At 41.4% G+C, this 70,742-nt stretch overlaps 4 protein-coding genes and 1 pseudogene across 4 annotated transcripts; 2 read left to right on the top strand and 3 right to left on the bottom strand.

The window, feature by feature from the left end:
• Positions 1 to 17,145: 17,145 nt before the first annotated feature.
• Positions 17,146 to 31,508, top strand: LOC119726370. The gene is made up of 3 exons (XM_038198025.1): positions 17,146 to 18,050; positions 24,889 to 25,088; positions 30,313 to 31,508. The coding sequence occupies exons 1-3, from the start codon at positions 17,146 to 17,148 to the stop codon at positions 31,500 to 31,502; spliced, it is 2,295 nt and encodes a 764-aa protein (XP_038053953.1). The 3' UTR covers positions 31,503 to 31,508.
• On the top strand, positions 24,182 to 26,410 carry LOC119726535 (annotated as a pseudogene).
• A 7,288-nt stretch (positions 31,509 to 38,796) lies between the features above and the next one.
• On the bottom strand, positions 38,797 to 41,897 carry LOC119726924 (tyramine receptor Ser-2-like). The gene has a single exon (XM_038198773.1). The coding sequence runs from the start codon at positions 41,504 to 41,506 to the stop codon at positions 40,280 to 40,282; it is 1,227 nt and encodes a 408-aa protein (XP_038054701.1). The 5' UTR covers positions 41,507 to 41,897; the 3' UTR covers positions 38,797 to 40,279.
• A 3,285-nt stretch (positions 41,898 to 45,182) lies between these two features.
• On the bottom strand, positions 45,183 to 57,559 carry LOC119726808 (cholesterol 7-desaturase-like). The gene is made up of 7 exons (XM_038198670.1): positions 57,145 to 57,559; positions 55,413 to 55,601; positions 51,580 to 51,758; positions 50,243 to 50,295; positions 49,052 to 49,211; positions 47,596 to 47,766; positions 45,183 to 46,733 (listed from the first exon to the last, which is right to left on the bottom strand). The coding sequence occupies exons 1-7, from the start codon at positions 57,527 to 57,529 to the stop codon at positions 46,575 to 46,577; spliced, it is 1,296 nt and encodes a 431-aa protein (XP_038054598.1). The 5' UTR covers positions 57,530 to 57,559; the 3' UTR covers positions 45,183 to 46,574.
• Positions 57,560 to 58,868: 1,309 nt separating this feature from the next.
• On the bottom strand, positions 58,869 to 67,099 carry LOC119726807 (cholesterol 7-desaturase-like). The gene is made up of 7 exons (XM_038198669.1): positions 66,604 to 67,099; positions 65,199 to 65,387; positions 64,447 to 64,625; positions 63,178 to 63,230; positions 62,010 to 62,172; positions 60,954 to 61,124; positions 58,869 to 60,358 (listed from the first exon to the last, which is right to left on the bottom strand). The coding sequence occupies exons 1-7, from the start codon at positions 66,986 to 66,988 to the stop codon at positions 60,200 to 60,202; spliced, it is 1,299 nt and encodes a 432-aa protein (XP_038054597.1). The 5' UTR covers positions 66,989 to 67,099; the 3' UTR covers positions 58,869 to 60,199.
• Between the last annotated feature and the right edge of the window lie 3,643 nt (positions 67,100 to 70,742).

Genomic DNA, 70,742 nt, shown 5'->3' with positions numbered 1-70,742 from the left:
GCGAACTCTTAGCTAATTATAATAGGAGTTAATTATTTTAGAGCAAATACAACATATCTAATCTGTTTCAATTGCATGCTATGTTGTATTAATACCAAGCATTAGTGTTTATTATGAGATAAATGTAATGCAACTTTATTGTAAAGCATACTCGTTATAAGTGTCAGATAGTTAGATCACATATATAAAACATCTATAAACTAATATGCGAGCCCGGGCCCCCGTGTCTATGTCTCTCCGTCCGGCTATGTGTATTTGTACTTCTCACACTAGTACGAATATTTTCGTGAGTCAAAGCTCGTTTTAGGGTTTACTCTCGAGGGTTTCCAATGAATTAGTGTGCAGTAAATTATCGACTGCGAGTCTCTACTCCCTCCCCCCTCTCACTCTTACACCAAGATAACTGGCACTTATCATAAAGTCAAGAGTTAGAACATGTTTTACTAAACAGGGGCCGGTATTTGGGTTTCGTTTCTCTTTTGTACTCAGCCTGTATAGGAAGGTTATTAGTAGGTTCAGAACGCTCACCAATTAACGCCTTTGAAAACAGGTACAACAGACGCCCTTTTCCAAGATGAAGAACCTTTTCCAAGATGAAGACCACATATCAAATAGCTGGACAAAACTGCAAAGAGTTGAGGGGGGACACATTTTCAATACGATTACAGGCATTCCATCAGGGCCAGTAGCTTTGGAGGCATCCAAGGGATATATAATCCAGTAGAAATTTTCTGAACCTAGAAATGTTCTTTCCTATGAACTTTTTTTGTTGATTTGCATTCCCATGGGGTCCTAGAACAAATTCAGCTTGGTTGCCCAAATGGTACGTTTGGGCAACTCTGCTAATTTGCATAAATTCAAAATGGCCGCCGGACGCCATCTTGGAAATTTATCTTTTGAACCACTTGTCCTAGAATGATGTATAATATATCCATTAAGGGGTTTTGTGATGTGTAGAATCCATTTCTGGGGTTATTTTTTTAATTCAAGGTCAAGTTCAGGTGATAATGGCCAGTTCAAGGTCGAATTTGACCTCTTGGTGGACAATGAAAAAAAAATCAACTAAAACTTACACTTTAATAGTTAATGATGCCAAAAATAGATAATCAAACAATATCAGCCCCAATTACCCGTAAAAAATGGTGAGAACTCAAATTTGTGTTATTTTTTTCCATTTCAAGGTCAAGGTCAAGGCTAACTGTCACATTTGTTTTAGATGTTTTGGCACATAAAGGACCCTATACATTGGAGTAAATCTTTGCCGGTGAGTGGGGGAAATTCGACAGGCAGGCTGGAGGGGGGGGGGGGGCTGGACACCACATTACACTAGGGGGCGCCCTTCAAAATATAGATGTAACAATATATTAACATGTATACTCACGCTTACGGTACATCAAAACTGCGCATTTTTAAAGCTTTTTTGCTTTTAGTTAAGAAAGATCACAACGGAGGCACGTGGTATTCCAGTCAACAACAAAAACTATGATCTTGGTGATTTCACTCATGCCAAGACAAAACAACAAACTAGTACTACACTGCTTAGGTTTATCTCCAAGCTAATATCAAACAGTGAAGTCACAAAAACATCACTGAGTCTTTCGCAATCCATACAATATCTAATTACCAAAACACGTAACCAAAAAACACTTGGGTTGGGTGTCAAACTACACCACAAGTTTGGTAGCAGATATCTCATTGACATCTTAAATGAACATGGATACACTGTGTCTTATGATGAGGTGCTGCGGTTCCGCAAGTCGGCGGCCAAGTATGTAAGTGACAATTCTGCAACGTTGCATGGAATGATGGGGCTTAGTCGGACAGTCGGACTCGTATTTGGCTGGTATGACAACTTCGACTTGCTGGTGTCAACTCCAAATGGTCGACGTGAGACACACGCCATGGCAACAGAATTTCAGATGCACCCAGCTGGGATTATCGAGACTGGCAGCACTCAGCTTGGTGTCAGTACTCTCATCATTCCTCGCCTCACGACCAAGCAGTCTAAGTCTGTGGGCAATAACAGGGCCATTCCACTTATGCACTATACTGGTCCGAAGAAAGTGAAGCCCCCTGCAGTACCTACTAGCAAGACTGGGATCAGCTACGCCGACGTGTGCGCTCAGCAGGCCAGTCTGGTGGCTGCCCAAGAGAAGGACACGCAGTGGCTCAACAGCCTGAGTCAGGGGCAAGATGCTATGGAGTGGAATGGTTTCAACAATCAGCTAACCAGGAGCCAGGGCGTACTCAAACCTGGGACCACCTATATGTTTGGTCCTCTGATTGATGCACCACCCTCTCACCCAGACACTATCCTCACAACGCTCACTTACATGCAGAGGTCACTGGTTGATATGGGGATGGCATATGTTCATGTTTGCATGGACATGCAGTTGTATGCAGTAACCAAACAGGTGTGCTGGTATCAGCGTATGCAGTTCAAAAATGTCATCACCCATCCTGGTGGGATGCATATTATACAGTCGTTCATTAGCTGCATCGCGAAGCTGATGAAAGGTTCTGCGTTGGAAGTGTATGTTGCCGCAGCATATGGGGGGGCTGACCGGTATTTTCAATGGGAAGTCTTGGGTGAAAGCCATGCGGTCATTCCGTGGTGTATCAGCAGCACTCTTGAAGCGCTTTCTGTCAACTGGACAAAAGACATTAGAGCAGATAGAGATGTATCTGGAGAGTGCCCGCCCCCATCCCACTGGCAGACACTGGGTGGACAACTTCCTTCTCCCAATGCTCCTAATTCACCAGTTTGAGCGTGCAGAGAGAGAGGGTGACATCTACTTGAAGCATTTGACCATGAAGCGTATGATGAAGTACTTCTTCCTCGCTGGTCATGTGCAGTACGCCCGCTATCTCACGCAGTACCTCCTGGAGATGCGTGCACTCCATGTCGAAGACAAAGTGGACCTTGTCTGTCGGCACCATGATGGATACTGGAACGCTGTCTCTGCTGACCAGTTTGGTGAGCAGACTGCCATCAAGATCGGTAAGGGAGCTCTCAAGGGCATGACCCTTTCTGCTGAGCTAGTTTGTGAGTGGATCGACGCCTTCCCTATCACTGTTCACGTCGCAGACCGTGTGGACTTTATCTACTCTGACTATACTCCAGGCCAATCGGCGCAGAAGCAGCACAAGGAGGAGTTGAAGCACCGGCGCATCATTGATGCACATGATCGGGGTCTCATTGATGCAGAGGTTGAGAAGTACCCACACCCACTGGAAGATCACCGCCCTCATCTATACAATCCCGTCACTGGCCAACGTGCCTCCGCTGATGTGAATGTGGCGGATTCAATTGTGATTGGAGAAAAGATGGAAAGCAAATACATTGCCAGTCTCCCTGACGGGTTCTACAGTGCAATTAGTAGCCCCATCAAGACGATGCATATTCTCAAGAATCAGGGCAAGGGCAACAAGGCCAAGCCAGTAATAGACCTTGAGAACATTTTTCTCCGGCTATTGCTGATTGGTCAGCGGCGGCAGGTGGAGCTTGAGCCTCTGTTTGCCTACGAACTGTGTGCTGTGCCGTCATCGCTCATTGATGGGCATGGTTGTCTCCGTAAAGCCAGTAAGTCTGGTCTGGTCAAACGCCTCGGCGTGCTTGAAGTCTCGCCATCACCTGCTGATATTGTCATCGTGGATGTTTCACAACTGTTCTACCACATTGTGTGGCCACATGGTGGCACTGCCTCAGATCTGATTGCGTCCATCCATGGTCGTTTAAATCGCTATCCAGATGGTTCTGAGAAAATTGTTGTCTTTGATAAGTACCAAGATGTCTCTGCCAAAGATCACGAGAGAATGCGGCGAGCTGGTGAAGTTATCATCGACTATGAACTATCCATCACAAGTCCTCTGCCCAAAAGAGATGTAATCCTGCATAGCAAGAATAACAAGCGGATGCTGGCGAGCATCTTATGTACCTTCAATCTAGGAGATAAGGCGACAATGGAGACCCAGGACGATGGTGTGTTTGGTCATGATGAGGCGGACGTTACCATGATATCATATGTCCTTCAGGCTGCCAACAGCGACAAGGGTGTGATCCGTGTGCTTAGTGACGACACAGACGTATTTGTTCTGCTGGTCTATTGGGTCTATCGGACGAAAATGCAGTGCAAGGTGCAGATGGAGCGATGGGATGGGACAGTGCTAGATATCAATGCCACCTGCGCCAACCTAGGACCAAAATGTCTACAGCTGCTAGGCATGCATGCCCTCAGCGGTTGTGACACAACATCATATCCCTATGGCAAAGGCAAGATCGGTGCACTAAAGACCTTGCTCGCTGGGGACTTCCAAGGTTTGGCTGATGTACTGGGTGAGAAAGGAATCGAACGGGCAGATTTGATGGAGGCAGCAGAACCCTTCTTCATTGCTCTGTATGGTCAGCCGCCAGAGACACCTATGGAGTCTGCTCGCTTCTCACTTTTCACCAAGAAGAAGAAAACTCCCAAAGTCATGGCCCTTCCTCCAACATCCGCCAACCTGTTGCAGCACGTGCTGCGGGCTCACCTGCAGGTCATGTTGTGGAAAGCAGCAGGACACCAAGCCCCACCAGACGAGTCAGCTGATATCACTCACTTTGGGTGGGAGATGCGGGATGGCATTCCCGCTCCTGCCATTGCTCAGGGTGATCCAGCTCCACCAGAGTTAATTGATGTGATTCAGTGTCAGTGCAAGGCACAGGGCAAGAAGTGCAGCACCAAGGCTTGTGGTTATCAAAGAGAGCATCTTTCGTGCACATCATACTGTAACTGCTCTGGAAAAGAGGGCTGCTGCAATCCGTACACTAGGAAAGGAGATGCTCAGGCTGGAGACGAGGGACGTGTGGAGACTCGAGAGATCGAGGATGATGAGGGGGAGGATGTTGAGGGAGAGGATTCCGAGGATGGTGTGGAGCAGGACAGTGAAGACCATGAGGATGTTGAGGGCAGTCTTGTTGATCCTGATTACTTAGATGATGAATGGGAGTAAAGGATAAAGATTATAGGCGATACCAGATATATTTTTGCAGCATAGCATGTATATAACCACATGTATATAACTACCTTTTTATTTACAATCCTTATAACATGATCCTGACAATGACAAATAATGTGACATATGTGCATGGATACCAATAAATGAGATTGAAAGGTACGTGTAAGTCGAAGTTTTCATTCATTGTCCACCAAGAGGTCAAATTTGACCTTGACCTGACCATTTGCACCTGAATTTGACCTCGAATCTTAAAAATAACCCCAGAAATGGATTCTACATACCACAAAACCTCTTAAAAGAGATATTATACATCATTCTAGGACAAGTGGTTCAAGAGTTAAATTTTCAAGATGGCGTCTGGCGGCCATTTTGGATTTATGCAAATTACCAGAGTTGCCCAAACGTGATATTTGGGCAACCAAGCTGAATTTGTTCTAGGACCCCTTGGGAGTATAAATCAACAAAAAAAGTTCATAGGAAAGAACATTTCTAGGTTGGGTCATTGCGTCTATAGGAATGCCAACTGGACTAATATGAATAATTTTGGCAACCATCTTCTGAGCCTGGTCGAGGAGACCTGGTTAGTGGTGCGAAAAGGAAAGGCAGGGATGGGATGTCCACCATTAAATGTCGAGTTGGACAACACAAAGTTATTTACAAAAAGGTTTGCCATGTCCAATGGAGCAGTAATAACTTCCGGTCCGTGGAGGAGAGGAGGAATAGAAGACTTGTTAATATTAATAATAAGGGAATAACAGTGTGAGGAGCCGGTCTTCACTGCGTGATAATGACCGGGTGTGGGGGTGACCCACTGATCTCTATATAAAGACTGGATAGCTAATAAAGAGCCGCACAATGTACGAATTTGACGCCATATTGGTGAGACCGGCTGGTGATCTACAAAGGACAAGTTGCCGTCTTTATAGACAGCATGATTTCTTTTGTAACGTCGCGGTTCACTTGACTTATATTTTGGCCACCACCACTGACCAACTGACCAAGGTTTACTACAATTTTTCTAACGTCGTGGTTACTTTTATAATGCCGCAAATCACTTTTTCGGCGTTTTTGAAATAATAATCACTACGGAGATGTGTCCTTTTTAGAACATCATAATAATATGTACGTGACCGAAATGCGCGTCAACTGTTGATACAACGCGCGCGTATTTACGTGTAGAACGTTCGTATAAAGACCGCTTGCAGACGCGATCGATAATTGACGCGCGAAGGTGCAAACGCCATGTTGTGGGACAAAATGTGCATGGATAGATATACGCTTGTCCCACAACATGGCGTCGCGCGCCTTCGCGCGTCGATTATCGAACGCGTATGCAAGCGGTCTATACGCGGCCATCTTCGTGAGACCGGGGGCGAATTGGTCAATATGCAAAGTCTACTGTGTGGATGTTGTATGCATATCCGCTATCCAGTCTTTATATAGAGATCAGTGGGGTGACCGCTGTTAATGGACCAATATTTTTTTGTGTTCATGTTCATGGGCCATATTTTAGCTTAAAGCTACAGTCCATCATTTGTAATTTGTGCATTTTGTTCTTTTGAAGCAACAAGAGAGTTCAAAATCTAATGAAGGATACTGAGCAACTAACCTGATGAAGTTTCAGCTAAGCTTCAGCTGTACATTCCGAGAAAAACAGCATTCTAAGATCTCAATTTCAAATCAAAAGTTACTAAATCATGTTTTGAATTGTTTTGAATTGCAGCTATACGCGACGTCGTGCACTGATCCGACGAATTATAACAACCGCGCGCGCGTGTGCGTCGTTCCAAACTTGCCGCGCGCTGCGCTGAATAACAAAACGAACTACATGTACATACTAATTTAAATTTTCCTACGGTGCTTCTTAAGAATCACCGTTGGAAATGCCTTCTTTCGTTGATTACTTCAAAATGACAACTTCCCAGAAAGAATAATTTCACAGGGAGTTTAGTTCCCTTACTATCTTTCAACCAAGGTTGTTTTTCAGCAATAATTACGCCAGTTACTTTTTGGATGGCTGCAAATGATGGATTATAACGACGTAAACTCAACAGAAACTGCTGCCGTAGCGAAACAAATTACAACAATATTTTCATATCTTTACCTGATGGAGGAAGCTGAAATATCGTTTAAACATTCCTCGTTTACAATTACAAAGATGCTTGGTTTAGGAAAGGTAAATATGTCGGTGGGTGAAGTGTTCAAAGAAAATAAATCGTAGATCTACGCTTTCGTCGTAAACATCCTCAGTATATACTGCACTGTTGTACGATGTCGTTTCAAAACTTCCTAATACGCGAGCGCATGCACGCATCCCTAGCAACTGTGTTGTGTACGAGCGCGTCAGTCTCACGCGATGGGGGCTGAGCGCATGTGCAGTGCTCTATTGTTACAAGCTACCGCAGGACTGTTACTATATTTTGACCAATCATTGGCTTGCATAGGGCTGAACGGGGCTTGATCAATGCTGGTTCAGGGACCATTTATTCGCTTGATCTTTGAAGCCGGTCCATTATCACCGTTAATGCCCGGCCACGTGATCGAGTCTCGACCAATCAGAAACCATCAACTCTCCAATGTATTTATTAATAATAATTATAACAACGGAGTCTTATAATAGCGCACGTATCTACCAACAATTAGGCACTCAAGGCGCTGAAAAAAGGATATTATTAAAGACGGGTAAATGAAGTAGCGATAAATGTTACTGGGTTCTTTAACGTGCATTACACAACACATTGGACCTACGGCTTTACGTCCCATCCGAAGGACGAAGCAATAAAAACTCAAACTCTACAGCTGAACTTAGGGAAACTCAAACCATTTCTTTAAGTGTTGAATTGCTCATAGTTAAATCGCTTATGAGTTAACTGTTGAATTAAACCAGTTGAATTATAAAACTCTGAAAAGTTTGTTTTCTTATTTTCTTTATTTTTGACAGAGCTATAGAGGTGAGTCATGAAACACAATAACGGACTGGCATAATTCGGTCACTAGTGCACGTCTATGCCACCTCGGACCTGTGAGTGACCAGAAGAGGGTCCTATTTTCGGCCTCGGGAAATAGTACCCTCTTCTGGTCACTCTCAGTCCCTCGGGCGCATAGACGTGCACTAGTGATCTCATTGCCAGTCTATATTAGTATGGCCGACACGATTGAAAGCCAAGCGAATGCAGCGGCAGTCCCTTCAACAGTCCTTTCTAAGTAAGTTGTTCGAGTTGGGTTATTATTTCGTGGAAATATAGTGCTTGTTTTCTTCGTCATTTTCCGACTAACTGTCGAAATGTTGTCATGTGGTTACGTTTTCATTCATCGCTTAGAATGCTGAGACCAAATTCAGAAAGAAACGACACGAGTGTGGACAAATGTCGTAGTATCTTTATTTCCCTTTTCCCCAACCCGCCCCTAGAAAGAGAGAAAAATTATCAAAACACTATGTTTCATCATGTAGTTCTAAATTTAATTTTTCATCGATTGAAAATATCTCGATATGGGATTCGCTTATACATGTTTATATCGACAACTGTTCCACATGGGCGCCCCACCCTTAAACAAAATCCTGAAAAATCAAATCAAATCAAATCAAATCAAATCAAATCAAATCAAATCAAATCAAATCAAATCAAATCAAATCAAATCAAATCAAACCAAGTCAAGTCAAGTCAAGTCAAGTCAAGTCAAGTCAAGTCAAGTCAAGTCAAGTCAAGTCAAGTCAAGTCAAGTCAAGTCAAGTCAAGTCAAGTCAAGTCAAGTCAAGTCAAGTCAAGTCAAGTCAAGTCAAGTCAAGTCAAGTCAAGTCAAGTCAAGTCAAGTCAAGTCAAGTCAAATCAAGTCAAGTCAAATCAAATCAAATCAAATCAAATCAAATCAAATCAAATCAAATCAAATCAAATCAAATCAAATCAAATCAAATCAAATCAAATCAAATCAAATCAAATCAAATCAAATCAAATCAAATCAAATCAATTCGACATTTATTTTCACATTAACATTTTCAGTGATGATATGTATAAAGAAATCGAGTGTAACGTTAAACGATGTCAACGTAAAGAAAAAAAGTGAAACACTGCTTTTGTACCATTCCTGGGACAGGACGACACTTAAACGACAACACACAGACGAAGACAGGACAATAGCTGTAAGAGTGAGACCCATATGTAAAATAATGCAGGAAAATCTGGGGAAAAACACGTTTAAGTATTAAATATGGAAGAAGATTGTGACCATAAGCCAACTGAAATAAATATGCATGTATTCACTTGAATAAAGCAACTTGCGTTCATTGTCCGTGTCTAGTTTGTTTAACAGTTATTGTGCCGTACGGCATGTGATAGGGAAATGAATCAACACGGGAACAAAAACCCAATTAGATTGTCAATGGCTGGCGACATTTTGAATTGCGCAGGTCCATATAGCTGATTTTAAGACAGCACGGGTCGATCGGGTTTAGCGGTATAGAATCCAGGCTAGTAATATGCCTACCCTGTCTGACTGTGAGTATGGTTTATTCCTGTAATGTCGAGATTCCTGACGAGTTTTGGGTTATTTGAACCTTAATAATGCAGTTGTTATTAACAAATGAGCTGGTAACGGCCTTACATAAGGTTGACGCTGTAAACTGATGTGAATGTCTTGATATGAATGATTGTGGTAGTAATATATGGAGTCGGCAAATTGGGCCTTCGACCAGAGACAGGTTGAATGCTAAACTTCAGAATAACTGCAAAATAAGGAAAGACTCATTATCTGGCCATCACTAATTTTTTCGCTTCAGTTACCTTTCAGCCACCAGAAAGTGATAGCATGTGCTAAAAAGTCACATTTAGCAGGGGAAATATTGAAGTATTTACTGAGAAAACACTTAGAAATGATCAGACCAATCTCATAGGGTCTGTGCACAGGGTGACAAGTGATAGCCGAATATGGGAATCTTTCCAAAAAGGCGGCTTTTGCTTTTGTACTTGGCCTTAATCCAATCAAGATTCCACTTAGAAGTGCGTAAACAAGGCTGAAATCAACAAAATTACAGTATTTGGAATATTAAATACTATTGCTTTCATTATTTTTAAATTTAGTTGGGTTTTGGTATTACTAAAATTATAGTACATGAGTTTGCAATTACAAATATCGGCTTATTTATTAAGCAAAGATTTATGAAACAGATGATTTTAGGGGATTGAAAACGTAACGGTGTTTCAGTCTGATAAATGTGATAAAACTCTAGAAACGTTTTGGTAACACACAACTCATCATTTTCCTATAATTATAGGGTGCGCTGTTCAAAGCAGACGATAATGACACTGTCGGACAATAGGTGGCGCTCTCCATAAAACATATTTTGCTGACGGACGGACAGCGTAATTTTTATTCCTAGGAGGGTTAGGGGCAATGTCATGAATAATTCAGGAGTTTCGATGGGAAAATTATGTTTATCCATGAGAACGGACAATGACATCAACAGCATTGTTGTTAGTTACTCAACTAGTTACAATACATTAAAGCATTTTAAAGAACGGTTGTCGTCGAGCTACCACACAGTGGCCTAGTGGATAGCGAGATGAGCTTATGGATACAAAGATCCCTGGTTCGAATCCACGTCGTCGCTGCTCATTTTCATCAGCTATTTTTCTTCTCCAAATTTATCACTGAGATAATTTTAAATTAAGGGGAAAATAGAACGAGAACCTAAGTCTTGCAATGATTCATTGCCCCTATCCCTCGTAGGAAAAAAAATTACGCGGAAGGACACACGCCGCATTGCCGAAATGCATGAAATGAGGACGATTTTCATAACACTGCCGCGGAAACAGGGAAGGGCAGTTTCGAGGTTTCAAGCGGACCCATGGGGGCCAAGGAAGTTTCACGAAAACTCAAGGTAGCATTTATGATGTCAAAGACGTAAGTTGACGATTTTAAAAGATTTTGGATTTCGAAGTTTCAAGATTTCACGAGGGCGCATGAACACTCTTCTAGACGCAGGGAAATCCCGAAGGATACTCACAAGATTTAGATGTTTGTAGATTTGAAGATAAGTATTACAAGAATTAACCAGAACGTTTCAGGATTTCAAGGTGACTCAGGAATGCACAGAGGAAGTTTCAGGATTTCAAGTGGACTAAGATAAACATAAGAAGTTTCAAGAAGTTTCAGGAAAATTTACAAGATAAATCAGGTACATTTCAGGGTATGAAATAGTAAAAAGATTCAGAAAGTTTCAGGATTCCTGATGAAAACTCCAATAGACTCCAAAAATTCCAGGTACATTTTGGTATCACTTCAAGGATACAAGATTTGCAGATTCAAGACAACTTATGGAAAAATCATGAATTTCCAAGATATCAAGAGGACTGATGCAACCTCCCATATACTCCAAAACAACCCTCGCAGTTGCCACGCGGTGATAAAATTCTCCACGTTACCAAATAATATTATGGTCATAACTTTTTTTCAATGGGCCAATAAGGCCAAGATTCCATGTAATCGTCACTCCTGGTATACACCACAAGCCTGTAGACTCCCATTGGCCAGACCCCTAACCACTGCAGAGTAAAAAGTGTTGAAAGACAGCAGCCCCAATGCGCCTAATGCCTTTGTGCAGTAATTGGATATCTTAGTGAGCCAACCCCTTTGTGCCACCGATCTCTCTGTGTCAACCCCTTGTGCCGCCCAGAGCTCAGACAGGTCGTAAACAATCCTGGCCCACACAAAGGCCATGTGACTGCCTATATATTTTGCATGAGGGGGTTATTGACCGAGAAACACTACTGTGTGGTGATAAAATTCTCCATGTGGTTCCACCACGTAATTTTTTTTTGGTTTTGCGGCTCCGAGGGTTGGTTAACCCTAACAGGGCCGGGGGGGGGGGCGAAATCCGCCCTCCCCCCCAAACGTTTTCTGCGATAGCCTCTAAGAATTTTTTTTTCGCAACCCGAGCTGTTATGACTTTTTAGCCTCGAGCTTTGCGCATCTTTTGATACCAAAAACATAAAAATCGGACCACGGGTTGCCGCGTTGCGAAAAACTTTTTGGCGCTACGCGCCGTGAAAACTGATTTTGCCCATAATACGTCATGTACACAGAGCAGAATTGCCATTCGTACATAATGAATAATTAATTAGCCATTATTCCAAAACCTATTAATCTATAGTCATGAAATTTCTTGGGTATGTTTAGGAAGAGTTGCTCTTTGCATGTACTGAGTTTCAAAATGTTTCGTCACTCGATGGCCGAGATCTTAGTGGGGACGGCTGAGAGATGGTCAAAATAACCCGGCCCCTTTAGGGTTAAGGCAGAATTTTGTGAATTCGTCAGGCAGAATCAACAAGTTCCAAGATTACAGACGACTGTAAAAGGTAGACAATAGACTCAAAAAAAAATCGGGTATATTTTTTGTTTATAAAATTAAACTAGAGTTCAAGATTCAACTAAGACCGCTCCAGAAATACTCAGGAAATTAAATACATGTTATATCCAAAGGATTTAGCGAAGATGCAGGAACTTCCAAGACTTCAAGAGGACTAATGAAAACTCATTCTACAAAAACATCTAGGTAAATTTAAGTAAATAAAAGTAGCAAGTTTTCAATAGAGATTCATGAAAAAAGTGAAGTTTCAAAATGTTGAAGAAAGTCGACATCAGGAAGAATCAACAACTTTCAAGATTGCAAATGACTGAAAAAGAAACTGGAAATTTGAAGAATGCACGAGGACTGAAGAAGAAACTTTATGGACCCGGAATATTGAAGATTATGCATATTGATAGGATGTTAACTAACATTTCATGATATCAAGATTTCAAGATTTTCAAGGTTTCAAGATTTCAAGATTACAAGATTCCAGATAGCTCCTGCAAATTCATCAAGTTTCAAGATATCAAAAGGACTCGGGAAGATAGGAATTTCCAATGATTTCACGACTGCACTATTCAAAACAGCTTCAGGAAACCCCATGACATCAAGACATCAAAAGGACTTGGCAGGCCAGAGGAAGTTTCAAGACTTCAGGAGGCCTGATGAAAAATGCAACAGGTATATTTTAGCATAGAAAAATAAGGAATCTTTCAAGAGAGATTGAGGAAAACTCATGAAATTTCAAATAAGGCTAAATAAAATGTGTTTTTGAAATGCCTCAAAGCCTTGAAAAAAATATGGGTTCGGTGGGTTGATAAAAGTTTGCCAGAATTGTTTTTAAATTTTTTTTGGGGGGGGGAATACATTTCCAACACTTACTGCCAACCTTTTTAATTTTGCATTTAAAATAAAACATTAACAATGAAAGATAAGTATTTTTAGTACGATACCTTTTCTACAACTTTTCTTCAGACTTGATTAAATTTAAAAGGAATTTTAGAGGACCTAAATTTAATTTAAGAAACAAACTTAGGCAATACAAGTTACACATAAAACATGCGAAAGAAGTTATGATTAAAATTGAAGTTGAAACACAATACCATAGGCCCTAGGCCCTATTTTTTGTTTGACTTTATCCCCCCCCCAAAAAAAAATAATTACTTTCAAATAGGCCTAACGCCAAGTAAAATGTGTTTCGTAAGGTCTCAATCCGTAAAGTGTACATTTAGGTTCGGTAGGTTGATTAAAAGTTTGCCAGAAAAAAAAGGGTTAGGCCTATGCCCTAATGTGTTTTTTTTTGGGGGGGGGGCGGGTATACATTTTGAAATAATATTGTTTTGTTTTAAATAGAGAATGATTATACAAAGAAAAAAGATAGATGGCCAACATAACGTAACATTTCTTTATGGTTTTCTAGAAATCAAGGTCTGTAAGCCTAATATTTTTTTTCTTGGTCGAGGTCTATTTACATGTATATCTTGCTGAACTAACGGAATAGCTTTTTTATCAGAATTTTGCATTATACATGTAATTAAGATAAGTGTTGGTCCCACAGTTCACTTTGCACATAATTTAATGCAGCTGCAGGGGGCTAACTAGGGATGCTCCGATTTTTATAAGGGGGCACCGAAAATAAGTGATATACAGTCGATTCTTGTTAAAACACTCTAATTTTTGGTTATAGCAAACATTAAGCTTTCAAATCGGGGGAGGGGTTACCAAATAGAAAATATGAAATTAGAAAAAAAAATGAATTCAAACGTAATGAAATCCAGACTTTATTTGTAAAAAAATCCTCAGATTAGAAAAGAAAAAGAATTTGGGTACAAAACAGTGACTCGAACCTACCCCTCGCACTATGGGTCTTGTTAAGAGGGGTAAAATGTTCGAACTCGCACAGCGAGGATTTCTCTTGGCACAATATCACGACCCTATCGCACTTCTCGAAAAATCCAGAAAAAAATATTTATCTACATACGTATCATTAAAGTATTGTAGAGGGCGTTCAACACCCCCCCCCCCTCCAATAAAAATGACCTTGCTACGCCTCTACTCATCTGCATGCAGTGCAGGCCCCGCATTATTTCAAAAGGCATTAAAAATCAAGGGAAAAAAACTCTGTTGGAGTCACACATCCAACCAAAGCTTATTTGGTAATCTTTTAATTTTTGGTCCAACTTTGTAGATTTACTGACCTGTGAAGTTGTGGATGATCATGAATTGGGACGTCCGAGGTCCAGCGCCATTCTGAACAAGCTGAAAATTATCCTTCTTTTTCATTGAAAAATAGAGCAGTTGTAAGGTTTAATCTCATCGAAATTTCATAGAATTACAAGCTTTAAGTCGGATGCACTGTATCCCTTCCTCCATGATAGTAAACCCTCTATTTCACGGGCAACGAAATATATAGTAAAAGAGAACTTGTGAAGTTGTAAGCAACACGATTTGACTCGCACGCACGTGGATCGCGTTGCCGCCTAGCCACACGGTAAACAACGCTAAATATGTGTGTTTTCAATAGAGGGCGCAAGCGATCCGGAATAGATTCAACCGATCCTAATCATCCAATACCCTCGGGGTCACTATTTCCCCACAAACCATGATGTATTATAACAGCCTTTTAATCACAGCAACTTGCTCGATCTGTACCCTGAGAGGCGTATTTATATTTCTTAGACCGTCTGTAATTCAACATGGTGTTTTATTCCTATTTATTGCATTACTTGATCCTCTTGACTGAGTGAGCCAAGCCTCCTCGCCTCGGGATCGTTCATAATAAGCTTGCATTGCAGCAGAATTTCAGACAACCAAACTTTGATTTTAACTTAACATAAAATGAAAAAAAGTTGGTCCTGCTAGAACGAACTGCATCTTGGTCGTTTGACCTCTTCCATCTTGTTCGAATCGTCTTTATGCCCCAGTGCCAGCGCGACGCCGCCGCCACCAGTCTCCTGATGGGTATATCATTGTCGTTTCCCCGATTAGGTGGGCCCTCTGGTTCCCCTTATGCAGCTTTGTGAAACGTACAAACTGATGTCCCCGTAAAGTTGCCGGTTCCGCCAGGATGGTGTGGTTAGATGGCTTACTATATCATATCAAAAAGTCCCGGGTCGAATTGACACGGAATCCGGGTCCTATGGGGCCTGACTCTTTTTCGGGTCAAAAATTACACTCCTCCTGGTCAAAATAACACTCTAAGGTTTCAAGATGACCCGGTTAGTGAGCCAAAAGTTGCAACTTTGACCCATTTGTGACCAGGAAAGGGGTCAGGCCTCATCCCGGGTCAAGTCTGACCCGGGACTTTTTTTCGAGTCTACCCTTTGATTAAACAAGGTGGTAAATGTCCTTAAGTTAACTGAAAAATGAATATTACAACGGTCGATTCCTTTGGCTTTAGGCCTTTGGTCTTTTTGTGCGTTGACTGAAACGCCTCCCCGGCCACCCCACAATTTTTAGGTGGAAACAGCGCGTCCTTACTGCTTCCCTTCATCGTGAACACGTCACTTTCAGATTTTGTCAATGGAAATGCCAAACTCAACTTGCATCTGGTGTAGTAAACTCGGCAAATGGGCTTCTAAACCGAAATAAAGTTGTAGAACGTTTATATTTTCAAATTTAAAAAGAAATTCCTCTTAATGTGTCAGTGGGGCTCGGAATATTCAAGCAGTTTACTATCTGAGCCCCATGCTGCACCATTTCTTGTGCTTATTCGGTACAACATAAGTGGATATAAGCTATGAGATTCATTGAAACTGAAAGTACAGAGGTAAACGACCGGGCTTCTCCGTGATTTTTTTCCCCCCAAAATACCTAAACAAATCACGGCACTCCTTGCACGTTATTAACGACTAATGGGCATTAGAAAAAATAATGCGATGAAACTTAAGCTACAGTTTTGTGCGTTTTTGAAAAGAATCCATCCTTTTTGTTTTTAATTAATCCTCTGCGGGCAACCCGTATCGCACATTACAGTCGGTTTGGTAATTACGACATAGTAATTCGACAAAATGATCAATAATAACCTTCCGTACTTTCCCTTTTGAAAATAGCGAAATAGCATTGTATGACCATTTAATCCGATTATTTTCGTGAATTCAAATCAATCCATTAGTATGTTTTATGTATACCTTTTCAATTACAACGTCCGTAAATAATGTGCAAGTTGAACATAAATTCATCGACACGGAAAGGTGCTTGGTTGACATGACAACCTTTCATCTGAATAAGTGGCCGAATCTTTGGCGGGTCGGCGGAGCACGCGGCTTAAGCAAGCCTATACCTCCCCCTTCCCTTGTAAATCCGCTCAGAATTCGAGGAAGCCAAAAATAAACACCATGTACGTGCGAGTAGTTACTTTTGTGGCAGCATACTGCTTGACGCCATGAGAACGAAGTTGGTCTTTTATTGTATCAATCATTAGTCCGTTATATGAAACTGACGAGCATAAACAAGGTTGTTAAGAACATATTAAGTGGTTGTTAATCCCTGCAATACATGATAAATTAATGCATTCAACATCACAGGTCAGACTAATGGTCTCTGTTTTACAATGTAATTATTTTTTTGACGTCACGTGAAATCCAGAGCTTATTTTAAAAGGGATACCGGTATTGTTACAAAACGTATTTAAGGACCAAAATTGTTTGCCTTGCCCGCCGATTTGACGAAGCTATAGTACATGTCGAGGAACCAGTACTGAATATTAGTAAATATCCCATTGCAACTTGCAAAACTTTAGTACAAGTGCAACTGTATAAGACACAAGCTAGAGTTGGTTTCTCATCAGTATCAATTGTGCGATGGAAGATCACGCTGAAGCAATCCCCACTTTGCCTGAGGGTGTTCTACCAACTGCAGTATCTACCGCTGCTGGTGGGAACATGTTCACGCTTGTTGTCTATGTGATAGTGTTTCTCATCGGCGTACCAGGTAACTGCTTGATTCTCCGCGTCTACTGGACTAAGACTCATAAGACCAGCACCCATGTCTTCATCATGGCCTTAGCCTGGGCTGATCTGGCCGTTTGCATTCAAAGATGGCCACGCGTTGTAGAAGACGCTTTTCTTTTGGCAAGGGGACATGAGACACCACGCGTCATATTAATCGCCTGGGCATTTACGGCGTGGTTTATGGGAGCATCCATTCTGATGACCGCGGTCATTGCAGCCGACCGCTACGACTGCGTGTGCCGAGCACACAACCGATTTTTCACCAAGAAACGAGCATATGTAGCAGTCACAATAACATTTGTGTTTTCGTTTGTCATCCACATACCAGTCTTTTATTTAACAATGTCCACCGACCCTTCGAATGTATCCATGAGAGTGGTTGTACTCGTGCTCCAATTGGTGCTTTTTGTGACCGCGCTTGTGATGATCGCCGTATGCTATCAACTAGTTTACATGGCCATCCGGAAGCACGTCAAAGTAGGTGTTCACTCTCAAGCTGGTCAGGGTGGTGAGAGGCTTGGCAGTGACGTTTCAGGCATGGCTCGTCCCGGCGTGTCCACTTTCGTTGAAATGGACTTCAAAACTTCACCACTGAAAATGAAGGGAATGTCTACCATAAAAACAACGGATGCTTGCTCGTCATCTCGGGCAATTCCAGGTTCATCATCAGATAAAAAGGGGGAGGAGAACAATCTCGAAAGGTCCAAGCGGTTAACCTTCAGCGTAAGACAACGAGGATGCTCCTCATTACCAGCGTAGTGTTCCTACTAACCTGGCTGCCGTATTGGATATCCGTTGCGGTAGAGTATGCCTTGCTTGGCGGAGCACCAATCAACCTGACTTTTCTACGCATGCTGAGGTACTTTTCATTTGCCAGTACGTTCGTCAACAACGCTGTGAACCCGTTAATCTACGGAATCGCAAATAGACGTTTTAGACAAGACTGCAAGGAGGTACTTAAGAAACTCCGGTTGTGTTAATTAATCGAAAACCATTGCCTAATGTCGGTTCTTGGTATTCGGTGGGAAAGCGAACGCAAATTGGTAATTGCATCGCCGCGGACGTCTTCCCATGCAGAGGCCACCGACCAATTAGACAAAAATAGGAGTTGAATGTTTTGTTGTCCTCATTCATGTGATACCATAATTGAGGTTGTGATGCTTGTAGTTCCGAAGACAGAATGTAATTCCATTTTCAGCCGTGCCCTTCTTGCACGGAATTGCACAAAATGTGAGTTTAATTGTGTCGTCACGGCGAGTTTCGCGCTGAATGTGTAATGCACTCTCGTTCGTATTAGCGCATTATAGAAAACGGCGCTTTAAAGGCATTTCCTTATTAAGGCTGGAGTCAATTAAACTGGTAGCCATGAAAAGCGGTTTAAAACTGTGTTATACGAGATCAGTGTACGAGATGCACTTTCTAACCATTTGTATTTATTTAAAAGAAAATCGGCACCTGCTCTGGATAGTATTCACTATAAGATTCTCAACATTGAATATTACATGTCACTTCTAATTATATCAGTCTCCTTAGAGCTGAGTATTGTAATCTCTAACAGGAGAGCACTATAGTGTAACGTTCTAACAGCTGTTTGCGTCTCGGTTGGTTATGTGTGGTCACAACTGTTTTCTTCTGCACTCCAGTTGTATACCTTTCTCTTGAAATGTTATAAAATGAACTGCAGCGACACCATTCATGTACATACCAGTAAAAACTAGCAATCGAAGAAAACCCCGGTTTTTAAAGTGTGAACGCCTTCTAAAACAACACTTTGCGTCTGAGCTGAGGAGTATTTTCAGTTGGGTTTCTCGTTGTGGACACTTGATGTATTGAATTGATTAAATCTGCTGTGGACCCGTTTGTTAATGAAATCAACGAGAAATAAGAAAAAGAGGTGATTGCAAGTTCGTAAAACCGAAAAAGTGCGAAACTATAAAGTTTTATTTTCACGAAGTAGTACGCTTCGATGAATTACAACACTATATAGGAGAGTGTTACTTCGTGAAAACGTTTTTGCTCGCATTTGAGCAGAGTGCGCGCCATGCATTACAATGGTAAATGAAACTTAAGTTTTACTTCGTTAAAACGAAACTTGTCACTTTTGCGCAAAAGTTGCCATGGATATAATTAGCGTAATTCGTAAAGTCAAGCTCTTCAAGCTTTAAAACTTCGTGCAATGGTAGGCCTTGATGAATTTTGTTTAAAAATGTAAAACACCGAAAACCGAAAAAAATTATGGTTTAACACGGTGGAGTGTTACTTCGTGGTGATTAGCGTAATTATTAAAGTAAAGCTATTCAAGCTTTGAAACTTCGTGCAATGGTAGGCCTTGATAAATAATGTTTAAAAATGTAAAAAAAATCTGAAAACAGAAAAATATATAGTTTAACATGTAGAGTGATACTTCGTGGTGTCGGTGACTTTTTTTTTTACTGTGGGCAAAGTAACATGCTAAATATTTTTGGGTTGTCCGTCGGTTGTCCGTTGGTTTGACGTCACAGGGCACATGTTCTATAAAATGTAAATGTATATTTACCGTTCATGCTTACCATGTCTCCGAAGTACATTGTCATGGCTTGCAATTAGGCCCTACCATGTGTACGGTGTAGCGTATATAGATTATTACCATCTAAGTTACCACGTTACTGCGATGATTTTATCGTGTAAACACACCAATGCGCACCTGATATAACGGATAAATTTCAAAGATATTTGTTTTTAATGCTCTTATTTTAAATAATAATTGTTTTTAAAGCTTGTAGATAACGGAACCGTGTCTTGTAATCATAATATTATCACAGAAACACAAAATTCAATTATAACGAATCTCTGGAATACGGAATTCAATGATAACTTATGTTTCATTGAAATGCAGAATTCAGTGATTACTTATCGTAGTATCTTGAACATTAAAAGCACATTGTTCCGAATGAATATATCCGACGATTGGCTGAAAAAGGTAACCTGTCTGTCCAGCCAACACTAGACAACCATAGAACATATTCTAATTCAAACCTGCATTGATACACACTTGATTTCAAAATAAATGTATTACCTGTGACAGTTCACATGCGACTCCTTTAAAATCTCATTCTGTAGATATTAAAGTGCGAACTCTTGCCATAGGCTAATTATAATATGAGTTAATTATTTCAGAGCAAATACAACGTATCTGATCTAGTGCAATTTCATTATGTAGTATATTTAGTATAACACTAAGCGTTAACGTTTATTATGAGATCAAAATATGTAATGCATCTTTATTGTAAGCATACTCTTGTCATTATAAGTGTTAGATATTTAGATGACGTCTATATTAAACATGTAAACTAATAAGAATAGCGGCATTTAAGAACGCTCTTATTAGTAAACTAAATCAAAGCGCTTGCAGTATTATTATTACCCCTGATCATTGGGCCAATTAAACGTTCCAAATACCACCTCACCTCCCTGGGGAGTGAACAGCTGGATGCTGCCTGTTAGGCGCAAGCAAGCTTATTCAATCACAATAACCATTTCTGCCCTCACAGGTACCCATTTACTCCTGGGTGAAGAAAAACAATGAGTGACAAAGTGCCTTGCTCAAGGGCACACGCACCCACAACCCGCAGCTTTACCCACAGACCACGAATCAAGTGCCCTTATAACCACGAGGCCACAGCACTCCACAATAAGCGAGCCCCGTAAAATAAGCGAGCCCCGTGTCTCTGTCTCTCTGTCCGGCTATGCATTTTGCCGTGTGATCATCTAGAAAGTTAAGACTTCTCATACTGGTAGGTAATTAGGTAATTGGGGATATGGAAATATGCATTTTCGTGAGTCAAAGCACGTTTTATGGCCATTTCTGAGGGTTTCCAGTTGGAAATAATGTGCAGTAAAATATCGACTTCGAGTCTCTTACTTTCCCCCTGTTTGTGTACCGTACTTTTCCCGTGTTTGTATTTTGTTTTATTTCCTGGCGGGGGGGGGGGGCATCAAATCCCCTAATACCTCCCCCGGTCCAGCTAGCAGCACCAATGTCAAGCATGCATTTAGTGCATGCCTTGCATTTTTTATTTGATCCTCTTGACTGAGAGTGAGCTAAGCATCCTGGTCGTTTGACTTCTTCCATCTTGTTCGAATCGTCTTTATGCCTGCGCGACGCCGCCGCCACCAAGTCTCCTGATGGGTACATCGTTGTCTTTTCCCCTATTAGGTGGGCCCTCTGGTTCCCTTATGCTGCTTTATGAAACAGACAAACTGATACTCCCGTAAAGTTGCTGGCTCCGCCAAGAGGGTGTGCTTGGGTGGCTATATCATATCAAAAGGTCCCTGGTCAGATTTGACCCGGAATCCGGGAGCTTATGGGGCCTGACCTTTTTCCAGCTCACAAATGACACTCTTTTGGGTAAAAAATATCACTTTACGGGTCAAGATGACCCAGTATAGAGCCAAATATTGCAACTTTTAACCATGAAAAGTGTCATTTTGATCCAGAAAAGGGTCAGGCCCCCTGCCAGGTCACGAAATGTTTTCTCCCAAGTGAGGCCGTGTCCGAAACGGGCTTCCAGAGCTACGGCTACGTCTATTGTCAGCGCGTCCCCGCGTATTTTCAATGGGCGCAGACCTAGACCTAGCTTTAGCCAACTGATTCGGATGCAGCCTTACATCCGCATACATGGCGCCCTCTACGATACGTTTATGATGCGCACGCAGGTATATAATTCTTTGTTTGCACGTCGAGGTTGCGGGTTCGAATCTCGGTTTTTCACCCAAGTTTTTTTCTTTTTCTAACCTGAGGCTTCGGAGGATTTTATTTAAAAGGGAAATAAAGTCTGATTTTCATAACGTTCAAATTCACTTTTTTGTCTAATTTAATATTTTCTTAAGACAATATAAGTTTGCGGTAGCACCATGTGAATAAATCTCTTTTGTGAGTATGTGTGGTTCTGAAAAGAACCGGAGGGACTCAACGTTTCGTTTATATTTTCTTCTCATGTTTTAAAAAAAGTTAAATCTAAAACGCCATAGCCTGCGTACACCCATATGTGGATGTCGCCTGGGAGAAAAAAAAAACCGCTGCCTCTGCTCGATTCATTTTGCTTTAGGCCTTTGGTCTTTTTGTGTGTTGACTGCAACACCTCTTAAATTCCCCCGCTCCCTACCACCCCCCCCCCCCCCCGGCCACCCCACCATTTTAGGTGGAAACAGCGCGTCTTTGCTGCTTCCCTTCATGGTGCACTCGTCACTTTCAGCTTTGTCAATGGAAATGGCATAGTAAACTCAGCAAATGTGCTTCTCAACCGAAATAAAGCTGTAGAACGTGTATATTTTCAAATTAAAAAAGAAGTTCCACTTAATGTGTCAATAGGGCTCGAAATATTTTAGCAGTTTACTATCTCAGCCCCTTGCTATGTTGTGCTCATTCGGTACATGAACGGGTATAGGCTATGAAACTGAAAGTATAGAGGTAAACAACCAGGCTTTTCGGGGCTTTCTTCTCCGATAAAATACCTATATAAAGCATGGCACTCCTCTCCGATAAAATACCTATATAAAGCATGGCACTCCTCATTGCAAGTCATGCATCAACGACTAATGGGCATTAGAAAAAATAATGCGATACGGAAGATTAAGCTACATTAGTTCTGTGCGTTTTTGAAAAGAATCCATCTGTCTGATTCGTTTTTAGCTTTTCAGCGGGCGACCCGGGGCTGTGCTGTATATTAAAGTCAGTTTGGTAATTACGCCTGTATTGTGATTCGACAAACAAGCAATAATATCCTTCCTTAGTTTCCCTTTTGGAAATAGTTAAATAGCATTGTATGGCCATGTAATCCGATTGTCCTCATGAATTCCAATCAATTCCCATAAGGGACCGTGACCATTCAGCCCCGGTATGAAAAGGCCCCCCCCCCCCCGGTAAGCTCGGGTCTATTGTTTGCAAGTATTGACGCATGTAAAATATCCCAGAAGAAACCCGCTTGTGGTTTTCATCTCTCGGCGTGAAACAATAGAACACTTTCGTCGGCACAGACCAAAACCCCTGCCATGCGGTTTCGCGCACAATGACCGTAAATTACCAAGTCGCTTGGAAGGATTTTATCTTTAATCCGGTTAGTCTGCTATTGTTCTGCTCTGGAGGTTCTCTGAAGGGCAATAAATTGATGCGCCAGACTGACTTCAAAACTTCTGGTCAGACAGGACCATGTACCGGGCGAGACTGGGCTGAAGACCGGACTGGCTCTGGACCGGACGAGGTACCAGGGGCCCTTTTCATACCAGGGCTGAATGTTCACGGTCCCTAAGTATGTTTTTGTATTTACCTTTTCAATTACCTACGTCTTTAGATAATGTGCAAGTTGAACATCAAAAATGAATCGACAAGGAAAGGTACTTGGTTGACATGACAACCTTTCATCTGAATAGGTAGCCGAATCTTTGGGGGAAAAGTCTTGTGTGATGAGTTTACGAATGAAATAATGAGAAAGAGTGCTCAAAGATTCGTCTCTCAAACTCAACATGCTCGTTCCCTAGGGCTCATTCTCAGTCCCAACAGCGGACCAAAATCATGGCTAAAGAGTCTTTTAAATCCTCTGCAGGCGGATCCTTGCTGTACTTGGCACTGTTGTTTTAATGCATAGAGTTTTCCATACTCCCTCTTAAGAAGCTTCACTCGCTGTACACCATTAATTGCGTTATTTCCCATTGAAGAGAAAAGCAGTACAGTTTTACCCACGAGCACGTTTCAAATACAATATAAATTTGTCGATAGGCGCTGTAATCTTGGCTTATCTGGCTCCCACACGTATTTACTTAACAACTCAACGGTTCTTGGGTTTTGAGTGCTTAATTGTATCACATAGCAACTGACGAAAACGCACGTGCTATTGAAGAGACGCTTTTATTGGCTCGGATAATCACGGCGTAATGCCACCCGCGCCTATTAGATTCCGTTTACGTCAAGTATCTGAATTGAGAGTTTCTGTAAAAGGGGGCATTGTTTGATAACGAATATAAGGACCTTAACTTGTTTGCCCGTCGATGCGATGAACCCTAGCATGCTTGAAGAACCAACACAGACCTTATAATCTTTGTTACAAGTGAATTTAGCGCAATTGCGAGATCGTGATTGTGAGATCACCATGGAAGATCACTCGTTAGCAATCCCCACCTTGCATCATAAGGATACACTCCCTACTGCAGTAGCTTTCGCTGCAAGAGGGGACATATTCACGCTTGCTGTCCATGTGATAGTGTTTCTAATCGGGGTACCAGGCAACTGCCTCATTCTCCGAGTCTACTGGACTAAGGCTCACAAGACCAGCACCCATGTCTTCATCATGGCCTTAGCCTGTGCTGATCTGGCCGTCTGCTTGCTAAGATGGCGCCGCGTTTCCGAAGAAGACATTCTTTTAACAGGGGTCAGGTACCACGCGCTCTGTTAATCGCCTGGGCATTTACGACATCGTTTATGGGAGTATCCGTTCTGATGACCGCGGTCATTGCAGCCGACCGCTATGACTGCGTGTGCCGAGCACGCAACCGATTTTTCACCAAGAAACGGGCACAGGTTGCAGTCATAATAACATTTGTGTTTTCGTTTGTCATCAGCATCTCGGCCTTTATAGCGATGTCCAACGACCCTTCCAATGCATTCTTGAGAATGCTTGTGTTGGCGTTCCAAATTCTGCTTTTCGTGACCGCACTGGTGATGATCGCCGTATGCTATCAACTAGTTTACATGGCCATCCGGAAGCACGTCAAAGTTGGTGTTAACTCTCAAGCTGGTCTGAATGTCGGGGATCAGGGCGGTGAGAGGCTTTGCAGTGACGATTCAGGCATGGCTCGTCCCTGCGTATTAAACACTGGAGCTACGGACATGTCAACTATTCCTAGTACGTCAAACATCAACATTTCATCACTTCAACGTAAGACAACGAGGATGCTCTTCATAACCAGCGTAGTGTTCCTACTTACCTGGCTGCCGTATTGGATATCCGCCGCGGTAGAGTATGCCTTCTATAACGGAGCACACATCAACACAACATTTAGACTTGCGCTGAAGTCTTCAACTGCCATTGCGTTCGTCAACAACGCTGTGAACCCGTTGATATACGGAATTGCAAACAGACGTTTTAGACAAGACTGCCAGGAGGTCCTTAAAAAACTCAGGTTGTGTTATTAATTAATCGAAAACGATTGCCTAATGTCAGTTCTTAGTATTCGGCGTGAAAACGATTGCGAATGCGAATTTAAGTGTGTCGCCATCGTGAGTTTCTCGATGCGAATGTGTAGTACATGTCCGTATTGGCGCAAATACTTGCGTACAACTTTAGCACATGGGTATAGAAACGGTCCGAACACGCGTCATTCACTTTTTAAGGCTGGAATCAATTGAAACGACTAACCTCAAATTTGGAGGCCTTGCCAGGCCGTTTTCAACTGCACCTTTATTATAAGCGATCATTGTATTACATGTATCATGTTTGTAACTTTTTAGGCTTTATTCATCTGTATTTATTCCAAGGGAATATCAGTATTGGTATTCACTAATATATATTTTATTATTAGTTATCCCACGAGCGCGAGTGGAACACGGAATAATAATAGTGCGTCTGTGTTTGATATGCGACGAGTGCGTATTTATCATGAACATTAAATAGCACATTTGAGTACTATATAGTCTGTCTAAATTGTATCACTGTCTCCACTGTGAAGTTATAGCATGCATGCATCAATCTTTGTAGTATGTTTAACCATTGTTGACTGATATGATGTTGGATATGGCGTTTTAACGCCCGAGGCTCGAGGGCGCAGAGCATCCAAGGCGTAGCCCAGGGTTCCTTGCACCCTGAGGTTTTAACTCACTGCAACGCGGTGTATATGAAGTGCCGTTCTACACCAGTGACATTATAATAATCATGGCAAGATTGCAAGACCATCGTTTGACTAGAGGCGTTTGTGCGTTGCTGTTAGTGCGCTGGCCTTAGTTATGTCACAAATCAACCACATTTCAACTATTAAATGGGCCCAATTTCATCCGAATTTCACATAAATACGAGCTAGCAGTCCTGTGCATGGCTTCGATCCAACTTTTTAACAAACCTGAAGTTCATGGCCCACAAAATGCTCCATAGCAAAAAAAATGAGGGCATACAAATCTTGCTTTGGCGCGCGTAGGCAATTTTGGGCATATTTTCTGGTCTGCACCCTTAGCCCTTCACAGCGCCCTGTTCAGGGCGGTGGGTACGAGCGAACTGCGTGCGTGGCGTGTATAGCGTTGGTTGGCCAAGCTCATGCGCGACGTAGTGTGTGCGTGTTTAGGCAGACGATGCGTGATGTGATGCGGTCAGTGCAGAGTCGTATGGTTTTATGGGAGTTGGGGTGCGGATAACGAGTAGATAGGAAGTAGTTGGATTACTTTGCGTGTGCTCTGCGCATGCTTATGCGTGGCGAATACAAATGCGTATGGGCTGTACAGCGGCCCCGAAGCGATGCTGGCAAGAATAGCTGATGTAAGAACAAGGCTCTAATAGCTGTACGTTGCTTACTCCGGCTCGGATGGATGATGTGTAGCGACTAGCGAGTACAAAGGTACCTTGCTGATGCTGTTGTACATGTACCTTGCCTGCTGTACCTTGTTGACATTGTGCATTGATGATTGTTGTGCATTGCTGCTTCGACTAATAGGATAGGATTAATCCCGTATAAAAAAGACCCAGATAATAAAACAACTACGCCCATTAAAGTTCAAATACTGTACATATATTGCTGAATAAATTGTATTGCTTGTGCCGACAATTCTGTAAAGAGGTGTCTTCGTTACACGTTTATTTAGCAATGAGTTAACAATTAGTCACAATCGCCGTAATATTTTCCTCCAAAACGGACCTGCACCCTTAACATTGAGGTCGCTCTGAGAGGTTTGTCGTATAGGGAAGATCAGTTGTTAGGGAAAATTGTCTTCTCTTCAATAGGTGCCAAATTCAATCCGAACAAACGTTGGTGAGGCCCGGGGATCCCCGCCACAAATGATGTAAAAAGTGGGACGATTGTGATTAATGAAGTTGATTTCTTTACAAAATAATTCAGGGGCGGATCCAGGAATTTTCGCAGGGGGGGGGGGGGGGGTTCATCAGCAAAAAAATCTGAAAATGTACACAGGTTTTTTTCTCCGGGGGGGGGGGGGTACCATATTTCAATAGGGGGCGCTGTTCAAATCCGACAATTATTAACACTAGATTACAGAATGGTGTACCGTAATTTGAAAAGGTAGACATAATACGAGTATATTTTGGGGGGATGACACAGCAGGGGGGGTGGGCGGGGGTTAAGACTTATTTTGTAGGAATTTGTATGAAAAAAAAAATTGACAGAGCTGGGGGGGGGGGGGGTTGACCCCCCCTCTTGATCCGCGCCTGTAATTGGTACTCCACGAATTGCAGTTTTTGATGTGGATTTCATTTTTTGTTCATTCTGATTTTTGTCCTGAACCTGAACCTCCTGAACCTGAACCACCACCTCCTCATCCTGCTACTCCTCTTCCCACTCTCCCTCCTCTTCCTCCATGTCCCCTTCTTTTTGATCTTTCCCAAATTCCATTGTTTATCATTTTTCTACCAGCCACTTTGGAGATTTTCAATGCTCAGATCTTCATCTAACTTAATGATCCTATAAAAATGATCTGTGATTAGACACAGTAGATCACCTGTTGAGCGGGCAGGGCGAAGGCACACTGGCAGTAAGTTAGAAGATGGTGCTCAAGGTAAAAAAGAAGCTGTTGGTTAAGAAAGCATTCAAAGATTACAGGAAGCAGACATACAGGGTGAGTAAAAAGAAAACGAACCCCAAATGGCGAGCCCTATTTGTGTTAAAAAGAAGTTCTGCACGTAGCGCGTTCAAGATCTAGGATGTAAAATCCCAATCAATATTAGCTTTCTTTTAGTAAATGAATCCTTCAAATCGCTCACATTCTTTCCAGTTATGGACTTTTAAACACAAGCACCGTTTTATATTTGTGTCCACAGATCACAATAAAGGTAGATATTTCAGCACAACGAAGACAATTCACAGAAACAAAAATCACATCGGAACACTCTCATAACCATGATAACTGGCACTTATTATAACCTTTATTCAAATACCTTCTGCTTCAAATGGTTAATAAAAAAATCATGTTTTATCTTGGCAAGAGCTTAGGTCTCTTTTTACTTGATAGGGGTTGCCATTTTGGGTTTACTTTTCTATACGTACCACGTAGTGTACTGTAATAAGTGGGTTCAGAACGCTCACCAACGCCTTTGAAAACAGGTACAACAGACGCCCTTTTACAAGATGAAGAACACATATCAAATAGCAGGACAAAACTGCAAAAAAGTTGAGGAGAACACATTTTCGATACGATTACAGGGATTCCATCAGGGCCAGTAGCTTTGGAGGCATCCAAGGTATGAATAATTTTGGCAACCTTCTTGGGAGTCATGAGGAGTGTTGATACCTGGTTAGTAGCGCGAAAAGGAAAAACAGGGATGGGGATGATCATTATTAAGTGTGGAAGTGGACACAAAGTTATTTACAAAAAAGATTGCCTTGTCGAATGGAATAAATGACTTCAGGTCCATGGAAGAAAGGAGGGATGGAAGACTTGTAACTGTTAAGAACGCTGTTAGCAATCCGCCCAAAATCCGTAGTGCCGAGCCGCTGTGTAGCAAAGGAATCAGAGTTAGCATATTCCCGCTTAGCATCCTCTTAAACCCTCTTACAACAATTACGGGCTTCATGAAAAAGACGTCCACTTTCCAAAGTTCTAAGGTGATGATTTTTCTTGAAAAAAAAAATGATTACGATGGGCAATTACTGCTGCAAACACTTAAGTGAAACAATGTTGAAAATGCATGGGCCCTAATCTGGTATAGGTACGAGAGAGGATGTGAATTTTCATCCAAAGACAATGAATGAACCCCCCTCCAAGTCTTCTTTCTGAAAGGAAAAACAGTACAGTGGAAAAGGTGGAAAGTATAGCTGAGAGAGATGAGTAATCAACTGAAACAGAAATAGTTGAATTGTAGGAATAACCAATCAGAGGCAGGATCTTGGCAACAAAATCATCAGGGTTTGAACACAAAGAGAGATTGAGCAAGTATCCCCCATCAAAATCACAATTCGGGATATGAGTTGGTGATAATATTATCCGAGTAAGCTCATGAGAAATGGAAATATTGTAAGTCTCAGTACCGGTTTTATCAGTATTGCGTATAAGTGTTTGATTTGTAAACTCATGGACAGCGATTCGTGGATGATATCTGATCCATAATAACACCCTCTTTTGGCAGGTGATTGGCTTTCCGATATACTAAAAAAAATCGTCTTGACGCAAGACTAGTAAGAAGACGGAGGTCACTGGCCACCATACGCACTGCGGTAAACAGGATGTGCAATTCATACAATTTCAAAGCAGAGGCTTTAGGCTTAAGACCAGGCTTTTGAAAATTTCGACCTTTAGACTTTGAATAAAGAAGACCCCTCCTCAGTGACCGACATTACCGAGTGGACATTTTGAATATAATCAATTTGAATCTTTTTAAAAATCTTCTTTAAGCGGATACGATTTGTACTTTTCAATTAGCGTTTTCCCCAATATCTTCGTTTGTCCATCTTCGATACTTGCAACTGAAGTGAAAAGCAATACAACTATGCCCATGAGCATGGTTTAAAGTAAGTGATTTGTCAAAAGGCCGGCGCGGACATCCAGGATTTGGCTTACATATCTCCCAGAAGTTTATACCTAAATGTCAGTGGTTTTTAAATAGCGACCAATGAAAATGCACGTGGTTATGAAAAGTTGTTTTTATCGACTCAGCTGGTTATGGCGGTAATCATTGACGTCACGTAAATGGTGAAAGCTTTTGTGATGGGGGTATTGTTGAAGACGAATATAAGGACCAACTTTTTGGCCGTCGATGTGAAACCTTGAAATGCTTGAACCAGAACGGACTGAAATTAGCGCACTATACAGTTGGTTATCTATCATTAAAGTTGCTTCGAGTGACGATTGTGAGATCACCATGGAGGATCATTCCGTAGCAAGCTCCACATTGCCTGATAAGGCTGCACTCCCCACTGCAATAGCTATAACTGTCGGTGGGGACATATTCACGCTTGTTGTCCACATGATTACGTTTGTAGTCGGTGTACCTGGTAACTGCCTCATTCTCCGAGTCTACTGGACGAAGCCTCGTAAGACCAGCACCCATGTCTTCATCATGGCCTTAGCCTTGGCTGATCTAGCCGTTTGCTTGCTGCGTTTGCGCCGCATTTCAGAAGAAGCCATTCTCCTTGCAGGGTGTCAGGTACCACGAGCTTTATTGTTCCCCTGGGCATTTATGACGGCGTTTTTTACTGCATCCGTGCTGACTACTGCACTCATTGCAGCGGATCGCTATGACTGCGTGTGCCGAGCACAGAACCGATATTTCACCAAGAAACGGGCACAGGCAGCAGCCATAATAGTATTTGTGTTTTCGTTTTTGATGAGCACCCCAGCTTTTGTAGCGATGTCCACCGACCCTTCTAATGTACTTTTAAGAATGCTGGTGTTGACAATCCAAATTGTGCTTTTCGTAACCGCACTGGTGATGATCGCCGTATGCTATCAACTAGTTTACATGGCCATCCGGAAGCACGTCAAAGTTGGTGTTCACTCTAAAGCTGGGCTGAGCGTTGGGGGTCATGATGGTGTGAGGCTTTGCAATGAGGATTCAAGCATGGCTCGTCCCAGCGTGTCGAAAACTGGCGAGACTGAAATGTCAGTAATTCCTATGACGTCAGACATCAAAAACTCACCACTGAAGGGAATGTCTACCACCAAGGCAACGGATGCATTCTCGTCATCCCAGGGTATCCCAGGTTCATCCTCAGATACGCGGGGAAAAGGGCAACAGTCTCAAAAGGTCAAAACGGTAAACCTTCAGCGTAAAACAACGAGGATGCTCTTCATAACCAGCGTAGTGTTCCTACTTACCTGGCTGCCGTATTGGATATCGGTCGCGGCAGAGTATGCCTTCTATAACGGAGCACCAATCAACCCGACAGTTATACGTATACTGAAGTCTTCACATGCCGTTTGTTTCACCAACAACGCTGCGAACCCCTTGATCTACGGGATAGCAAACAGACGTTTTAGACAAGACTGCAAGGAGGTCCTGAAAAAAATCAGGTTGTGTTAATTAATCGAACACGATTGGTGTTCGGCGTGTAAGCAAACGCGAGTGCGAATTTGATTGTGTGACACACCTTCGTTCGTATTAGCATATGATAAACTCGGCCCCATTACGATAGTTCCGTTTAAAGACCTGAATCAAGTGAAACAGTAACCTGCAAAGTTAAGTTTCGTCAGGCGATTGTAGAATACAACTGTGTTATTTGCGATCACTGTGTTACATGTACTATGTCTGTAACTATTTAGCCTTTATTCATCTTTATTTATTCCAAGGGTATATCGGCACTTGTGGTTGTATACAGTTCAGTATAAGTTTCCATTAGTAATACCACGAATGCGAGTGGAACATAGATCAATAATGTAAACACCGCGAAAAAGTCCGCTCTTAATGGAGGGTCATCATTTTGAATTTGTTCGTCTTGTAATGACGTCATTTACATACACCTTTGGCGAGCTTTGTTCGCTAGGTTTTGGTACACAGTTTGCTTCCAAAGACTGTCGTCCAACATTGACAACAGTTTATGTGAAATGATGCGGTTTAAAAAGTTGGACATTGAAAGATTACGCGAGGAGAAATTGCTAAGAAGAAACCCGCATGCATGAAGGTTGTTGGCCACTGTCGACCGCACAGTGCCCGAACAAAGCGCGGGTAATTCAATTTCGCGTGCTCCCATGCATACAAGCACTGTGCGATCGATATTTTTTGCTGTTCGTTTCAGGCAGAGTAACATCATTTATCAAGCAGCAATTTCCATTCGGCGCGTATACTTTTTAACTGGGGCAGCTTTTCAAACTGCATCATTTTCATAAACGATTGTCAATGTTGGACGATTTACAGTCTTTGGTAGCAAACGGGGCTCACAATGTAGCTAACAACATTCCCCAAAGGTCTATATAAATGATATTATCATAAAGACGATCACATTCAAAATTATGACTCCTCCATTGAGTGTGGACTTTCTTTTTGCGGTGTTCAGTACGTCTGTGTTCCACATATGCCAAGAGGCCGTATTTATCATGAACATTTAATAGCACATATGAGTACTAATTGTCCTCTTACTCAAAGATGGAACGAGCACGTTGCACACAAATTCTTCCAGAGGTTGTCCCATTTCATGAGCGTATTTGAGTGTGTGTGTAAAGGGCCCGCGCGTCTTGCAACACCGACTTCTCAATTTCATGTCTGGCAGGGAAGTTCAAAGTAATCGCTGGAGTGATTCACTTTATTTCTTGAATAGTGAGCAAAACTCTTTTAGGCACACAGTCATCAATATAACAAAACGGTCGCAGACTGCTTCGCCTCGGGTGCCATACGCTCTTTGGTGTTCAAAACATTATATCCCACACATCACAGCAGTCAACAATTTTTATTGTTAAATATCCCATATTATACAATAAATCCCCGTCATCTGATTGATGGATCGTTGATCACATGTCATTCAATTAATCGTCCTATCGCACGGCGCGCGCGCGGCGCACAGCGCACATTGGTATGGAGCTTCTATTGCACGGTGAATAGAACTTCCATTGCACGGTGTCATTACTGCCAGTGGTGGCGCTGGTTTAAATCGAGATGAATTGAATGTGATGGCTCTCAACTGTTAAACAGTTTGCATAAATTAAATATGGTGAAATTGTCGAACTTTTGTTTTTACAGTTTTTACCTAAATGAATTGGCTCTGAAAATTCAACCAATCAGATGACAAGGATTTATTCAGGTGAAATATAAACCTAATAATGAATGTTTCACGTTCGTGCAATGGGAAGAATAAGTTCATTCGGTGACATATGAAACGTTCCATTCCACTCGACTTCACCTCGTGGAATGGAACATTTCATCTGTCACTTCATGAAATTATTCTTACCATTGCACCCAGAAACATCCATTATTTGTATAATATACCACACTCATATTGCACTCCGAGTATCGCGATATTAATTCTAAGATGTATACTTAATACGGAGCACGGTGTATACGAGGTAATTTATATGCAATGCAGTGTACATGCATGTGAAGTAAACATTTAGTTTTATTATTCATTTAGCTGTTCAAGACCAATGGAAGATACGGTATAACAATTACTGTTGTATTTATCATGAAAGCCAAATAGCAAATAAGTACTATTTAATCTGTTTAAAATATATCACTGCCTCACAAAAGCACTCTAACTGCACTGTTTCCCGGCCCCCTAGAGAGATGGAGACCGGTAACTAGCTCCCCTTTAAAGCCTTTGAATCGATTGGATCTCCTCTGCGCGCACATCACGATTATACATTTTTGAATCGCTGTTCAACTTTTGTGCATGGAAGCTGGTGATTTAACTCACGATTATCAAGAATCTCACGTTTGTCGTACCACAACAAAGTACACAAAATCACCAGTGTCTCCATGAAAGTAGCTTTCATGCATTTCAACTGCATAGGTTGTAAATATTGAACAGGAATAGTTCTCTCTTAATCGCTATTTGCCAAAGATACTTTCAAATTCAGCAAAAATCGAAGACCAGCTGACCTATTGCCATTTAGCAATAAGTCAGGGCCCACTTTCACGGTAGTCTGTGTAATAGACCACGGCGATTGCGCGGTCTATGATATGTGAGTAGATTCGCTGATTAATTAGGCAAGACAACCAGCTTTTGACCTCTGATTTTTACCAATCAGTGAGCACTTTCTATATCGGGTCTTCGGTCTTTCACCCTTTGCGCATCACAGACAATGGATAAAAAAGCGGTGTCACGCGCCCTGTATCATGTTACGCGATATAATGCGCCCAGCCGTTGTTGTATTACTTACCACTGCATTCGAATTGACCAATCAAACTAATTAGTCCTGATTTGGGAATAATAATAATAATAATATAAACAATTTCTACCGCGCATTTTCCAAATAAAATTGATCAAATGCGCCTTACAATAAGAACAATAAGACTTTAAGTTATTAAAAAATTCAATAATAATACACGAAAACCTACAACAATTAAGTCAAATCATTAAGATAAACCGGTACGTGAATACTACAATGAAATGACGTCGCGATTTAGTAAAGTCGACTCCGATTAGCTGACGCACGGCTTGCATTATCTGCATGTCTAGACATATCAGACGTTATACTTGAGATTTTGCTCCGTGGACGGGTGATACTCAGACTGATATCATGGTAGTCTATGTAATAGACCGCGGCGAATGCCGAGGTCTATGATATGTGAGCAGATTCGCTGATTAGGCAAGACAACCGCCTCTTGAACTCGAGATTTTGACCAATCATTGGGCGCTTTCTATATCGGGCCTTCGGTCATCCATCCGTTGCGCGTCATAGCATAATAATGCGCCCAGCCTTTTTGTTTTATTACTAAACACTGCATTCAAATTGGCCAACCAAATAATTAAGTCCTGGTTTGGGAATGAAATGACGTCACAATTTAGTAAAGTCGACTCCGATTGGCTGGCTCGCGGCTTGCATAAATCTGCATGTCTAGACATATCGGACGTTACACAGAAGACTTGCTCCGTGGTTAACGGGTGATACTCAGACTAATTTCACGGCGCTAAACACACTGCTAACAGAGCCATTAGGCTCGGCACTCACATTAGTTCTGACCAAGATGTAAGCCTATTACCCCCCTACCTTTGAAAAGCGATTGACGCTCTTGGTGCCGACAGGCTCTAAAAGAGCTAGAACCTTCACTAGTTTATCCTGGCTAGATTTTGAACAGTGTTTTGAACTAATAACATCCAAATCAATTGGTTGCCAGTGCCTAGGGCGCAATATAAAGCCTACGGAACAGTGGTGCATCAGTGAATCACTTCATCCGGGCCTGTTCCACCTGAAGCTTAACCCTAAAGGGGCCAGGGGGCTGCCCACTCAACTTTTTCTGCAATAGCCTTGATTTGTTTTTGCGACCCGAGCTGTTCTGACTTTTTAGCCTCGAGCCTTGCGCATCTTTTGATACCAAAAACATAAAAATCAGACCACGGACCGGGGTTGCCGCGCAGCGAAGAACTTTCAGGCGCTTCGCGCCGTGAAAACTGAATTTTCCCGTATGCGTTGTGTACACAAAGCATCTTGGGGATGTTAATGATAAGCCGTTCTATGCATGTACCGAGTTTCATAATTTTTCGCCACTCGATGGCCGAGATCTTGGGGGGATTTCCCCCCCCCCCGGCTGAGAGATAGTCAAAATAGCCGGTCCTTTTTTAGGGTTAAGCTAAGATTGGAACGTACTGCCTGATGCCCGCGTTGGCAGGGGGAGGGCTGTTTAATTTAAACGATATCGAGAGCGAAGACGAGGAACTGGACGTTTAATAAAACGCACACTTATAAACACACATAGGCCTACTGAAATTTGTATCCTTGTTGAGTCATTTCTTTGTTCTCGTGTACATGTAGTTAAGAAAACCTGTGAAAATATGATTTAATCACACTGTGAAAACTCTTTCAACCCATTTTTTTATGATTCCGTTAAGTGTTTCTTTTCATTTTGCGACCGATAAATCAACCTTATCCGAAAATGATCTCTAAACCTGTTTTCCACAGAGGGGAAAACTTGTGTGGACATGGGCAAGAAAACTGGTAATATGTGGACATCTTTTGTTCGCAATTTCACGCAGTGAATGTAATGCTTGTACACAGCTCGTTTTTAATATACTCATGAGGACCTGATCCTTTCCTTCCTTTGTTCCCTTTTGTTTGTACCTCATTTTTTTTCTCGACAGCTGCCATAAGGTTTGTACGCGAAAGTCTTCCGAGGACCTGACCATCGGAATATTTGGCTCGCTTGCCTGAAAAAACAATGGGACACGCTTGCCCCAAATCCTTTCCATGCATCACTGGGCCAACAACCTTGGCACGCTTGCCAACCATTCACCGTGTATATCCACCGTTCGAGATCACGGTTGAATTTGAACTCTACCATAATAAGTGGGTGCTAGACACAGAGTTTATATGTTATCACGTGACTTTAATAAAAAAAAAAGTAATTGTCTAACGTAAATTACTAAGCAATAAATTGGAAAAGCATGCTGTTGTATCCACCGTTCGTAAATACGGTTAAGAAGGTCACACAAGCACAGGTGGTGATAAAAATCATCATCATCATCCCCATCCCCGTCATCCCCGTCATCGTCGTCATTGACTTCATCGTCGTCATCGACGTCATCGTCGTCATCGAGGTCATCGTCGTCATCGACGTCATCGTCGCCATCGTCGTCATCCATTATGTTGTGCAGTAAACATTTGCAGTAATCGGATTAGCTTTGCCTATCAACCACCACACTTTTGCGTTCGCAACCACACGGCTAAACGAAGGCAATATTTTCACTTCTCGATATTGATTAGGCCTATTTAATTAATTCCGAAGCAGGTTCCTGCCAGCTTTTACCCCCCCCCCCCCAAAAAAAAACCCCACTACCCTAGTCCTTACGTACATATAAAACCCAGCTTACCTGGTTTGGCCACATAGTGAGGATGGTAAACAAAAGAGTTGCAAAGCGTATCCTGCTAGAAACAGTGAATGGGAAAAATAGACGGGGTAGGCTACGGAAGAGATGGGCAAATGACATCATGGTTAACAGCGCCCTCTACCTTGAACACCGAAGAGCGCAAGATAGACAGGAGTGGAGAGCGAACATTCGTGGAGCCAACGTCCTTCGGGACATGGTGCAAGATTAGATTAGATTAGATTAGTTCAAAATTAAAAACAACCCAAGAATTCAAATTCAAATTAAGATACAAAAAGGGAAAATCTGATATTGGTCAAGAGCACGGGCGGTTCATCATTAAGTTTTCTCCTTGACCTGGAGGATTCATCTGGAACCTGCAATAACAGCGAGGGAGTCCATTGACTGTGGCATTTCAGGGGGAAAATCTGTAAACTTCGGCCAAAACTGTACAGTATTTCATTTTTGCCGCAGTTCAATGTTAATGAAATTACGCAAGTAAAAATATTTGTGTTGGCCTAATTTGATTATTTTGGCTAACACCCGTGCTGACCTAAATAAGTCAATAGTTTGTTTGAATTTGATAGAAGTCGGATGATATACCGCCCCAGTTCGTGTTGGGACACGGTTTCCTTTGGAATACAGTGTTGGAATTAATTATTGAAAGACCTCTGTTCTTAAAAACATCAAGGTTCATGTTGTCACTATACAATCTCAGATTTTGATGGCTTCAATGTTTACTCACTGAATTTCGTGTAGAGTATTAAAGGGATATCTTTGTTGTGGAATCAAGTCTGATAACCGATTCCGACCGAATACGATTGCGGGGCAAAAGTGGTCAATTATTAATCTCTTCCTGATTGAAGAAGTACCGTCTTGAAATTCTACAGTCACGAAAACTGATTCGTTTGCTTGCATTACCCGTTTCACTTAAATTTCGCCGAGCCTTTACGTTTGAATAGAAATCTTTGTCAAAGATATGATCCATGCGCTGAAATAATGCAATAATCATCAATTAATTGTAAAACATATTTTTGTTGGCATTTGGGCAAGTTGGGGTTAACAATCTAATAAGTTACTCAAGAGGTTACTTTCACACTTGGTATTATTATTTTCTTTAATTCCTTTCTCCCCTATATTTTGTAAATAAAACAGAAACTGTATGGAATTAAAGGACTACATTTTATACAGCAACAACTGGCTTTTGGGTTAGAACATTTACCATCTTTGGCATCAGCAATATTTGATTTGGGATATTACAATTCATTCACATTTCCGAACATTTTGTTAGCCTTCAGTTCAAGGAGCACTAGGTCCTGAAATCCCCGAAAATTTCATGTTTTGAATTGTTAACTTATCAAATTTCAAACATCTGGTTGAAAAGAAACAACCCAATGTCTTTCCGTTCCCGACAAAAGACGAAAAAAACCCGGTTGTTTACATCGGACACGACGGAGTACGAATACGTTTTTCCTGTCGTTCTCAGTCAATGTACGACGATAAACACGTTGTGTGTGTCTAAACAGACAGCACAATTAATAATTGCCTTATTCATACACAAAGCCTTCAAAATTAACTGTTTAAATGTTGAAGGTTTAAACTTTTAAACCTTGAAGTATAGTTTGACTCTTACAGTAGGAAGAAATCCGTTGACCTTCTGTTAACACTCCGTAAATGGTGGTGTTAAATAACAATAAGAACCTCTTGTGTTTACAAGCCAAACAAGGTGCTTCACATACAAGAGGTGTTTACAATATAAATATAATGTTATAAAATCTTTTGAATCTGACTAAAATTTTAACCTGGGTCTTTCAGCGAAATATACTCCCGTCCATTAAGCATAGTGTTTTTAAACTGTTTTCAAGAACGCGTTCATAAATTAAACACTGGGCCATAGTGCAGTATCCCATTACGTGTACAAATTAAGGACTAACGTTGCTGCCAAAGGAAGGTTATTTCATTCAGTACGGCTTTACTCACTCCAACTTCTTGATTGCAACCCATTGCTTGTGACATTTGCTTTAGGTATCACTGATGATTTTTTTTTAAAGAAATTGGTCACAAACTGACAAAACACAATCACATACACTCATTACCAATTCTTATGAGAGCACATTTGAAATCATAGATTTTAAATGAAATCTCTTCAGAAAAACATTCAGAAATTCTGCACCTACAAAACCATTGATTCATTCGCCTGTAAGTAAATGCAATCTTTTAGTCAGATTAGACTTAAAAACAGTCAACTTTGTACCAAGTTGAAATCTGTGTCAGTTTTGCTCATCCGGCCGGTATGTTCACCGGTTTCCCAATCCCCGCCCGGATGGGACGCCAGTCCGCTTTTGTGTCCTACGTTACATTACATTACATTACATTATTAAAGTCGGCCACAACCGAGCCCTGGCACGGATCCTCCATCCATCCAATTCCTCAAGCACGCATCTAGCTCATTTGTCTCGTCCACCCCTGTGTCGATCCCTCTTCAGTACATTGATGTTTGATGCCTTTGGTCTGCCTCTGTGTGTTCTTCCATGTGCCGGCTCCCGGAGTATTAGCTTGTTCCCGGGTAACTCGTGATGACGGTGGCAATGTCCTGCTAATTCCCTCCTTCTAAAGGCAATTTTTTCCCCAATCCTAGGGAGTTCCCCATACAGATCAGTGTTATTAATATGATATATCCAGCTGATGTTGAGTACAGCTCTCAACATTCGAGCAAAGGTGCCGTAAAGTGACTTTTCCAGGACAGGTGTTTAAGTCCATGTTTTGCACCGATGGAGCAGCACCGATTGAACTGTAGCTAGGAAAAAGCTCAGCTTTTAAAGAAAAACACCTTTATATCCTAGGATTTTTAATTATCGCCTGACATTTATCATTTCTTTTAGGAATTCCTGCAGTGACTGTTGACATTATATTTCATCACAGCTTGCCCGAAAAAAACCCAGATACGTCCCTATCACCGATGAGGCAGGTGTAATAATGTATCTAGGGAAGGGATGATGTCTTGTAAGTTAATGTATTTTACGAGCATGCATATCAAATTGCACCGGCGAAAATCAAAATCTAAAACTGAAAGCTAAAAAAATATCAATTCAAAAGTTATTACGTTTAATCAGAACTATACATGTGATTTGACGCGTCGAAAGAAAATAAAAACCTTTGAATCTTGATTAAACAAATAATACATGAAAAAAGACAAAGCCGTAATCGAGCAATGGAGCGACCGACTGAGTAACTAACACATCATTTGTCGGGCGAAGCAGATGATGAAAAGCTCATTCCAAACTAATGTTCAAGGCAACATGACAAGGCAATGCGGACCAAAGCAAACACCACTGAATATTCTTTCATATCAGCATATTCTCATCTTACGGAAGACATTCTTACAGTCCTTCCGAAATCGTCTGTTAGCTAGCCCGTAAATGAACGGATTGATGGCATTGTTTATGTAAAGGACTTCCATGAAGGTGTCCAGAAAGTCCGATTTTCCTCCAAAGATTTCCAACAAGGCCTTGACCCAGTACGGCAGCCAGCAGAGTATGAATACGACACTGGTGATGAATAGCATCACGGTGGTGCGGCGCTGAAGTGCTGGCGAAGGGCCTTGGGTGCGTCGGAAGACGGGCCCTGGCCTTCGAGGTGGCTGAGTTGATCTGGCCGCTCCACTATCAGCAGTAGACGAGTTGGCCACAACGTTTCTGCGACCAATGAGCTGCTGTTGTCTGTCCTTGGCTTTCCCATCTTTAGAGGTTGTCCGTTTTTGAGTGTGGCTGAGTTCACGGTTTTGCCGTCTGTGGCGTCTCTCGACCCGTCCAGGAGAGAGACCAAGCGGCCTAGTGGATACACCTACCTGCCTTGACACAGTGGAAACGCATATGGACGGATGAGATCTGGTCGACCAGTCAGTCTGGATGTTCAGTATTTGGTCATCCTTTGGGTGAAGCACTCGAACTTTGACGTGTTTCCGTATTGCGAGAAACACAATGCTGTAACACGCAGATATCATCATTATGGGTAGAACGAACGAGGTGACTTGAAAAATGTATATAACCACATCGAGAGAAAGCGAAACGTGAGAGCCGTCCAGGGACGCTCTTACGTATACTGGCACATTTACGGCCACAGAGAGTACCACAGCGATTAGAAGGGCCTTCCTAGCACGTTGGTGGGTCATGAGGCGCCGGTTGGGCCGGCACACGCAGTCGTAGCGATCCAGCGCAATCACGGCAGTCACCATGATGGAGGTCCCAACTGCCGTATAGTCAAAACTGTTGAAAGTTTCAGTCAGATCGGGAATATCTGTCCCTGACAGGATCGAAGAATTCAATGTCACATCCCATAAACGCAGCAGGCAGATGGTCAGGTCGGCTACGGCTAGTCCCATGATTAAGATGTGAGTGCTGCACTTGTGGGATTTGCCCCAATACACGCGGAGAATGAGACAGTTTCCCGGCACGCCTATGACGATGATGAACACGTTGTAAATCACAAGGCCGATCGCCTTTGCTCGGTCTGTGGTAGCATAATCCACAACCTCATACACTGAGGTGGTGTTTATGATAGAAGCGTTCATTTCCATTGTGTTTCCGATGACTTCACCAACGACCCAACTGATTCACTCATGGGGTTTTTCCCCACAAAGCTGGGTCGAGTCAAAGTGATAAGTCAGGGAACTGCTCTGCAAATGAAGGTATGATGGATAAATCTTCGCTTACCATCCAAAAATCCTCCGAAGAAACGTGAGATGAATTCTACAAATCTATAGCGAGACATCAGAATTGTCAAATAAGCGATGGTCCTGTTGTAGCATAACTGCAGGCAGTACGACTGCAGCCAGACGACTGCTTTCTGCCCGCTTAATTTTGTTCTTTAGTCTAAAAGCGCGTTGCGCTTATCATATGCGCACGAAACAGTTTGATAAAGCCTCTAACATCTGATGCATTAGTAGAACAAAATACACCTTTTTAATTCAGTAATGAGGCAAACCACTCGGCACTCACTGTATGTGATCTTGACACGTAACAAACAAGCCGGTGTAGCACTGTGGGCGTATTATTCATTTAGCGGTGTCGCCCGTCTCCGAGTGATTTATTAGTGTGATTCTCGAGCACGTTTAAGCCATTATCCAAGTCCACTCACGTCCCATGAGACAATCATATCGAGGGAGTGTCAGCACTTTCCTTAGCACGCTTTACACAACAGGATGAACCGCGAACACCATAATCTAATGAACCAGACAAAGAAGAGAATGGAGATGTTTACCTCCCCTTGGCCTGAACTTTGCGCAGACAGAAAATCAAAGACTCAATTACAAAAGTCTACATCTTGCTTTCAGCAATTGATGACTTCGCTAAATACGAATATTTAAGTGATGCAATGGTTGCCATGCCTGCTCTTCTTTTCGTTTACCAATGCATGCTCAGAATTCGCAGGGCAACACGGTCCATGGTCTGGATTCAAAGTAATGCATTAATTTTCCCTCCGTTAATCGTGCACTTTTTAAACTGAACTTGCATGCTACGTGCGTCAAAACACCTAGTGATGGTGGCGCTGTTGTCACGGGGTCTCTTGGCGGATGTCTCTCGGCAACAGATGATCATTGTGCATTCTACTGGCCGCTGTCGTCATTTCCGACCTAATGAATTCTAAGCGGAAGTTGCGCTACCTGTTCTGACCCGCTGGTATTTCGACGAATTAATCAGTCACGGCGACACAGTTATCAAGCACTTTTACGCGTTGTTTGCACACTGGTCAATCTGAGGTACAACAAATTAGCCGCCGTTGTGTGATCACAAAACAATGCGAATATTTCGGCTAAAAATTAACCTGACAAGTGTGTGTAAAACTCTTAACAGCCGCACAGAGAAGTAGCGATCAATCACCAGCGGCATTCGCACATTTTGCTTTAGCTGCATGCGAGTGTGGAACGACGTCGGGAATCATGGTTGAGGGAATCGAAAAGCCGGAAAATGGCAGGATTTAATTTTGAAAAACCACTCGGCATGGTATCTGATCGCTTTGTGACCCGCCAATGTCCTACGATTTGCTGTAGTTGATTTGTTGTTAAGGCTTGGCACTGACAATTGGCGCCAACTAAGTCGCCAACAACAAAGTGCAGTATTAAAGGTGGACGCTTGATAAAAAGGGACATATCTAGATGATAATGGTATAAAACACCAAATTTGTATACAGCCAAAGTGTACTTGATTTTTTTTACGTTAAGCACTTGGTTGCTACAGTACTCAGGTGACTCACAGTGGCCTTTGGCAGATTATCAGTATCAAAGGCCCGAGGACCACTTTCCGTCCTTCCTTCGTTAAAGAGCTTTCGCGCTAAGCCCACCCCCTTTATAATGTCATGGCTCCGCCTTTTAAATGGTCTGAACAAATATGGATTAAAGTAGTGGTTTCGTACTTGTTGGGGTATCCATAGGTCATCCTGAGAGTTTCACAGATTGTACAAAAACAAAAATGCATATTGGCCCAACAAGCCCACTGACCAAACATGCAAAGCTGTATTCAGTTACTGATTTTAAAGACCTTTTCCCCCAAAAATATTTCCGTTTGGATAATTCGTTGTCTCCCACAAAATGGAAAAGGTTAGAAGTTATTCTCTTCAGACAAGATTCGATCTAGTTTTTGATCACATTCAGTACAGATTTCACTGCATTTTATCTATGCATGCAAAAGAAACAGGCCTTTCTTTGTAACTACCCCAAAATACTACCTGATATTTTTATAGGGTATTTAACGTTATTTAATGGCACAAACAAGAACTTTAACAGGGGACGCCAAGATCTCCATATCTAACAGGTATCTCCTTGGATTTTTTTTTGGGGGGGGGGGGTTACCTCAAGGACTGGGCGTACCGCATTGTGCTAAACCTTCTGCGGGAATTTCGCCGACGAATTACTTTTGAAATCCAAGCCCTCACAAGAACACGGATACAATGAGGATAATGGGCACAACTATGCATTGATCTGAATGACGGACGGGTGGAGGGTCGAGAAGCAGGATAGTGAAAATGTGAACCTTATCTGTAATTCAGTTTCAAGTTCAATAAATGCAATTCCATTTGATGGATGTCCTATTATTCCATTTATTTCCTTCATTGTCCTGAGGCCCAATGTTGCCATTGTGTTCATAGCAAAAGGCCTATTCTGAACAATGTGTTGGTTTGGTGTACTGACGAAGAAAGGCCTGTATCCTATTCATGCAAGGCGGAATAGCCTATCAGTAAAACTTTTATAAACTGTGGTTGATACGCAGACTGATTGATGGCTGAAGAGAAAAACTGGTAACCTTTCCCATTTTCTGTGGGAGACGAAGAATTATCCAAAGGGACATTTTTTTTTACTCGCCCTGTACTGTTCAAAGAATTGTATAATTCATAATTTCATCAAAGACATGTTCAATAACAAACCTTTCTTATCTTGCACTCTCCTTTCTCATCATGTAGTATCCTGGACATTTTGTTTACCTTGTTCTTAATGGACATTATCTTTTAATTTGTTTCCAAATAAATTTTTAAAGGGAAGATACAGCATTTGCAAACATCAAAAACAGTATCAAATTATAACCAAATACCTTATTGGATTGTTAGGCAATGACAGTCTAAAGCATCCTGTAAAAATGTGCCTCCTGGTGTGCTGACATTTTCAAGAACAGGTGTAATTTTTGCAAAGCTGATCGGCCGACCAGCGTTGGAGAAAGTGGCTTTTGATTACACACCTGTGAAGGAGTACAAGCCTGCTAGACTGATTGTCCCACCGCCTTACAACCCCCAAAGTCTGTAAATTGCTCCATTTCATTTTAAGTGGAATCAGGGAACCAAACTACAAGAACGTGATTGGTTTTCTTGATTTTTCCAGCATCTACAAGCCCACAACGTAAAAAAAGTCAGTTTAATAATATTTGCTATAACATACTAATCCTCCAAATCCATTTATTTCTGAAAATTACAGCCAAATTAAATGTTGTTCATCCCCTTTAATACTTTTTTAACGACATTTTACTGTTAATTTAACGCAATCTATCTATTTTAATTGATGTTAATTTTAATCTTTGATTGTCACCTTTTTGTTATCTTTGTGTAAATCATGTTATTGTGGGCTGCAATATTGATTTCATTTCTAATAAATCATTTTCAATTCAATTTAATTCAATACGTATATAAAACAAACACAAACTTCCAAATAGTTCGGTTAATTGATCAAATGTTTTATTCAGTTTTCCAACGCTACTTCACGTTCAATTAAAAAATAATAATGCCATGATTTAACAACTAATTACCAAAACAAATATAATAATTAAGGGGTTACGCAGTTAATTTATCTTGAATTAAATAGGCAGGATCATGTAAATTAATATTAAAACATCGATCTGAGATTTTGCGAAGGCTCAATCCAATTTTAAATTCTAAAATATTATATCAAAATTAATACACCATAACAGTCTTTGTAATAACACTGAAGAAAATCAAAACAGTTAACTAAATAACAACATTCACAGAAACTGAATGCGACCTGATTTTTGAACTCCCCAATCACTAAAAGTTCTAGTCTGTTCTAATTCTGTCTTGTTAGTTTGGCATTTGCCGACTAAGGCTTGATTCTTTCAGTTGTTTAATTTGTCTCTGTTTTCTCTTTATCGACGTTACTTTATTTTGTTGCAGAACATTTAAAGATTTCGAAATAGTAGTCTGCAGGCATAGGTAAAACTGAGACCAAATTTAGATATCATAAAATATACATCGTAAATTTCTATGATATACTTCAGATATCCTTGGCCCATATATTGACACTAATAGAGATCAACTAGGATGACATGCTTACTACATTTCTCTTTCTATTGAACCTAGGCCTATATAAACAATTAAGTAGCACTAAAGTGTTGTAGAAACCAAACGATCATTATATCATCGTAATGACATCCAAGATGAAGGATGTTGTTTTCGCAAAGTTCATGATCATGCCTGCAAATAGGGATAACAACATTATAGAAACCAAACGATTCCGGCTCATATTTCAGCATTGTTTTTTTTTCACATCGTGAAATGTTTTCTGTGGTATGACGATATCTTACAACGTAGATAGATTTCGACATTATATTTATTCAATGACATCCTTATCATTATCTCATCATAATGACATCCTGTACGAAGGATGTTGTTTTCGCAAAGTTCATGTTGATCATATGCCTGAAGATAGGCATTACAATATTGGTCTATATCTTCCAAATATAATGCATTGTGGGATTTCTTCATTCTTATATACCTTATTTTTTTGCGCACTACACCTTTAACTATCAACTACAGGAATATAAAACTTAATCTTAAAAAGAAGTAGAAATTGAGCAACACTAACATTAAGCACTGATACAGATACTTATTATTCGAATCAAAATATGGCATTTTTTTGATACTTTACTGAAATTATTTATCACACAAAAATTAAAAAGTGATCAACATTTAGCTATGGAAGCATTTTTTTTGCAAGATAGTCAAGACATGACCCGTTTGCATCTCATGGCTCAGTTCGGGTCAGGCGTTTGTTATTCCAGATGAAATTGTGTTAATTTGTTGGTTTTTAGTGAATGTTTTAACCTGTTTGCATTGATTTTCGGAGAGCCTATCTATGGTCGTAGGTTTCACCACTGCAGCGGGTCAGGAGGGTTGTACCTCGGGCTATGCTCTGTGTAGAACTGGGAGAACCATCGGCGATGTGCGACAGTGGGACTGTCCTCCTTGACGTACTGCGGTTTGCTCAGGTAGGTCTTATTGGCCCAGATGACAAAGTCTCCTTGTAGCTGTTATGTATTAAACAAAACATTTGCAGGTACTGATTAGTACATAATAATTCCCGTCTTGTCTGACGTGACCAAATCCGGGTCGAAAAATATCGGTCCAGAACATATTTTTATCTTGGTGGGGGGGGGGGGGAACATTTGGTTCCCCAAAAAGTGGGTCCAGAAATTACGGCGAGGGGTTCGGGGGCTTGCTTAAGGGTCCAGAAAAAAAAGTGAATTCTAGATGCTCTGTATGCAATCTGGATCAGGGTCGCTATATGCAAACTGGATCAGGGTCACCATAATAATACCAAAAAAAACCAGTCAAATAAAACTATTCCAATTAATAATAATAATAATAGTGGATATTTATAAAGCGCACGTATCCACCAGGACTGGTGCTCAAGGCGCTACATCATTATTACCCTGCTCATTGGGCACATGAAACATTCCAAATACTATCTCAGCTCCTTGGGGAGTATACAGCTCGATGCAGCCTGTTAGGCGCAAGGATGCTAATTCAATCACAATAACCATCTCTGCCCTCACAGGTACCCATTTACTCCTGGGTGGAGAGAAGCAATGAGTGACAAAGTGCCTTGCCCAAGGGCACACGCACCATGACCCCGCCAGGACTCGAACCCACAACCGGCAGCTTTACCCGCAGACCACTAATCAGTGCCCTTAACCACGAGGCCACAGTACTCCAATTACATTGCAATCGCTGCGTGTTAAGTCGTGTTTAACTTATAAACGCTTGTTTTTACTGTTTTAACAAATTGAATGATATGACAGACCTCCGTTACCCAGAGTGCAATTTGAATAAGTTTCTTTATTTTTGTGGAGGAAAAGGGTTAAAAGATCTTTTTCAAGGAGCACTTACAACAAGGAAATTGAAATACAATCGCAGCTTGTTGACGATTGCATTTTTGAGTCCCTTGGTATACGGGCTGTACAGGGTGAAGGTCACTTTTTGCCTGAGCGGCCCGACGGGTGTGTTGGCAATAACCAAGAGCTCCTTGCCGAAATGTACAAAGGACAGGCCTGGCCCGTGCTAATTTAAACGAAAATAAATAAAAATGTGAAAACAAAATTAGTGACAAAACAAAAACAAACGGAACATCCATCAAAATAATAATGCATGGTGGTATAGGGGCCGTTATAAAGTCCATACGCACGAAGAAATGGGGGGGGGGGGGGATAACAGTGCGTACTCCACGGGTACGCGTACAGGGCGGATGGGGAGGAGGGGGCGGTCCAAACCAATTGCCATGAAATCAATGTACTTTCTCACACATACTAGGACCAGCTTTTATGCAGCAAAAATCGTTATACTGTGTCGTTACCCCCCTCAATTAGAGCTTTCTTCCTAGTGCCACCGCCAGCCAACGCGTTGCAACGCTTGTAGACGCCATTCAACTTAAGAGACCATCACAAAAAAACTACTCCCAGTAGTCGACAAGGGTATAGGTGATTCGTAATGCTTTGTAATGTGCAAGTACAATACAGTACGCCGGTAACAAATAGCCTATCACGTATCTCTCTTCTATCAGTTTAATTCCTTAGCGTAACATCCACGTGCACATGCAGCTATGGTATATGATATACGAGCAGATTATTTTGTGCAACTACCAGGTAGTTGCCCGGGCCTCGACATTCTGACCATTCAGGCGCCCGCTTTCTATATGGGGTCTGCCTGTTGTTGTATAACAAACACATGACATCCAAATTGACCAATCAACATTTCGGAATGATATGACGTGCATATATAATTTTCGGAAAGATATGATGTGTAAAAATGTGCAGGCTTAGATATATCACACGTTGGACTGGGGACAGTGAGGACTGCTTTAGACGACGGTGATACTCAGACTAACAGGGAAACGGCGGTGTTATCAAAAAGTCGACATAGCTTGAGTACGTACCCCAAACTAATATCTCTTGGTTTTTTATTCGATAAATTGAATTAATAGGTGGCACCCGTAGCAGAATCTGAACGTGCGACTACCAGACTGCCGTCCCGGATCCCTACCATATGGGAAATAATATAACTATTCCTACGTTTGATTGATTACAAAAATCTCAAAATTACTTTTGAGGAAACCTCACAAACAAGGTATATCCATTTACTGAAAGATATCTTAGATGTAGGTAACAACTTTAGACTTCATTTTCTTTCCTTTTAACATGCAGGTAGAGAAACCGCTTTAACCTACACTATAAGACAAGAGTGCAGGGAAAAGGGTAGATAACAACGTCCCAGTATAAATAGGGCACACCTTAATAATTGAACAAAAATGCTTCCCTGGCTACCATTGAATGCAAGTCAAGATATTTACCTGCTCCTGGTACTGCTCCCTCTTTTCTTTCTTAGCGGGACTGAAATAACTCCAGAGACCTTTGGAGTCTTTCCGGACAAACGAGGAGGCGGTAATGCCGATATGTTTCTTGGTTTCGTGCTGCTCAAATGTTCCGGTGTAGTGCTTTTCGTATATTTGTCTAAAAATGGAAAATAGATATCCGTAACTATTTTACGGAAAACAACATGGTTCGTTCGGTTATTGAAGCTGCCCTGTTCTTTTAAAGCAAACTCTTTAAAAAGCTGTTTTCTTCTACAAACTGTGGCAGCGCCAGTATTTTTTTTTTGGGGGGGGCAAGCAAATATTTTCGGGGGCAGTCAATGTTTCAAAAATAAGCCACTAGAGCAACTTGAAATAAAAACCCCAAATGGTGTATAACAAAATGTATAACAAAATGTACAAAGACGTTGGCTGAATGTGTGGCGTGTTTGTCTTCCAAAGTAGGCTACCAATGTTTATAATGCTTGCATTGGCCCGAAAATGTGTCCACTGGATCCACACTATCTGAATTACACTTTTCCACCAGTTTTTGGAAAGCTATAAAAAATATATGGAATTGAAGTTATTTTGCCTTTAATTTTCGTCTTGGAGACTTCAGTTAAGTTCAGTATATTACCACAGTACCAAAATATCACGGATGACAATGACAATGACAATCTTAATTAGAGTAGCAGAAAAAAAAACCATTTAGAATAAAGATGAAGATGAAACAAACAATTAGTATGGAAGATGGGTAATACTGCGGAGGGTCCCATAAAGAAGCAATGCTTGTGAGGAATGTGCTCCTAAGATTGCATGTGCATTGAGCCGAGTTGAAGGGAGTCTTTTTTTGGCCCCGTTTTAAGGTGCCTATTGATTAAGTGTCACAAGGCCTAAGATAAGGAGTATAATTATGTTCAACTCAAAATCTCAACATTGACTTTATGGTTTGAAGTTATTTCAAAAATAGTTAGACGAACACTTTTAATGGGACACTGTACACTGCGTCGCGTGGCAAGTACATGTCCCTATACACTCCAATAGTATGGTTAAAAATTAACCGGACAGCAATGCTTCATGACTGCACTTCACAAATTCTACAAAAAAAGGGAAAAACGGGGAGGAGGAGGGGTCAAAAGAAAAGACCAGTAAAGCAACAAAAGAAACAGACCAAAAACCAATATTACTTACGGTCCGTGGACGACATTCAGGTGGGGTATGTCTCCACCATTCTCAATAATATCCTGCAACATATAAATTAAGGAGATACGAAACGAATTAAGATAGCAAACTATGAATACTTCAGTAGACGCACGTAACTGATAAAATAACTATACATAGACAAACTTTTAACTGACTTTCGCAGACTGTTTGGATTGTATTGTTGACCAAAGTATATTTCTAGCACCTCAACATAATTCGTGTTTTTTTTTAACAGTTGATAGAATGTAAAGGACAGTTTGTCTAGCACTTTTGTTGTTGAATTTTTTTCACTAGCCGCCCGCCGGATCCGGAGGGCTCTGGCGGCGCATTGTTACGCGTTGAGTCACAGGTGCGCTGACCCAGTTCATTTGTCTAGCCAAGTGTAGGCTCCGGAAATAGGCTCTATAAATAGACTGCTTGTGAATTTTTTTAGACACACGGGCCCGGGAAGGGTTTGGCCAGACGCCAGGGATAAAATGTTTACAATGTAATACATTTTGTGAAGATGTGCTCGACTGTTTGTCTCTATGCTGCTGGGAATCAGCAGTTGCAGTTCTGATAGCGCTGCGGCGAGTTGGCCGCAGAGTCTGTTTGGCGAAATAAATAAGAGCTAGCTGTCTTTTGAGTATCCTTTCTCTGCGTTTTGCTTGACTTGGAGGACAAGAGCCCAGTAGGTTCCCACTACAATAATTATATTGAAATCTTGTGTTAACTTGGAGTTTTTGTTACCATACTTTCAATGGGGGCGCTGTTCAAATACGACGATTATTAACACTACATCACGGAATAACCAAGCTGGCTCTCTACCTATAGTGTCCAAGACGGACATTATTACAAACACAACAAATTTTGGTTGTCAGAGCGGGGGGGGGGGGGGGGTGTTAGCATGTTTTCATGAATTTCTTTGGAAAAAATTGACAGAGCTGGGGGGTGTTGTGACCCTTGTATATTGTTGGTAAGGGTTTGTAGAGCAGTGACATATTTTATCTCGGGGCTTGTCTTTGAACTTCTATTTCTGAGTTCTACGAATGAAATTGGAGCCGAAAGTTGTTTCTTTTATTGCAGTAGAATCGAGGGATTAATTTCCTTAACAGCACCGAGTCTTCCGAAATGCATGCGGGGACAATCATCTTGAGGTGAAAAGACAAACAAACATAAACAAAACCAAACATTGAACAGAAAATACGAATAGGGACAATTAAGTTTTAATCTGACATGTGTCTTAAAACGTCCAAATTGGGAAGTTGTGAGTATTTAATCCAATTACTTGTAAAGTGATGTATTCATCATTGGTGTCTCAGGCGATATTGCCCTGTGTCCTGTACCTGTGCGTGACATTCCACGTAGGCTTCGAAGAATCCAACTTTGCCCATTGTGCTCATCTTGGCCTCCACGCCCTCTAGCGGATACCAGCTAGGCTCCTCCTTCTCAGCATGAAACCATACGCAAATGAAGCCGGCGACTTCATGGCATCGATGCGTGTCCACCTTGACAAAGTCTGGCACTAGGATGTAAAAGGTGAGGGACACCATTTGCAAACACTCAAAAACGAGACTGTCAAAAAGAGATATCTCACTGGATTGTAAGTAAATAACGGGATCACGTACGTTTCCTGTGATATCATTGCGCAAAGTTTGCTGTCATTTTTGTTGAGAAAAAAGCATTACCATCATTTGTGTTCCGAGACGGTTAGGTAAACCTATGCTTGCGTTGAGAAAAATTGTATTGACGCTGTTTTCTCAAAAAGCATATCTAATGAGATAAAATCTCCACAAGTTAGGATTAAAACACCTGTTTTTTGTTCCTTGAATCAGCAAAGCACAAAGCACAAAGTACATAGAAGAAAGTACATAATTTAACATTCGAAAAAAAAAAGATTTCTTCATTGCATTTTTTGTTTATTTTGTAATTCTTATCTAATGATTATGAAGGGAAGCATTGTTTATTTTGTTGAACCCTTTGGCTGCCAGGAGAATAAAGCACTAATGATGACCCTCCATTACCAACCACATTTGGAAACATTTCTTTATTGTGTAGCCCCTCGTACTTCGTGGAGGAAAGACTGAGCTCATTGCTTGTCCAGGAGATGAAAACAATATGTGAACGAGATGCACCGCCTGCATGTTTATTACCCTTGATATGTGTTTACCAGGATTATGTAACCGGACCCGCCAGCGCCAATCCATGTATTTAGGAACAAGTTCAAGGCCCCCTGTTCAAATCGGACGTGCAGGCAAATTTGCTAATTCCCCTAGCAACATTACATCATGGGGACTAGAGGAAGAGTTTTATATTTACGTAATTCAGTAATCTGTTCGATATGTTTCAACCATGGAGCTATAACTTAACTACCGTGAACGCATATGCCAGATAGACATTTCGTCGAGAGGGGGTGCTATTCATATTTTCGCACAATGCAACATAGCTTGGTACCAAAAGGAACCACCGGTGAGGAAGTGGCGTCGAACTTTGGTGCCAAACGGAGCCGGTAGTAGTGAAAGGGTTCAAATACCATGCCTAAGGTACGTCAGCCTGACCAAAATATATTGTATCCAGTGTGACACTTTCTTATTCCTGTTTCCCAATGTCCAGGGGCGGATCCACGAATTTTGGCAGATATTAAACAAATACAAATACTAAAAAAAAAAAAAATCTCAAGCCCCCCCCCGACCAACCCCCTTGGATGCGCCACTAGAGCCATTACGTTGGGGAATTGAAGAGGCAACGAACCTTTGGCCCGAACTTGGGGCTTCCAATTCTGAGCATTTTTGGATGCAATTGGGCTCGAAAGTGGCGCTATTTTGCCTTGCTGTTGAGGGATCGTTTTTCAAGATTGCTACTTTTCCGCATTCGGGAAAATAGGGGTCGCCTTCTTTGGGTGAGAATATCTGAAAAAGTCAGAGGTCAACCCACCCAAAAATAAAAAGAAAATGAAAGATGACATGTTGATCATCATTGTTCTGTGCAGCTTGAATACCTGTGAGAGTTCTGAGCATTTTTGAAAGTGTGGGCAATTAACACTGAATTTTAATGCAGAGTTGCACCCAATAGACAATAACAAACATGGCCGCGCCGCGCGTTCGCTTTTCCGCGGCAGTGTTTTTTTTCAGTGGGCGGAACCTATGGGAGGGGAAAACATATTTTAAAGGTATCAACAAGGGCTGTTCTAGAACAAATGCTCCCTGTTTGGTCAGATCGGTCCGATTTTTCAGCGCACACACAAAACCTACAAAAACTACAAACTGGCATTTTAAACACGGCTAGGCGGCTATACAGTGTCATATATTTTGAGCAAAGAAACTCCAAGTGGCCACCAATCACTACTTCTTCCGTTTTCAAACTTTTCCCACATCCGACAACCCTCTGAATTTCTGCAGACAGTTTTGGTAAGCATCCCCGTGGCTACAAACACCCCGGGCCTCTAGGCAAAGCGTCGGGCTATTTTTAGTACATAAAATACAGATGCATGTTTACATAAATAGTTCAATGGTCAACATTTTCTTCTTTTTTTATCCTGTTATCTAATGCATGTGTTTTTGTTTATTATCTTATCAGGACCGGGGTGTTTTGGGCCACTTCATCTTAGCCAAGGGTTAAGTTTATTTTATGTTAGGCCTACAACAATCTACCTTGCTCGTCGAATAATTTATCTAGACACTTGACGTAGATTTTATTTAACTGGGTTATGAACTTTTTTATCTCCAAGGCAGCAGTTTTTTAGTCCGATCCAAGATTTCACATGGGGCGGGGTGTATAAGAATTAATTCTGTTGTTTTGTGTTTTTGTTTTTGTTAACATTGCTCTTTCAGATTCGACTCAGCCAGTCTACATGTTTAGGCACATAGTGGTTAGTTAAAACGGCGTCCTCACTATAGTATTAAGCGAAGGCATTGAGTTCGAGACTCACCCAAGCACTTGAAAACGTCATTTTGTTCGCAAGCCTTCGGATAGTACAATCTTATAATTACTTTTTGATCTGATTATACATACAATACATGCTTTTGATTAGGCATAGGCGTAGCCAGCGGGGAGGGGGGGGGGGGGAGGTAAGGGGGTATTACCCCACCCCCAATCTGTTGTAAAGGCTGCCGTTTTCCATTCTAATACCATTTTTACACCAGCGTTCCCTCAAAATAATTTGTAAAGAGTGCCCTTTTTTTTGAACAAGTGCCCTTTTTTCTGAACAAGTGCTCTTTTTAAAAAGAAGTGTTGCCCATTTTTTGTACCATCGGCCTTTCTGGGTGCGTTTCTTTGATGTGCACGCACATATTGCCCTGAAAAGCACCGTATATTGTCCGTTAGTGTGCAAAAGCCCCCCCCCCCCCTAGCTTTTTTGATTTTACGGAGGCCAAGTGTCCGGAGGGGGAAAAAGTGTCTACATTTCGTCACAGATGTGCAGCTGTCCTTTTCAATAATTGTCTACCCCCAATAAAACGACCGTGCCACGTCACTTTTAGGTCAATATAGGGCGAAACCAAATGAGATAAACGTCCCCAAATTCAAAATTTCCTCTGAGAAGTAACATGTCTAACAACCGCGGGCAATAAAAACTGAATCTCTAAAACACATCGTCTGCACACTCTGCCTGTCTCTTGATTGGCTTCGCCTTCTGATCTTGATGTCAACCGGATCACCCGGGATAGCTAAGTTTTGCTTGCCCAAGAGGGCCACCGTAGTGTCCTCTTTGTATGACTGTCTGAGTGACTGTCACTTGTGTTTGTAGACTAGGGAAGAAAGCCGGGCCGTGCTATCGTATAGGATGACCTGCAGGAGCAGAGTTTTGTTGGCCCGTAGCAAAATTGAATTTTCGTCCCGTGCAATTTTCACCGTCCTGATTTTGCTTCTAATCAGCGTCCCAATTTTCCTGTTCAAATCTGTAACCCTTTGCATTTTGCAACTAGGTTACGCTACTGAATACACCAATGACAGTACTTAATCTGGCCCATTGTGTATGCCAGAGCCATAAAAGACATCCGGCGTGAACAGCCATTCAGAATACATTCAATAGAATATAGTGCCCTCTTGTGACCAGCAGATGTACTATAGGCTTACGCCTGCCTTTTCTTGTTAATCTCAACATGAACCAGTCAAATATCATGGAGTCACATTTTCGTTCACATCATATTATTTATCTGATCATTTTTTTGTTAATACTTACCCTTTTCTGCGTAGCCGATTTTGACGCATTTACCATCATCCCCACGGTATGTCCACCCGTGGAAAGGACACTCAATACACTCCCCCTTCACCTTCCCGCCAATGGCTAGATTGGCGCCAAGGTGAGGGCAGTATGCATCCGTGATGTACACCTTGCCACTCTCACCTCGGAATACAGCCAAATGCAAACCTGCAAAAAATAAGTAGCCATTATTGAAGGCCCTTTTAATATAAATTACGATGCTGAAATATTACGAATGTTGTCTTTCCATAATTTGAGGGTTAGATTTTTTTCCTATACCTGTTGATCTGACATCAGTTTATTATTCTCTTGCACTCAAAATGTCATTATGACCAATAACAGTGTTCTTTCAAAACAGACAGATGTCATTTTGACAAAGAAAAGTGTCATGTCATGCTAAAATATTACAAATGGTTCTTTGTATAAATTTGGGGTCAACTTTTTTCCTGTTACTGTTAAACTGATATCTGTGATTTAATAAAACACATTTATTAAAAATATATCTATGATTTTATATTTAATAATATATTCTGATGTTCTCCTTAACTAATGCAGTCGTCTTTAACAGTGATTATGAAAAACCACCTACCAAAAGAATTATAAATAAAAAGTTGGAAACCAAGTTTAATGATATTTGAATTGAAAATTACAGTGTACCAATACTAGCGACGTGAGCGTCGCTGAGTGATGGACCTGTTGCGCTTAATAAGATGCCACTATTATTATTATTATTAAAATGTCACAATTTGGATCCTTAGTTGATAAAATGACCCACATGTATGTGTTGCTTTTATTATTTACCAACGGGGTGATTGTTGAACTCAAGTCCTTTAAAAGTGTTCCTAGACTCATACATAGAACTTTCTCAGGGTACGCCATCTTGAAAATGAAAGCTATGCATTAAATGGAAACATAATTATATGGCGGCGTAAATAGTGTGTGCGACGAATGAGTGACTCTCGCAAAGTTTCAACAGATTAAACATGGATGGAATTCCCCGATCAACATTCTAGATAGTCACGTCTCATTGCATTTTGAAGAAGGATCATATGAATATAAATCCCGAAACCAGTGGCCAAACCGAATTTTTTTTGGTCCCCCAAAAAGTGGGTCAAAAAACTTACGGCGTGGGGTTCTGGGCCCGCTAAGGGCCCAGAAAATTGTATCGATTCTAGATGCTCTGTGGTGCGAACTGAGGAAATTTCTGACCACTTTAACTAATGTTTTTTGAGGAAAAGATGGTCGTGTACTCATTGCCTGCCTTTATTGCGACGTCGCTTAAACAAAAAAAAATGGGTTCGTTTGTGGGGTGGTGCATGGCCCCCTTTGCCCCCCCCCCCCCCGGATCTGCCTGGGCATTCATACGGTTCTGTCGCAGCGCATGTGATTGGCAGGTTTAACTGAGGCTGCCCGAGCACTCTTAAAAGTTTCCGGTAAAGTTTGATCCAAATCCGGGTGAGATATTACCTGACACTTTTCCGGGACAAAAAGACTCTCACACACAAAATGTCATTTTGACCAACAAAAAGTTTCATTTTTTCCGCAAACAGGCCTCAATGTTATTTTGACCGAGAAAAGTGTCATCTGTTAACACGACAAATTGCCATTTTGACCCGGAACTGCCGGAAGAGGGTCAGGTCAAGTAGGCCCCAGATTTCGAGTCGACACTAACCCAGTATTTTCAGAGTGCAGACAGAAAACAATGACTCACCCAGCGCATGAACATATTTCGTCTCCATTTTCTTGAGCTCCGCGGACCTCAAGACGGCGAACCAGCCGTTAGGGTAGACGGGCGGGATCGCACCAACTTTCCGCGATCGCTTCATCTCCGCAATGCCGGTTTCTCTGGTCATACCGGCAGGTGCTTTCCGGATGAGGTACGAGTCTCTCCCTTCGTCCCCATAGAAATAGTATTCGCCGAAGATGGCTCCGTAGGCGGTTCCTACCAGGTACGTTAAACCGACCAGCAGACCGAATGTCACAAGAAGAGGTAGAGTAAAGATCTTGCTAGACTCGGATGCAACTAGGCCGGAAGTGGACATAAAACTCGCACCCAGTGCAGCAACCACAAAGCTAACAAATAAACGGCGAGCCATTTTGCAGACAAGTAAAATTCTATGCCGAGTGACGAGAAAATACTGGATTTATATAGATTTTGAAAATCCAATCAAATCCCGTCCCTTTTTATGCAACTTTTAATATGATAAAATATAAAGCGCCGTTGGAATATTTGCTTTTAAGCGATACGGTCTTTGTCCTTGGTAAAGGTTTATCCACCTTGACCTCTAGATAAAATCAACAAAGACATTTGCTAATTATAACATTTGTTATCTGTACGTCTGAAGCATTATCTTGTAAATAGGCTTTGGGGCAACGGCCAATGTATTTTTTTTCTGAAGTGATAAAAATAACCAGATATTTATCTATTGTTGCTATTTGTATCCTCACTGAGTAGGTTTGAACGTGTGCCAGAACATGTCAGCATTGCTTCAATTGTTCGTGTGAAGCGCTAACCAAAAAACAATATTGAGGAGTTTTAATTAAAACCCATACATTCGTGTTAATATTTCCATGAATTATTTTTAACGCATGCAGCATATTGCTGTCTGAACTATAAACATAACCTGCCAATTAAAATGCACAATTTCAACCGGTGCCTATCAAAGCGGAAAATAATGCGTTAATACAATATTGCTTTAAATGTATAGTTCCTCAAATTCATTTGTTCAAATTAATAACTGCAAAATGCGAACAAAACTTTCAATTTAATAATACTTCTGATTTGTTTCACTAAACTTCTACCACCGAGTTAGACAATATCAAACGAAATAGTTCGGTGCCCAATCACCCTGCGCTTGTTAAAAAGACAAACGCAAACCTCTAGTTTTCTTTTGGTGTACCTTTTTCAAATTTTCCCAGAATCCCGAGTACGTGCAACCCGGTGTTTGTTTGATCGAGTCTTTCGAAAGGAAGGTAAAGGTGCATTTTCCCCGCCAAAGGTAACCTTTTACATATATGTACCCAGTGATAGACAGACCAACCACTCGACACCACGAGTGGGGCGGGCTAACAAATGATGCAAACGCGTATATAAGACCTTCGAGCTGCAAATGCCTTTTGATCTTCAGATTATGACCGACTCAGCGGGCGTGTACTGTTTGGTAAACACCCGTGCACATATACTATATGTGCACAATTTGTTTGGACAATGACGTTTCATTGATGTTTGATAAAGGTACGCACATAGGGACGTTGAACTTGCTGTGTCCAGGGAGCAACAAAAACAACTACGAAATACACCTTCCCAATCGAAATCGTCTGGAGTAGGAAACGGCTACTCCGATTGGCAGCGGTGAGTGGGTTGCATATATAGATGCACGTGCATACCCACACTCTGTAAAAATAATGTAATATTACACTGTAATAACACTGTCATCCTGTGGTTAGTAGTGGTCATTTTATTGAAGAAATGCAAAACTTGATCTTTGCCGAACACTTTCAATTGATTTTAGCCACACATGGTCAGTGTGGATATTCGTAGATTTGTTCGTTCCAATTTGAAATTCTAAAATCAATCATGGCGGTATTATACAAGTCATTTAGTATATCGATCAACAGTCTCTACAAACACTGAATAAAAAACAGTCTACTAACTATGAAGATTCACAGAAAACTGAAAGCGACCTGTTTTTCGAAATGTCCAATCACGAAAAGATCTAGTGTCTTCTCATTGTCTCTCATCAGTTTGGCATTTGCCAACTAAAGCGTTTCTCTGTCAGTTATAAATGTGTCTCTTTTTTTTTCTCTTCAAGGACGTAATTTTTTTCGCAGAACATATAGATTTCGAATTAGTATTCAGCGGGCATATGTAAAACTGAAACCAAATTATATAAACACAAAATATACTAAGTAAATCTCTCTGACATAGACCTACTTCAGATATCCTTCAGATATCCTTGTGTAGTGTGTCAAATACATTCAAATCAATAAAACTCAAACCACGGTTACCATATGCTTACTACATTTCGCTTTCGATTGAACCTATATGAACAACCAGCACTAAACGAATCAAATGAATCCAGCTTGATTGCAGCGTTGTGTTTTACACTTCATGCAATGTTTTCCTTGGTATGACAACATCTTACAACAAAGATAGATTTCGACATTTTCATCATTATTTCATCATAATGACGTCCTGTAAGAAAGACCTTTTTTTCACGAAGTTATATTTCGGGATAATGAAGATCATTTTTTTTTTAAATCTCATGATCAATGCCCGATAATGGGAATGACAATACATGCAATCCTATACATATATATTTCAAACATAATGCATCGCAGGATGACTTCATTCTGATTTAACTTTTTTTTTTTGCCTACTGCACCTTAAATTTAACTATCAACTACATGAATATAAAGCTTGATCTAAAACAAAAGAAAATCGAACAACACGTTAAGCACTGATATAGGCCTAGCTGCTTATAACTGGAATAAAAAATATACAGTTTTTCGTTGATACATTATTGAAATTTTTTCACAAAATAATTAACCAAAAACTGATGAACAATAGCTGTGGAAGCATTTATTTTCCGAAGATAATGAAGACATTACCCGTTTGCATGGCATGGCTCAGGTCAGTTACTTGAACTGTTTTTTTTTAGCAAGCGTTTGTTATTCTACATGGAAATGTGAATAGTTTTTATTTTAAGGGAATGTATATAATCTGTTTGCAATATTTTCGGAGAGCCTATATATGGACCTAGGTTTCACCATTGTAGCGGGTCAGGAGGGTTGTACCTCGGGCTATGCTCCGTGTAGAACTGGGAGAACCATCGGCGATGTGCGACAGTGGGACTGTCCTCCTTGACGTACTGCGGTTTGCTCAGGTAGGTCTTATTGGCCCAGATGACAAAGTCTCCTTGTAGCTGTTATGCATAAATCAAAACATTTGTAGTGACTGATTAGTACATACAAATTCCCATGTCCGATGTGACCTAACCCAGGTCAAACAAGACCCGTTAAAGGGGTCCCTGGATCCAGATCCAGAATGGTTAAACCTGGAGCTTGGTCATCTGATAAAGCTTGGATCTGAAATGTCCGATGGAGGCTGATACGGGATACCCTACGCAAACAGTATCCGGGTCACCCTATGCAATCCGGATCAGGGTCACCCGATGTATTAAACCCATATCCAAGTCACTCACTGAAATCCAGGATCTGTTATTTCAATCTTAACTGTTTGTAACCTCAAAAAGCCGGTTGAAGCCAACCAACCGGTTTCAGTTTTGCAGCTACTTGTAACTGAAATTCGGCTTTCCTCAGAAAAAACCCCCCACAATATCAACCACTCCGATTACAATGCAATTGCCTCTTGTTAACTTGTGTTTAGCTTATAGACATGGGTGTATTTACAGTGTTTAAACGCTGAATATTATTACACAGAATTCCGATGCCCAGAATGCAATTCCTTAATTTTTTTCTGGTAGAAGGAGAGGTCCAATTAAAACATGAAGTACTTACTGCAAGGAAGCTGAAATACAGTCTCAGCTTATTGACGATTGCATTTTTGAGTCCCTTGGTAAACGGGCTGTACAGGACGTAGGTCAATTTCTGTCTGAGCGGCCCGACGGGTGTGTTGGCAATAACCAAGAGCTCCTTGCCGAAATCCACAAAGCACAGGCCTGGCCCGTGCTAATTTCAACCAAAAAAAGGGGGGAAATTTCAAAGACATTAAAAACAAACAAAAACAAATATCCATCAATATAATATGGCACGGTGGTAAGGGGCCTCTCATAATGTACGCTACCTACACGAAGAAGGAAAGGGACAACCTCGTCCCCAGTGCTTACTTTATTTCCAACCTCGTTTCCAATAGTAAGTCCTGGATAGGAAACTTTCTCTCCGTATCCTGATTCGATACCGCAATTGGTTAGTAATGGATTTATATCGTGTAGTTGGTGTTATTTCCAAAGTAACGTACAGGCAGGCACCAGACTATTCCTCATTTGCATACGTGTGCAAACATTTTGCACATGCAAATGATCCATCACCAGGGTGAGAGAGCAGGTAGTTGTGGGCGCGTACTGCTCGACACCCTGGGGACGAGGTTAAGAAAGTGGTAGATGACATCGGGTACACCATGCGTACAGGAGGATAGGGACCCAAGCCATTGGGTAGATACGCAGAGCGATGATTTGCTTGTAATAAATTGTCATGAAGTCCATGTGCTTTCTCATATTATCTTTTAATAAATTGTCATGATATCAGTGTACTTTTTTCATATTAATTGCTACAAACTTTTATGCACGGAAGATTGTTATAACATTTCACCCCACCATCTATATTTATAACGCTTAGAGAGGTCATTGATCTGAGGTGTCTCAGATTTGGAGAACAACTTTAACTTTCTTTCCTTTCCTTTTAGTTAAAGAAAACCGTAGTTAAAGGAAACCGCTTCATACTGCACTATCTGGCAAGTGCAGCAATACGGGTATAGACAAAAGCGTCACAGTGGCCTTAGTAATTGAACAAAAATGCTTCCCTGTCTACGATTACATAAACGGCACAATGTTTTACCTGCTCCTGGTATATCTCCCTCTTTTGTTTCTTATATTCTGGACTGAAATAACTCCAGATATTTTTGGAGTCTTTCCGGACAAACGAGGAGGCGGTAATGCCGATATGTTTCTTGGTTTCGTGCACTTCAAATGTCCCGGTGTAGTGCTTGTCGTATATTTGTCTTTAAATGAAAAAAAAGAAAAGAAGATATATCCATAAATATTTTACGGAAAACACAATGGGTCAAGTTTCCCTGTTCTTTTAGAGCAAACTCTTTGAAAGCTTCTACAAAGGCAATGTTGCTCCGTCGAGTGTTTTTTACCCACCTTTTTTTTTTTTTTTTTTTTTTACATCAGAGAGGGTTTTAGCTCGTCTTTGAAACATTGTTTCAGTCTTTTCCCCCGACTATTTGGTGGCGGTTGCAGCTCATCTATGAAACACTATGTTTGTTTGTTTGTTCGATTATTTTTGGACTGGATAAGTTCACCAAAATAGAGGGTCAGTTTGTGAGATCGAGACTCTTGTCGAAAGCATAGAAAATCACGAACGATCCAGGCGAACTGTACCAGCTGGAGGATTATATGGACGCTTGGCATACCAGTCTAACTCAATTTTGCATACAAATAGCTGTAGGCTTGTCGCGCCATTCGATTTTCAGCAGCTCGCGGGAACAGCTGTTTGGAAAGTGAAGAGTGACTAGTTAATACATGTTCACAGGCGGCTAGTTCATGCTACCAGCTACAGGTGAGAGCAGGTAAGCTACTTCCAAGGAAATATAAATGTTCCATCACTGTACCACAGTAAAAGGTTACTTTACTTGCATGCCAACCTTCGTGCACAGGAAACGTGGAGACCCTCAATGTGAACAAATGACACTATGCCACCAGTTTCATGGAAATCCATAAAAAAATATAACATGGAATGGACATTTGCTTTTCCTCTTCTTCTTGGAGATTGCCCTGAACCAGAAATTGTTCAGAAATTGAACCTGAACCAGAAATTGCCTGTACACTGCGTCATGTGCCATGCATGTCCCTACATACACCCCAACGGTACAATTCTGCAATTCCGGATTGCAATTCAGGATTTCTAAAAAAAGAATGGGGGGACAAATGAAATCCTGAATTTAACAAAAGAAAGAAAAAAAACCAGAAAAAAGTGCACACAAAAGACGAATCTCACTTACGGTCCATGGACGACATTTAGGTGCGGTATGTCTCCACCATTCTCAATAATATCCTGCAAAAGAAAAATGAATAAGAAAAAAAAAAGAAATAAAGATAGCGAACTATGATACGCATGTAACCGAGCAACACTGACAGGGAAGTGTTTAACTGACTTACGCAGTATATTTGCAAAAGTATGATTGAAAAGTATATTTCTGGCAACTTTATGTTTTACAATGTTTATTGAAATATTGTGTAATCTTGGAATTTTAGCTCTATTGTAACAAAACGTTCTGCTCAATTACATCGGCTTGAAGATTGTCACTTTATATGAAGAGCTTCATTACAAATCCGCATTGATAATGCTAAAAAAAGGGGATATTGAACTACTTTATTGTCGAGCTAAGTTTCTGCAAATTTATACAAGAAACTTCGTAAAGCGGAGGTTAAGATTATTTGATCATGCTCATACGGATAAGCCCTCTCCTATTTGCACGAAATAGGTGACAGACGAGTAATATATCTTAGATTTATATTGTACAATTCCAGTTCAATTTACTTACTTACAATAGTCCCTTACAAGTTATAACAGTTAATAGACGAATTTCAAATGAGCTATGAAACCCAGGCTCTTAGTACTAAGCTATTAAATGATTCGATGACCTTTAAAAAAATCTTGTAAAAAAGACACCACTGAAGCCCTCAGTTTCAGTGCCAATTTGAAATTCTTTTTTATGTTATTTTAAAACAAAGACATGTACTGAACGTTGCCGAGTGTTAATGCTTAGGTGTACGTCCGAAAATCTGCATGTAAAAGTGACACTCAATCGGTGAAAGAATTACCGATATTACAACGGACAACCGTGTATTTTACATTGCCAGCCAGTAAAGCCCCTAGTTAGGTTGCGACCCTTGTAATTGCGGGTTGTGCAGCAGTTATAGATTTTATCTGGGAGCTTTTCTTCCATTTCTGAGAAATTTGAAATGAAATTGGAGCCGAAAGTTTTGTGCTTTCATTGCAGTTTAATGGAGGGATGGTTTTCTTTAACAACACTGGGTCTTCTGAACTGCATACTGCATACAGGGACAATCATCTTGAGATGAAAAAAAAAGGAAAAATTCCATACTTAAAGTCCCACTATTGAACAGAAAATGAGAAGAGTGACAATCAAGTTTTAATCTGACGTGTGTTTTGACCGTGTTAAATTGTGAGTATTTTCTCCAACTGTTTTTAATTATAATTGAGGAATTCATCATTGGTGTCAATATCCCCATATCCGGTCCTGTACCTGTACGTGGCATTCCACGTAGGCTTCGAAGAATCCAACTTTGCCCATTGTGCTCATCTTGGCCTCCACGTCCTGGAGCGGAAACCAGCTAGGCTCCTCCTTCTCAGCATGAAACCATAGGCAAATGTAGCCGGCGATTTCATGGCATTGATGCGTGTCCACCTTGACAAAGTCTGGCACTAGGATGTTAAAGGTGAGGGACACCATTTGCAAATACTCAAAAATGAAACTGTGCAAATATCATGACATATCTTACTTCATTGTTAGCGACTAATGTAAGCTTCCTTTCAAATGGTTTCAAACGTTATTGAAATCATTGTCTTCGGCAGCATTAAGTGTGCACGGTTAGAATGTACTTTGGGGCCGCAATTAGTTCTATAGGAATTTTCGAAACTTGTCAGTAGACAGCCAATAAACGTTATCATGGGGGGGGGGGGGCTAACACAATTTTTTCGCTGCTTTGTGTTTGTGTTTCGTTTTTGTTTACACTGCTATTTCAGATCCGACTCCGCCAGCTGGCTCCGGTTGTTGACTGGTACAGAGAGCCGGGCAGTGCTATTGTATAGGATTACTCCATAAGGCATGAATCGCCATGTAGAACAATCGAATAGAACACCTTGTGCCCTCTGCAAGCAGATGTACTTTATACGCTCGTTTAAACTTGTTAATGCATCATCTGAACCAGTCAATATCACGGAGTCCCATTTTCGTTCACATTTTAACACTATTTATCTGATTTTTATTCATAATACCTTTTTCTGCGTAGCCGATTTTGACGCATTTACCATCATCCCCGCGGTATGTCCACCCGTGGAAAGGACACTCAATACACTCCCCCTTCACCTTCCCGCCAATGGCTAGATTGGCGCCAAGATGAGGGCAGTATGCATCCGTGATGTACACCTTGCCACTCTCACCTCGGAACACAGCCAGATGCAAACCTGCAACAATAAGTACCCATTACTATAGGCCCTTTTGTTCTGATTTTGGACTGCGATCAATATGTAAATTACCATGCTAGAATAATGACAAATGGTTCTTTCAATACATTTGGTGTACCCGTTTTCCTGTCCTTGTCAACCGGTATCTATGATTTGCTATGTTTGTATATCACTTTGTTGTTGCTTTTGTTCACTAGCGTCGGGCTCCGGTGGCGCATTGTTGGTGCGTTGGGTCTTTTGTTAGGCCTTGGTGCGCGCTCCAGAGATTACTTTCTATAGTCACTAAAAGGTTTGGCTACTAAAATTATTACAATGTAATGCATTTTGTGAGGCTGTGCTCGACTGCTTGCCTATGATGGAAATCAGAAGTTGCATTTGTGATGGCGGTGCGGCGAGTTGACCACAAAGTCCGTTTGGCGAAATAAATAAGAGCTTCTTTTTTAGTTAGAAATCCTCTGTGTGTCCCCATTTGTTGCGTTTTTCCCGACTTGGAGGACTACAGCCCAATGGGGTCCCGCTGATACACAGCGTGAGTAAAAACAAAAACGCATCCCCAATAGCCGGACCAATTTTTGAATGAAGTTTTGCCTGTAGCACTTTAGAAATCTAGGATAAGAACGCCCATTTAATTAGCTTTCTTGTAATACAAGAATCAATTAAATCACTTATGTACTTTTCAATTTACGGCATTTTAAACACAAAGACCGTTTTAAAGCTCTGTTCACGGATCACAAAAAAGTACGTGTTCAGTCAGCAAACGAATACAAACCACGTGCATCCCTAATGTATTCAATAAATAATAAATTCATAGGTGGGACCTTAATAATTTGAAACCCAATATTGACATTTGAATTACCAATATGTAAAAAGGCAAAGTATTGAGTATCATAGTTGATGATCATTGGTACTGTGGAGTCTAAAATATAAGTTGGAATCAGTCACTAATATTCTCAAACGTTACTGGTTTAATGTCCAATATCCGGGTGAGATTCTACCTGACACTTTTCCCAGACAAAATGACAAAAAAATGTTATGTTGACCGAGAAAACTCTACCTTTTACACACAAAAAAAGTCATTTTGACCAAGAAAAGTGTCATGTTTTCACACGACAAATTGTCATTTTGACCATGAAGAGTGTGAGTCGAGTCGGCTCCAGATTCCGGGTCGACGCTGACCCGGAACTTTTCAGAGTGCAGACAGAAAACAATGACTCACCCAGCGCATGAACGTATTTCGTCTCCATTTTCTTGAGTTCCTCGGACCTCAAGACGGCGAACCAGCCGTTAGGGTAGACGGGCGGGATCGCACCAACTTTCCGCGATCGCTTCATCTCCGCAATGCCGGTTTCTCTGGTCATACCGGCAGGTGCTTTCCGGATGAGGTACGAGTCTCTCCCTTCGTCCCCATAGAAATAGTATTCGCCGAAGATGGCACCGTAGGCGGATCCTACCAGGTACGTTAAACCGACCAGCAGACCGAATGTCACCAGAACAGGTAGAGTAAAGATCTTGTTAGACTCGGATGCAATTAGGCCGGAAGTGGACATAAAACTTGCACCCAGTGCAGCAACTACAAAGCTAACAATTAAACGGTGAGCCATTTTGCAGCAACGTTATGAAAACAACATCCGTGCCGAGTAGCCAAAAAATACTAAATTTGTATGGATTCAAAATCCAATCACACCCCGTCCTTTTTTCATGCAACTGAATATACTATTTGTAGCGCCGTTGGGAAAATATTTGCTTTCAAGTGATACGATCTTTGTCCTTGGTAAAGATTTTTCTACCTTGACCTCTAGATAAATTCAACAAAGAAAGCTCCTAATTATAACAATAGTTATCTGTACGGCAGAAGCGTTATCTTAGAGCCTTTACCGACCAATGTATTTTGTTCTAAGTTGTAGGCCTAGTAGGCATCCGTCCGTCAATACTGACGATGGACTGCGCCTGGGGGTTTTTCTTCTTTGTTGCAGCGGCGGCTGTGGCTGAGCAGTCCAATTCTTGCATGATAGTCTCTGCCGCAGTTAGCGCAGACGAAAGGAGAGGGGGCTGGCACAGGGGTGGGGGCTGCCTCTTCTCCTGCAGCAAGGAGGTGCGCCTCTCCTCACTTTTTTTCTAAAGTGGTAAAAAATAACCAGAGAGTTGTCAGTGACGTAGCACGGTCATTCGACTGGGGGGGGGGGGTTAACATTGCACATCCTTGGTCAAATGTAAGCACGTTTTTTCCCAGGATACTTGGTCTCCGTAAAATTCAAAAGCGGGGAGGGGGGGGGGGGCTGGTACCATCTGTCGGTTGAGGCACTGTTCAAAACCAACTATTATTCACGCAACCGGCCAATATATGGGGCTATTCAGGGCGATACGTGCGTCGAATTAAAAAAAGGCACCCGAACGACCGCTGGTACAAAAAGGGCACCAATTCTTGTTAAAAAAAGGCACGCGTTCAGAAAAAAGGGCACTTCTTAATAATAAAAAAAGGGCACTCCTACGAAAAATATTGGAGGGTAAGCGCCGGTTACAAACTCGAGCATTTCAATGGAAAAGACCATAAAACCTTTTGTAACCTCTCAAACGTTGATAATTACCAACTAAGAAGGAACACGGCTAGGCTTATCAAAATTGATTGAAAACATATATAACGTAGTATATTAGTCGAATAACTTTGGGTTGGCCCAAACCTTTTTCCTTAAAAAACATGTGTCCAGTATTACACGGGACAAAGTGCTATAGATCGTACACTAATGTAATCAACCGAAATACTAATTTAAGTCAGGTGATGATGTTGTTTGCTTGATCGAGTCTGTGGAACGTACGTTAATGGGGGGGGGGGGGGCTTTCGCATGTACCAAATGCGTACATGGAAAGACCTTCGAACTTATAACTTCTACTGATCAGCCGGCGTGTACTAACGGCCGCATTCCGACGATCATCGGGATGTACCAAATGCGTATATGGAAAGACCTTCGAACTTATAACTTCTATTGACCTCCAGATTTTGACTGATCAGCCGGCGTGTACTAACGGCCGCATTCCGACGATCATCGGGATTGTGGAAAACGTATCGCATTCACTTTAAGCTTGAGTCGCCGTATTAAAAAGATGGTTCGATTAAGTTGCACATATAGGCACAATCAAAAGGTAGGAAGCGGGCGTTAAAAAAAATAACCTACTGTGCACCGGAGCATCACCCTTAAAAAAAGACTCCAGAGCCTACAGAACTGGGCAGCTCGCCTTATCTACAAGACTTACCGGAGACAGGATTCCACCCCTTGCATTAGCAGCAGTCACTACATTGGATACCTCCTGCGTTTTGCCTCATGTTCCCCCGGACCAAACCTCCGTTCTATTTCTGTAATCCTTTTCGTCTGACTTCCCCACGTACCCACAACAAAGCTTGTGCCAAAACCTTCACTGTCACTATACAGCGAAGGAGTGAGACCCTTATATTCCACCAATAATCCATTCATTGTTATTCTACCTGTTTTTATTATTTAACTTAAATTATTTCGTTCAAACATACATCCTCGACCCTATTCCAAGTGACATTTAAAAAAATCGGGACAATCGGCAGAGGTGGTCATTAAATAGAAATATGAAAAAAAAATTAAAAACTGTTCCCATTTTCCCCCAATTGATTTCAGCCACACATTGTTGAGTGACAACCCTAGGGAAGCCCGTTCCTGCCAGGGTTTTTAAGTTAAAAAAATATTTTTATTGCGAAATAACGCAATAGTATTGCGAAATAACGCAATAGTTTTGCGAGATAACGCAAAAGTATTGCGTATTTCGCAATACTATTGGGTTATTTCGCAATATTGCGTTATTTCGCACTACTATTGCGTTATTTCGCAATAAAAATATTTTTTTTTGCTTTAAAAACCTGGTGCAAACGGGCTCCCGTACAACCCTGTTGTGAACACTAGTATGATTGTTTGCAGATCGATTTCGGTCAAAGGTCAACCAGTGATGGGCTGTGGTCATTTTATAACAACTACCTCCAAAATATTCTTCTCTTCTTATTTTGGAGGCAGTATAAGTCATCAGCGGACCAACACACCCTGCATATTTGCATGCAAATGAGGGCATAATTATTCAAAATACTTGTAGGAGGGAGCATTCCGTACACATACATATAAAAATGGAGGAAAGGAAAGGATTCCTCCCGATTAGTTTCTCTTTTGGTGAACATTTTGTGCCCACCAGTCAGGTTATAACAACCCATCAGAAGCCTGCGTGGTTCCGCAAACAAAACTGCACCTGTTTTGGGAAGTTATTTGTAACCCAGGTATCGTCGGTGTTGTATGATGTGAGTGTATGCTTTCTTGTCAACCGTTTTCATCACTCATAATTTGTTAGCTCACTGAATTAACAAAATACATGGAATTGACTAAGTTGCGAAAAGCAAGACACATATGCACCGTTTATTAAGTGAAGGCCAAAGTTTTCACCGGAAATACTTAATGGCTAATCGATTGCTCAAGGGAAGTTATTATTCAACCAATGTAAAAACTTTCTCGAAATTTCGTCCCCTATTGGTCACCCCCTCAAAGGAAACCAAGACTAGGCTTGCAAAGACAAGATGGACTTGAAAGTTGCACATTATTCATACCCAGCAACCGATCGGGGGTCAGACAGTCAGTGACATACTATTTCGGATTTGGCTGCTCCAAAACATCATATTCAGCCTTATCCTGAAAACTGCCCAGTGAAAAAAAAAATCGTGTCAATTGAAACCCAGTAGACACGTACACATTGGACTATGGTAAACGTTAATCAACCGAAATACTAATTTAAGCAAGTTCATGTTGATGTTTGTTTGATCGAGTTTTACGAAAGGAAGGTGAAGGTACATTTTCCCCGCCAAAGGTAACCTTTAACATCGATGTACCTAGTGATAGACGGACAAACCACTCGACACCACATGGGGCGGGGAGCGGGGGGGGGGGGCCTAACAAATGTTGTAAACGCTTAAAGCGAGACCTTCGATCTTCAAAAGTCTTTTGACCTCCAGATTAGCATGTTTAGTAAACACCCACGTGTATTTCGGTACTATTGGTAGATCGATTGTTTGCACAATGACGCATCAAAACTGCATTAACGAGATTGTTTGATAAAGGTTAGCACATATCACAACTAAATGTAGGTGGGCGTTAAACTTGCTGTGACCAGAGAGCATCACAAACAACGACGAAAAACACCTCCCTAATCGAAATCGTCAAGAGCAAGAAATCGCTGCTCTGAACGGCAGTGGTGCGTGAGTTGCATAGATGCGCGTGCATACTCAATATGGGCGTCGCAAGGGGAGGCGCTTGCGCCCCTCCAGCAACCCCCCCCCCCAAAAAAAAGGGAAAATAA

This window comes from Patiria miniata, unplaced genomic scaffold (assembly GCF_015706575.1).
Source record: "Patiria miniata isolate m_02_andy unplaced genomic scaffold, ASM1570657v1 HiC_scaffold_2, whole genome shotgun sequence".
In the NCBI taxonomy this organism is placed as follows: Eukaryota; Metazoa; Echinodermata; class Asteroidea; order Valvatida; family Asterinidae; genus Patiria; species Patiria miniata.
Note: the sequence above shows the minus strand (reverse complement) of the source record. Positions and strands in the feature narration are given on the sequence as shown.

Coding starts and splice junctions, on each gene's coding strand:
- LOC119726370 (XM_038198025.1), top strand. CDS start 17,146: ATGGAAGATCACGCTGAAGCAATCCCCACTTTGCCTGAGGGTGTTCTA. Junction 18,051..24,888: donor GGATGCTCCTCATTACCAGC/GTAGTGTTCCTA, acceptor GTTTGTCATCAG/CATCTCGGCCTTTATAGCGA. Junction 25,089..30,312: donor GAATGTCGGGGATCAGGGCG/GTGAGAGGCTTT, acceptor CTATCATTAAAG/TTGCTTCGAGTGACGATTGT.
- LOC119726924 (XM_038198773.1), bottom strand. CDS start 41,506: ATGGAAATGAACGCTTCTATCATAAACACCACCTCAGTGTATGAGGTT.
- LOC119726808 (XM_038198670.1), bottom strand. CDS start 57,529: ATGGCTCGCCGTTTATTTGTTAGCTTTGTGGTTGCTGCACTGGGTGCG. Junction 51,759..55,412: donor AATCGGCTACGCAGAAAAGG/GTAAGTATTAAC, acceptor TTTACATCCTAG/TGCCAGACTTTGTCAAGGTG. Junction 50,296..51,579: donor ACGTGGAATGTCACGCACAG/GTACAGGACACA, acceptor TATATGTTGCAG/GATATTATTGAGAATGGTGG.
- LOC119726807 (XM_038198669.1), bottom strand. CDS start 66,988: ATGGCTCACCGTTTAATTGTTAGCTTTGTAGTTGCTGCACTGGGTGCA. Junction 63,231..64,446: donor ACGTGGAATGCCACGTACAG/GTACAGGACCGG, acceptor TTTCTTTTGCAG/GATATTATTGAGAATGGTGG. Junction 60,359..60,953: donor TGTATTTCAGCTTCCTTGCA/GTAAGTACTTCA, acceptor TATGCATAACAG/CTACAAGGAGACTTTGTCAT.